General features: G+C 47.3%; 2 protein-coding genes across 3 annotated transcripts; one reads left to right on the plus strand and one right to left on the minus strand.

The window, feature by feature from the left end:
• Positions 1-647: 647 nt before the first annotated feature.
• Positions 648-30,358, minus strand: LOC139227194 (monocyte to macrophage differentiation factor-like). Of its 2 annotated transcripts, none has more exons than XM_070858256.1 (7): positions 30,223-30,358; positions 17,527-17,608; positions 7,388-7,548; positions 6,744-6,818; positions 5,960-6,061; positions 4,024-4,093; positions 648-2,189 (listed from the first exon to the last, which is right to left on the minus strand). In XM_070858256.1, exons 1-7 carry the CDS (start codon positions 30,252-30,254, stop codon positions 1,986-1,988), a joined length of 726 nt encoding a protein of 241 aa, XP_070714357.1. In that variant the 5' UTR covers positions 30,255-30,358; the 3' UTR covers positions 648-1,985. The 2 variants fall into 2 exon arrangements, with proteins under 2 accessions (XP_070714357.1, XP_070714358.1); XM_070858257.1 differs by lacking the exon at positions 30,223-30,358 and adding an exon at positions 26,849-27,367.
• Positions 30,359-65,377: 35,019 nt separating this feature from the next.
• On the plus strand, positions 65,378-65,539 carry LOC139227196 (mitoregulin-like). The gene is given in 1 exon segment (XM_070858258.1): positions 65,378-65,539. A coding segment is annotated over 1 exon segment (162 nt).
• The last annotated feature ends 6,550 nt before the right edge of the window (positions 65,540-72,089 follow it).

Raw genomic sequence — 72,089 nt, forward strand, 5'->3', positions numbered from 1 at the left:
ACCCCCCCACACACTGCCCCCTACCCCCCCCCACACCACCCGCTACCCCCCCACACACTGCCCCCTACCCCTCCACACACCGCCCCCTACCCCCTACATACTGCCCCCGCCTCCACTGTAAATCCGAGCTCAAGGATATTTCTTAAGGTGTTCAGTTTACTAAAAATACCACCTGGATTTCAGTTTTGATTGACAAAAAAGCACCGTTGAAATCTAAACAAGACCATTGAGGTATTTTGCATGGAGTATTGTAACACAAGCACTGACTCAGGATCATTCTCCACCCGCACAGGGCTATCAACAGCTGCAAGCAATTCAGGTGATGCCCCGCACAGCCCCGCCTGCCCCGCCCTTCCCTTCCTGCTCTGCCCCGCACAGCCGGCTGTCAGATTGAGCCAGGCGGTCTCCCAATGGTGGGGACTGTGTTCCAGGCTGCAGGTGTGTGCCTTGTTTTGTAGGGCGTGGGGGAGAGGGAGAGGATAAACTGCGCAGCAAAAGTTTAGGCTCCAGATTGAGTTCAAAATCGTTTTGCCGACCCAACTCGTTGCACCAGGTGCAGAGTTAAAACTGCAACTTCAGAAGGGCCACTTTGTAAGAATGCATTGGCTGCATATCAAAAACATATTTGTACATAGTTGGGCAAAGTCTTCACAAAATGTAAACCATTTATTGTTTAAGTTGAAATCACTGTGCCTGAGTTTTAAGGTGGGGTAGTTGCAGAGCACAGTGCTGCAAGGCCTGCCCAATAGACCAACTTCCTTTCAAAAACAAAATGCAGAATGCAAAGCCCAGAACTGTAGCGAGCTTGGTAGAGCAGAAGAGAGAATGGCTCCCTCTCCTTTACAAAAATGAGGTCATCAGAATCTCTCCTGTTGAATGGTGCAATGATCACATCAGACAGCCTCCCGCCGACCAGCAGTGATTGGGGAACAGTGCCGAGGCCTGAGTGTGCACAGGAAGCTCCGTGTACTGGCTGCCTGCTCGCTGCACTGACCCAACAACAGGACACATCTCAACATGCTCACCGTCACATTCTCACCATCGCTGCAATACTGTTGGGATAGACTTGCTCGCCCCCTTCGTAAAGTGACAAGAGTTCATACAACAGGTTCTCACAAAACCTCCCTTTCACCAGTTTCCTACCCGGCTGTGAAGGCACACTCCAAGCAGTACCACGCAGCAGTACAGTAACAGTCAATTCATTCCTCACCAGAAAATGTGACGGGAAACAACCAGCAATGTTCCCCTTAAGCTGCTGGCCGCACGGCGACACGGGGTTCTGGCACAGGCCGCTTGCCGGCTTCTCAATTGGAATAACCGCACAGGCACGAAAATTAGAATTGGTTGCATAGCCCAAAGAAATTACAGGAACATCGACTCCATCCAAAGCCCCGCCCCAAAAAAGTGAGCAAGTGTAAAAGTTGCTGCGGAAAGCTGAAGCACGAGATGCTACACTTGATTGGAATGTAACCGTTCGGTTTGTTGTGGATCAAACCGTACAATGCCCACAAGGTTTCAAGTCACTTTATAATAAAAACAAGTACCCGCAGATTTGTTCTCAAGCTGGCTCCTCGCGCTTATTCCAATCCGTACTTCATTTTCCAAAATATAAAAAACCAACAGAGCACGGTCGAAGTCAGGTAAATCACTCCAATGTCATTGAATCAAATTGAAGTCCTTGAATTTTTATCGGAGCAGCCAAGAAGTTTGGGGGGGGGGGGGGGGGGGAGGGGGAAGGGGAGTTTAAAAAAACAGCCCAATTCAAAAACAAATCCTTAAATGCTAAACAACAGCAGCCACCCCGAGGGTCTTAGAATTTCACATCCATCTCCAGAGAACGCGACCATGTTCATTCCCAGTCGGGGAGCATCTGAACATGACTGGTCACTGCCTCACGCTGTGTTCTCCAATCTGTTCCCACCATATTGTTTAAATAAACCGATTAACACTGTAACCAATGGCAACCAATGGTGCTGGCCGAGAGGTCAGAAGTCCTTCCATGTGGTTGTTGCTGAAGTCCGGTACAAGTATTTCCAGATGGCGTAATAGTGCACTGCAGCGGCCAGAGCCACGAAGATGTGCCAGATAGCGTGGGCAAAAGGAATGATCCCATCACTTTTGAAGAACACCACTCCCAGACAGTACAGCATGCCGCCACACATCAGCTCCGGGATCCCATCAGTGTTCGGCTGCATCACAACACAGCACATTATTAGACTAAAATCAAACGTTACACCCACTCCTAGATTTATTCACTCAACTACCTCCATTGAAACAGTCTGCTGGCGATGGCCAGTTAAACACAGGAAAAAGAACTTGGAGAGGGGAGGGAGGGAGGAGATTAACAAAAGAATAACTTGGCTCAACAATACTGTGCGTTGATGAGGGCCGAGAGAGTGAATTTATAACTAGCCTAGTAACATCAACAAGATAAGGGTCACACTGTAACTGTACAGAGTCACTGTTTATTCAGGGTAAGGGTCACTCACTGTGTAACTGTACAGAGTCACTGTTTATTCAGGGTAAGGGTCACTCACTAACTGTAGAGTCACTGTTTATTCAGGGTAAGGGCCACGTGAACACTAACTGTACAGAGTCACTGTTTATTCAGGGTATGGGTCACTCACTGTAACTGTATAGAGTCACTGTTTATTCAGGGTAAGGGTCACTCACTGTAACTGTACAGAGTCACTGTTTATTCAGGGTAAGGGTCACTCACTGTAACTGTACAGAGTCACTGTTTATTCAGGGTAAGGGTCACTCACTGTAACTGTACAGTCACTGTTTATTCAGGGTAAGGGTCACTCACTGTAACTGTACAGTCACTGTTTATTCAGGGTAAAGGTCACTCACTATAACTGTATAGAGTCACTGTTTATTCAGGGTAAGGGTCACTCACTAACTGTACAGAGTCACTGTTTATTCAGGGTAAGGGTCACGTGAACACTAACTGTACAGAGTCACTGTTTATTCAGGGTAATGGTCACTCACTGTAACTGTACAGAGTCACTGTTTATTCAGGGTAAAGGTCACTCACTGTGTAACTGTACAGAGTCACTGTTTATTAAGGGTAAAGGTCACTCACTATAACTGTATAGAGTCACTGTTTATTCAGGGTAAGGGTCACTCACTAACTGTACAGAGTCACTGTTTATTCAGGGTAAGGGTCACTCACTGTGTAACTGTACAGAGTCACTGTTTATTCAGGGTAAGGGTCACTCACTGTAACTGTACAGAGTCACTGTTTATTCAGGGTAAGGGTCACTCACTGTAACTGTACAGAGTCGCTGTTTATTCAGGGTAAGGGTCACTCACTGTGTAACTGTACAGAGTCACTGTTTATTCAGGGTAAGGGTCACTCACTAACTGTACAGAGTCACTGTTTATTCAGGGTAAGGGTCACGTGAACACTAACTGTACAGAGTCACTGTTTATTCAGGGTAAGGGTCACTCACTGTAACTGTACAGAGTCACTGTTTATTCAGGGTAAGGGTCACTCACTAACTGTACAGAGTCACTGTTTATTCAGGGTAAGGGTCACTCACTAACTGTACAGAGTCACTGTTTATTCAGGGTAAGGGTCACTCACTAACTGTACAGAGTCACTGTTTATTCAGGGTAAGGGTTACTCACTGTAACTGTACAGAGTCACTGTTTATTCAGGGTAAGGGTCACTCACTGTAATTGTACAGAGTCACTGTTTATTCAGGGTAAGGGTCACTCACTGTAACTGTACAGATTTCTGATTAAGGCGTGCAGTCAGTTACTTGGGAAATTCATTGAAGGAAACTAAACAAAGATTATCTGGATTCATGAGGAAATTAGATTCACTTCTGGAAAGAGGGAGGCAGAGGTGTGTGGGTGGTATTCACAGCAATTGACACAGGGCATGGGTGGGAAACTCATGACTTTACTGTTTCTAAACATTCTAATGTTTATGTCCATGGGGTCCAAAAGTCCTGAAATGTCTGAGTTGATGAGTTATACACTGAGGAATGGCAGAGAATTATTCAAGCCACCTACCATAGATGCAACCACCACAGCTGGAGAAAATCCCATAGCCAAGTAAAACAGCAGCTCAATAATCTTATACCTGTGAAAAGGAAACACAAATGATTGTATAAAATATACTACAATTAAACTTTGATCTGTGCTCTCACATAATTACTGACACACTTTTAAATGATTAATTCATGGGATGTGGGCATTGCTGGCAAGGCCGGCATCTATTGCCCATCTCTAGTTGCCCCTGCTGCAGTCCGTGTGGTGAAGGTGCTCCCATAGTGCTGTTAGGGAGGGAGTTCCAGGATTGTGACCCAGCGACGATGAAGGAACATAGAAACATAGAAAATAGGTGCAGGAGTAGGCCATTCGGCTCTTCGAGCCTGCATCACCATTCAATGAGTTCATGGCTGAACATGCAACTTCAGTACCCCATTCCTGCTTTCTCACCATACCCCTTGATCCCCCTAGTAGTAAGGACTACATCTAACTCCTTTTTGAATATATTTAGTGAATTGGCCTCAACAACTTTCTGTGGTAGAGAATTCCACAGGTTCACCACTCTCTGGGTGAAGAAGTTTCTCCTCATCTCGGTCCTAAATGGCTTACCCCTTATCCTTAGACTGTGACCCCTGGTTCTGGACTTCCCCAACATTAATAAGTACATAAGAATTAGGAACAGGAGTAGGCCATCTAGCCCCTCGAGCCTGCTCCGCCACCCAACAAGATCATGGCTGATCTGGCCGTGGACTCAGCTCCACTTACCCGCCCGCTCCCCGTAACCCTTAATTCCCTTATTGGTTAAAAATCTATTATTTCTGTGATTTGAATATATTCAATGAGCTAGCCTCAACTGCTTCCTTGGGCAGAGAATTCCACAGATTCACAACCCTCTGGGAGAAGAAATTCCTTCTCAACTCGGTTTTAAATTGGCTCCCCCGTATTTTGAGGCTGTGCCCCCTAGTTCTAGTCTCCCCAACCAGTGGAAACAACCTCTCTGCCTCTATCTTGTCTATCCCTTTCATTATTTTAAATGTTTCTATAAGATCACCCCTCATCCTTCTGAACTCCAACGAGTAAAGACCCAGTCTACTCAATCTATTATCATAAGGTAACCCCCTCATCTCCGGAATCAGCTTAGTGAATCGTCTCTGTACCCCCTCCAAAGCCAGTATATCCTTCCTTAAGTAAGGTGACCAAAACTGCACGCAGTACTCCAGGTGCGGCCTCACCAATACCCTGTACAGTTGCAGCAGGACCTCCCTGCTTTTGTACTCCATCCCTCTCGCAATGAAGGCCAACATTCCATTCGCCTTCCTGATTACCTGCTGCACCTGCAAACTAACTTTTTGGGTTTCATGTACAAGGACCCCCAGGGTCCCTCTGCACCTCAGCATGTTGTAATTTCTCCCCATTCAAATAATATTCCCTTTTACTGTTTTTTTCCCCCAAGGTGGATGACCTCACATTTTCCTACATTGTATTCCATCTGCCAAACCTTAGCCCATTCGCTTAACCTATCTAAATCTCTTTGCAGCCTCTCTGTTTCCTCTACACAAGCCGCTTTCCCACTAATCTTTGTGTCATCTGCAAATTTTGTTACACTACACTCTGTCCCCTCTTCCAGGTCATCTATGTATATTGTAAACAGTTGTGGTCCCAGAACCTCCGATATATTTCCAGGTCAGGACGGTGTGTGACTGGGAGGGGAACGTGGAGGTGGTGGTGTTCCCATGCGCCTGCTGCCCTTGTCCTTCGAGGGTTTGGGAGGTGCTGCCGAAGAAGCCTTGGCGAGTTGCTGCAGTGCATCTTGTAGATGGTGCACACTGCAGCCACGGTGCGCCGGTGGTGGAGGGAGTGAGTGTTGAAGGTGGTGGATGGAGTGCTGATCGAGTGGGCTGTTTTGTTCTGGATGGTGTTGAGTTTCGTGAGAAATTGCTTAAGAGATATGGCTTACTGTTCGTGGTATAAAAAGACGTAGATGGTACCAGCAGCTGCCATGATCCAAATGAACCAACGCATATGAGATGCCAAGGGCCCAAGCTCTCGGAGATTTAACCTGCAAAAGAAAGATGTGAGAGGGGCTTTTAAACAGGGGGTGTGTTCAACAGTGCACAGCAAATGATGGGAGGTTCATGGTTCATCTCCTCTCCTGAAAGCACCATCTCTTGTTGAGGCCTGGCTGCCCTCCAGTACTTTACCCTCGTGACTATTCTTCATCCGTGAGCTTTAGCAGTATTGGCAGGTTTTACATTAGTAGAGACATCAGAGTGTAGCCCATTCAACAAGCGCACATAGACTGTAAAGTGCTCAGGAACCCTCTCTGACCCAGGGAACTGAGCCACCCCGATTGGCAGTGCAGCTCACTCAGCACAGTGTCAGCTGTTAGCCACTGCATCAGCCAGGAAAGGACACACTGTCAGCACTGAGAGGGGCCGAGCTAAGGCCAACAAAATAGAGGGGAATTTGAGTGTCCCAGTCATGGATTCCAGCGCTATCACTCGCCAGGAGCAGTCCAGTGTGGCTAATGAAGGGTGCAATATAGTCTGTGCCTTTTTAATCACAATCATCTCCAGCAAAGTAAGACTTGCTGCCAGCAAGATGCTTGAGCCATGATCTGGTATGTGGGCCAACTCCGCTCTGCCTTTCAGTGGCTGGTCACTGATGTGCTGTCTCCTAATGTTCCAGCCCTGGATAGAAAGCAAACCTTTATTCAGTGTAAAAGAGTTGAAGGCACTCACCATGGTGCGTAGGAAGATGCGATGAAGAAGTAGATGACGATTCGATCACACATGTGGAGGCATTGTTCCATTGTTCTGTCAAATGGGACATAAAGATCATCACCCAGGTCAGTCGTGCACAATTTCACACACGGAGCGAGAGGTAGCGGGTGGGGGGGTGGATTAGAGGTGGGGGGGTACACGAGCATTCAGCTCACAAAGCAGCATTATTGCACCAGAAGCAGACACCTATCCAGGTTTGTAGAGGTGAGTTGCACAATGAATTATTCCCCTCCTAATATTGAATTGATGCAGGTGCCCCTGTAAATAAATCACATCAGTAACATTGACTATCCCAATTGGTAATAAAAATGTTGGAGTTTCCACGTCCTTCCGCGCTGATTCAGCACATGTCAGTCGAGGCGCTTCCAATTCATCTCAGCCTCCTGGGTTATGGCGGGGGAGTCAGGCAGACCCCCTCCTCCTGATCACTACCTGGGACTCTGACTAGGAGCGTGGACATCAGCCTCAGTAACATTCTCAACAGCCAAACACCTCGCTGCCTGTTGGAGCTCCGACACCCACAGATACTGCAATGTGGGCTTCTACCCCACGCAAAAGCCAACCCCTTCAGGAGAGGAGAGAAAACTGCTACCAGGCATTACCTCAAGTGGCTCTTCTTCCAGGCAATGATGTGGAAGACGGTGGAAATGATGAACAGCGCACACAGGCCCACGCCGTACATCCAGGCCGTGATCTTCTCCCACCGGTCGTCCGACAGCCGATGAAGCAGAGTGCTGCCGACAATTGCCGGAACAATGAGGAACTGGGAAGAAACACATGCTCCGATTCAGTGACTCCTTAACATTTCCCACATCTCTAACGGCTTCTTTTCCCCATGGCCAAGGTTCCCTGCCCCATCAAGCCCAACATTGCTGGGCAGGTGGCCTGACGAGGGACACACGTTCCTCGACTCCTATTCTCTGTACTTCTGGGAATGAGAATCTACAACGGGAGCCTACCTCGGGTCCAATACTTGACTGTCGCTGAGAATACTCGTGAACCTGTGTGTTGTAGCGTACTGTGTGACTAGGCTACCTAGCTACAAAACCAGGGAATGCTCTACTGAATAATAATGGCACAGGACATTTTCACACGATGACCACCTGAACTGGGCCGGGGGGGGGGGGGACACACGGCTGTGGTCTGTGCCAAGCTGGCTGATCGTAACCAGATGGCAGGAGGGGCACTAACTGGCTTGGTGCACCATGATTGGGGAAAGGGGGTGGAGAGAAGGGGAAGGATTCAGGTCTCAGGCCACTTGCCATGTGCTGCAGGAAGGTGCGGTGAAGACGATATCAGGCTCAGCTCGATGGATTGAGCTGGAAACACTCACCATCAAAATGCCAGAAACATAGGGCCCAAGTTTCCACATGATTTGTGCCTGATCTTTAGGAGCAACTGGTGGAGAACGGACTATCTGAGAAATCGCAATTTTCCACATTTTTTTTTCTGCAGTTCTAGTCAGGTAGAACAGTTCTACTTTGGAACAGAATTTTTTCTTCAAAAGGGAGCGTGTCCGGCCACTGACGCCTGATTTGAAAGTTTCCACAGTGAAAACGTACTCCAAACTAACTTAGAATGGAGCAAGTGAAGATTTTTGTAGAACTGAAAAAACCTTGTCTACACATTAAAAAATCAGGCGCAGGTTACAAATTAGGCGTCCAGAACGAGGTGGGGGGGGGGGAAGGGAACTCATTAAATTCTATAATAAATCCTTATTTATACTTATACAAATATTATACAAATAAATCCAACCTGAATAAACATTTATAAGCAAAGAAAAGATTAAATAAACCATCTTCCTACCTGTGTGAAAGTGCTTCAGGCAGGCCTTTCGGGACCGAAGGTTGAACGGGCCGGCCCGAGACTTCGGGCAGGGCCCGTCCCCAGCACCAGATTTACAGGTAGGTGGCGTTGGGTTGGGTCGGGGAGGGGAGGGGAGGTTCAGGTCGGGGGGCGGGGGGGAGAGGGAGGGGGGGAGGGAGGGAGAGAGAGGGGGGGAGGGAGGGAGAGGTCAGGTCGGATCCAGTCGGGGGGGGCGGAGCGGGAGCGGGAGTCGGGTCGGGTCCAGTCGGGGGTGGGGGGCGGGGGGGCTGAGTGGAGCGGGAGTTGGATCGGGTCCAGTGGGGACGGAGCGGGAGTCGGGTCAGGTTGGGTCGGGTTCAGTCAGGAGGAGGGGGGGGGGGGGGGGGGGGGGAGAGGAGGGGTCGGGTCGGGGGAGTCGGGGGGGTGAAGAGAGAGGGGTCGGGTCGGTGGGCGAGAGTCAAGTCGGGTCAGGTCCAGTCTGGGGGGGGGGGGGGGGGGGGGGGAGAGAGAGGGAGAGCGGGTGTCGGGTCCGATCCGGAGGCGGGGGGGGGGGGGGGCGGGTGTTGGGTCTGGTCGGGGGGGGGGAGCAGGAGCTGGCCATGGGAGGAGCCTTATTCACGCAGCCCCAGTGAGCCCATTGGGCCAGGGCTAGGGGCTGCGTGCTTCGGGCCCCTCCCACACAGTTTCAGGCGCCTGGAGCTACTGCACATGTGTGCCCACTGTCGCGCGCATGTGCAAAGCTCCCGGCACTGTTTTCAGCGCAGGGACCTGGCTCCGCTCCCCACAGCTCGTGCTGCACTGCACCGAGGGCCAGAGGACCTGCAGGGAGGTGGAGAATACCGAGGATTTTTTTAGGCGCACTTTGTGGCGCGAAAAACGGGCGTCCAGGTCGGGACTGCGCCGTTCTAGGCGCTTGTGGAAACTTGGGCCCATAGAAACATAGAAAATAGGTGCAGGAGTAGGCCATTCGGCCCTTCGAGCCTGCACCGCCATTCAATGAGTTCATGGCTGAAAATGCAACTTCAGTACCCCATTCCTGCTTTCTCACCATACCCCTTGATCCCCCTAGTAGTAAGGACTTCATCTAACTCCTTTTTGAATATATTTAGTGAATTGGCCTCAAAACTTTCTGTGGTAGAGAATTCCACAGGTTCACCACTCTCTGGGTGAAGAAGTTTCCCCTCATCTCGGTCTTAAATGGTTTACCCCTTATCCTTAGACTGTGACCCCTAGTTCTGGACTTCTCCAACATTGGGAACATTCTTCCTGCATCTAACCTGTCTAAACCCATCAGAATTTTAAACGTTTCTATGAGATCCCCTCTCATTCTTCTGAACTCCAGTGAATACAAGCCCAGTTGATCCAGTCTATCTTGATATGTCAGTCCCGCCATCAGCACACTACCCCCAATCCCATGTGCTTTAACTTTGCACATTAACCTCTTGTGTGGGATCTTGTCGAAAGCCTTCTGAAAATCCAAATACACCACATCAACTGGTTCTCCTTTGTCCACTGGAAACATCCTCAAAAAATTCCAGAAGATTTGTCGAGCATGATTTCCCTTTCACAAATCCATACTGACTTGGACCTATCATGTCACCTCTTTCCAAATGCGTTGCTCTGACATCCTTAATAATTGATTCCATCATTTTACCCACTACTGATGTCAGGCTGACCAGTCTATAATTCCCTGTTTTCTCTCTCCCTCCTTTTTTAAAAAGTGGGGTAACATTGGCTACCCTCCACTCCATAGGAACTGATCCAGTCAATGGAATGTTGGAAAATGACTGTCAATGCATCCGCTATTTCCAAGGCCACCTCCTTAAGTACTCTGGGATGCAGTCCATCAGGCCCTGGGGATTTATCGGCCTTCAATCCCATCAATTTCCCCAACACAATTTCCCGACTAATAAGGATTTCCCTCAGTTCCTCCTCCTTACTAGACCCTCTGACCCCTTTTATATCCGGAAGGTTGTTTGTGTCCTCCTTAGTGAATACCGAACCAAAGTACTTGCTCAATTGGTCTGCCATTTCTTTGTTCCCCGTTATGACTTCCCCTGATTCTGACTGCAGGGGACCTACGTTTGTCTTTACTAACCTTTTTCTCTTTACATATCTATAGAAGCTTTTGCAATCCGTCTTAATGTTCCCTGCAAGCTTCCTCTCGTACTCTATTTTCCCTGCCCTAATCAAACCCTTTGTCCTCCTCTGCTGAGTTCTAAATTTATCCCAGTCCCTGGGTTCGTTGCTATTTCTGGCCAATTTGTTTGCCACTTCCTTGGCTTTAATACTATCCCTGATTTCCCTTGATAGCCACGGTTGAGCCACCTTCCCTTTTTTATTTTTACTCCAGACAGGAATGTACAATTGTTGTAGTTCATCCATGCGGTCTCTAAATGTCTGCCATTGCCCATCCACAGTCAACCCCTTAAGTATCATTAGCCAGCGGTATTGCCACAGGGCAGGGATGGAAGCTGGTCAGCAGGGGACACTGTCACACTTGCTCGCTTCAGTTGTTGGATCCCACGCACAACACTTACAAGAACTGCCATTGATACAGCACCCCTAACCTGGTACATCCTGAGGCACTTCACAAAGCACAGACTAAAATTGACACGGAGCCACAGGAGGAGAAATTAAGAGTGGTGACGAGAAGCTTGGTCAGAGAGGTGGGTTTTAAAGAGCGGGGGGAAGATGGAGAGATTTACTTCATTAAGCTTTCTTGGAACAGAAATGTTATTGCTGTCCTCAAGGGGTGAATGGCATCAATTCACGGGGACATTATTAGGCATCACCACTGCTGCCTCTAAACTGAAGGTTTTAGATTTCTTGTTGACTTAATATCGGATAATAGGCACTCGGTAGTCAGGTACAGGGCAGAGGCCTTGCCAGATTTCCCATGCTTCCTTCCTCTCTGTTGTAACCATTTACACCTCCCCGTGACCCAGCTTTTGTTTCTATACTTGTCTCATTATCATCTTTTGTTGCACAATCACCATTTTTGTCATTGAATCACTCCTGCCCCCCACCTTATCACAGACCTCTCCCTTTTCTTCTTTCCCTGTCCCCTTTTCCCTGGCTTTGCTACGTAGAATCATAGAACGGTTACAGCTCAGAAGGCGACCATCGAGCCCGTGCCGGCTCTCTGCAAGAGCACCTCACATGTCCCACTCCCGCCCTTTCCCCATAGCCCTGCAATTTTATTTCCTCCAGGTACTTATCCAATTCCCTTTTGAAAGCCACGATGGAGTCTGCCTCCACTCAGGCCGTGCATTCCAGATCCTAACCACTCGCTGCGGAAAAAATGTTTTTGCTCATGTCGCTTTTGGTTCTTTTGTCAATCACCTTAAATCCGTGTCCTCTGATTCTCAACCCTTCCGCCAATGGGAACAGTTTCTCTCGATCTACTCTGTCCAGACCCCTCATGATTTTGAACACCTCGATCCAATCTCCTCTCAACCTTCTCTGCACCAAGGAGAGCAACCCCAGCTTCTCCAGTCTATCCACGTAACTGAAGTCCCTCATCCCTGGAACCATTCTTGTAAATCTTTTCTGCTCCCTCTCTAAGGCCTTCACATCCTTCCTAAAGTGGGGTGCCCAGAATTGGACACAATACTCCAGTTGAGGCCGAACCAGTGCTTTATACAGGTTCAGCATCATTTCCATGGTTTTGTACTCTATGTCTCTATTTATGAAGCCCAGGATCCCAAAAACTTTTTAAAATGCTTTCTCACCCTGCCCTGCCACCTTCAATCCCTTTAGGATTGTAGCCTTTAGTTTATATTTCCTTTCCTCATTCTTTCTACCAAAATGTATCACTTTCCTGCGTTAAATTTCATCAGCCACGAGCCCGCCCATCCCACCAGCCTGTCTGTGTTCTCCTGAAGTCTATCACTACTCTCCTCACTGTTCACTATATTTCCAAGTTTTGTGCCATCTGCAAATGTTGAAATTGTGCCCTGTACACCCACATCCAAGTCAGTAACATATATCGAGAAAAGCCGTGTTCCCAGTACCGACCGAGGAACACCACTGTATACCTCCTCCAGTCCGAGAAACAACCGTTCCCCACTACTCTCTGTTTCCTGTCACTGAGACAATCCCGTATCCATGCTGCCACTGTCCCTTTTATTCCATGGGCTTCAACTTTGCTGCAAGCCTATTGGCCCCAAGTTTCCACATGATTTGCTCCTGATTTTTAGGAGCAACTGGTGTAGAACGGAGTATCTTAGAAATCGGAATTCTCGTCATTTAGTTTGCTCCAGTTCTAGTCAGTTAGAACAGTTTCACTTTGGAACAGAATTTCTTTTTCAAAAGGGGGCGTGTCCGGCCACTTACGCCTGATTTCAAAGTTTCTTGAGTGAAAACTTACTCCAAACTAACTTAGAATGGAGTAAGTGAAGATTTTTGTACGCTCGAAAAAACCTTGTCTACACTTTAGAAAATCAGGCGTAGGTTACAAATTAGGTGTAGGGAACGAGGTGGGGGGGGGAGGGGGGGGGAAGGGAAGTCATTAAATTCTACAATCAATCCTTAGTTATACTTATACAAATATTATACAAATAAATCCAACCTGAATAAAAATTTATAAGCAAAGAAAAGATTAAATAAACCATGTTCCTACCTGTGTGAAATAGCATCAGCCTTCGAGCTGCTGTGCTTCAGGCAGGCCTTTCATGTTGGAGACAGGCAGGGGTGTGGCGTCAGTGTCTCGACGGCAGCGGCAGCAAGCTTCGAACTGAGCTGCAGTGCTTGAGGCAGGCCTTCATTCTCTTCGTGGCTGGCCGCGAAGAAGCAGCACCGGACGGACCTGAGGCCATTCGGCCATGAGATATCAGTGGCGTCAGTGGCTGGCCGGCAGCCGAAGAATCAACACCTGACACACGCAGCTCTTTATGGTGCTCGAGGCCATTCGGCCACGCTTTAGGGGCGGCGTCAGTGGCTGGCCGGCAGCCGAAGATACAGCAGCAGCCTTCGAGCTGTGAGGGGGACTGAGGCCATTTGGACAGGGAGAGGCAGCCACATTGACAGTTTTATATTTACATTTGCAGAATGGGTGCTGCATTGTCAACACCACGTATTATGCAATGGTTTGCCATCTTTGTTCTTGGTGGACGTTGATCCATTGCAAAGTTGAATTGGCACTCTTATTTCTCCAAACACACAGTCCTTAATTTGCATGCACCAATGCAGCACCGGTTCTGCAAGTTTAGCAGTGAAAAGCTGAACTCACTGATTTCAGCAGGTGATTTATTCAGCAGTGCTGCTAAAAGCACTCCCTCACACACAGAAATATCAAAAAACATTAAATTACAAGCCTTTGCAGGGGTCCAAAAAACAAATCTTCACTTTTTCTGCAGTATTTTTAAAAATGGCCGAGTGCCAATGTTTGTGTGAGACTGCGCGTGCGCGCACGCTCCAACGCGCACGCGCAGGGTTGCCGGCACCACGAAGGCTAATTTCAATTGTACCCGCCCCCTGCTACTTAGAAAATCGGCGCGAGTGTTAGGCTCCGCCCCCTGCTGCGAAGAGCACGCCAAGCAGACATCGCGAGAATATCCGACTTTTTTTTAGGCGCAGTTTTTGGCGCAAAAAACCGGCGCCCAGCTCGGAGGTGCGCCGTTTTCGCCGCGGGACGAAACTTGGGGCCATCATGTGGCACTTTATCAAACGCTTTTTGGAAATCCATGTACACCACATCAACCGCATTGCCCTCATCAACCCTCTCTGTTACCAAATCAAAAAACTATTTCTTACTTTAGTGCTATCCGTCTCTCCCAATCCTTTGTACACTTTGTTTCTCCTTTCTAATGCTACATCCTGGTGCCTATCCCCTGCCAACTTAGTTTAAACCCTCCCCAACATTTTCCAGTTCTGACAAAAGTTCTTCGACCTGAAACGTTCTGTTTCTCTCTCCACAGATGCTGCCTGACCTGCTGAGTATTTCCAGCATTTCTATTTTTAGCTCAAATTCACAAGCTTGGGTAATATCACAAGCCACAAGACAGGTCTATCCAGGAGTGTCAGCAGAAGCGAGACTGACTAAGCCCTGCTCCCGACACGCCTCCTTTATTTTGGTTTCCATGGCAGTCATAAAGTCATGGACCAAGCAAGTAAGGAGGTACGGGTGCAATCGCGGGCAATGCACCTCAAACAGCCTGCCCGATTCCTACAGTAACACCGGGGATCGCAGCCACAGTTTTGTGTTAGTTGTGGGTGGCTCAAATGTTCGTGACCAGCAGTGAAATGATTTCTCCTCCCAGTCAGGACTGACATTCCACAATACTGGGGAAATGAGCAGCCCCTGGCCAGAAAACACAGTACTGAGGGAGTGCCGCACTGTCGGAGGGGCAGTACTGAGGGAGTGCTCCACTGTTGGAGGGGCAGTACTGAGGGACTGCTGCACTGTCGGAGGGGCAGTACTGAGGGAGTGCTCCACTGTTGGAGGGGCAGTACTGAGGGAGTGCTGCACTGTCGGAGGGGCAGTACTGAGGGAGTGCCGCACTGTCGGAGGGGCAGTACTGAGGGAGCACCGCACTGTCGGAGGGGCAGTACTGAGGGAGTGCCGCACTGTCGGAGGGGCAGTACTGAGGGAGTGCTGCACTGTCGGAGGGGCAGTACTGAGGGAGTGCCGCACTGTCGGAGGGGCAGTACTGAGGGAGTGCTGCACTGTCGGAGGGGCAGTACTGAGGGAGTGCCGCACTGTCGGAGGGGTAGTACTGAGGGAGTGCTGCACTGTCGGAGGGGCAGTACTGAGGGAGTGCTGCACTGTCGGAGGGGCAGTACTGAGGGAGTGCTGCACTGTCGGAGGGGCAGTACTGAGGGAGTGCCGCACTGTCGGAGGGGTAGTACTGAGGGAGTGCCGCACTGTCGGAGGGGCAGTACTGAGGGAGCGCCGCACTGTCAGAGGGGCAGTACTGAGGGAGTACCGCACTGTCAGAGGGGCAGTACTGAGGGAGCGCCGCACTGTCGGAGGGGCATTACTGAGGGAGCACCGCATTGTCGGAGGGGCTGTACTGAGGGAGAGCCACACTGTCGGAGAGGCAGTACTGAGGGAGCGCCGCACTTTCGGAGGGGCAGTACTGGGGAAGTGCTGCACTGTCAGAGGGACAGTACTGAGGGAGCGCTGCACTGTCGGAGGGGCAGTACTGAGGGAGCGCCGCACTGTCGGAGGGGCAATACTGAGGGAGTGCCGCACTGTTGGAGGGGCAGTACTGAGGGAGTGCTCCACTGTTGGAGGGGCAGTACTGAGGGAGTGCTGCACTGTCGGAGGGGCAGTACTGAGGGAGTGCTGCACTGTCGGAGGGGCAGTACTGAGGGAGCGCCGCACTGTCGGAGGGGCAGTACTGAGGGAGTGCCGCACTGTCGGAGGGGTAGTACTGAGGGAGTGCCGCACTGTCGGAGGGGCAGTACTGAGGGAGCGCCGCACTGTCGGAGGGGCAATACTGAGGGAGCGCCGCACTGTCGGAGGGGCAATACTGAGGGAATGCCGCACTGTCGGAGGGGCAGTACTGAGGGAGCACCGCACTGTCGGAGGGGCTGTACTGAGGGAGAGCCGCACTGTCGGAGAGGCAGTACTGAGGGAGCGCCGCACTTTCGGAGGGGCAGTACTGGGGAAGTGCTGCACTGTCGGAGGGGCAGTACTGAGGGAGCGCCGCACTGTCGGAGGGGCAATACTGAGGGAGCGCCGCACTGTCGGAGGGGCAATGCTGAGGGAGTGTCGCACTGTTGGAGGGGCAGTACTGAGGGAGCACCGCACTGTCGGAGGGGCAGTACTGAGGGAAAGCCGCACTGTCGGAGGGGCAATACTGAGGGAGTGCCGCACTGTTGGAGGGGCAGTACTGAGGGAGCACCGCACTGTCGGAGGGTCTGTACTGAAGGAAAGCCGCACTGTCGGAGGGGCTGTACTGAGGGAGCGCCGCACTTTCGGAGGTGCGTCTTTGGGATGAGGCGTTAAACTGATGCCCAGTCAGCCCTCTCAGATGGATGCAAAAGATCACACTATTCAAAGAAGAGCATGGGAGTTCTCCTCGGTCCTGGCAAATATCTACCCTCAACCAACATTACAGTTCCTGTGGACGTGTGCTACATTACAACAGTAACTACAATTCAAAAGTAATTAATTGGTTCAAAAAAGCTTTGTAAACACAATTCTTTCTTTATATAAAGGCTGCTGAGCAAAAAAGAGACACTAAAGGCATGCAGTACTGAGTTACAATTTTTGCCAGTAATCCAGATTGTAACTACAGCACGAGAAGGAAATACATCAGAACAAGAACATAAGAAATAATAGCAGGAGTCGGCCATTCGAGCCTGCTCCGCCACTCAATAAGATCATGGCTGATCTTCGACCTCAGCTCCACTTTCCTGCCCGATCCCCATATCCCTCAATTCCTTTATTGTCCGAAAATCTGTCAATCTCAGTCTTGAATATACTCAACGACTGAGGCTCCACAGCCCTCTGGGGCAGAGAATTCCAAAGATTTGTAATGCTTTGATTGAAGAGGTTTCTCCCCATCTCAGTCCTAAATGGCTGAGCCCTTATTCTGAGACTATGCCCCCTAGTTCTGGACTCCCAGCTGGGGGAAGCAGCCTCTCAGTATCTATCCTGTCAAGCCCCTGACAAGTTTCCTCATTATGGAACACGTGTGAGTGGCTCACTAACACTCAGATTCTAAGCTCGCACCTAATTAAACAGTCACAATGCGAGATACCGGAAGGCAGGCAGTACCCCTGGAACTATAGCCAGCCCAAGTCTTGCCTTCAAAAGGGGAGGGGGAAAAGACATAGCATTCGGACCTCAAATAGAAAAGGCTTGTGAATCACCAGGGTTTTGTCTGGGAGACTCATCCCTTCACCCCCAACCCCCACTCACCCCAACCCCCCCAACCACCACCCCACAAAAATAGCCGAGCAGAAGAGTGGGAATACTCACTGCGTGTGTGTAGCAGTTTGCAGCATGTTCGTAGGCAGTGGGCTGGTACCGGGAATTAGCTGGAGGTCGGTTATTCATAAATCTACAAAGAAAGAAAGAAGGAGTTTATTAAGCCAGTAATTAAAAGTCAAACAAAGTACCGAAATTCCAGGTGTAGCTTTGATTCGGTTATAAAAATGTAATACATGAACAGACAGCTCGCCCAGAAAGCTATCAGAAATTGTTCTGATCAGAAATCCTCCTTTATCCATCACTAGATATGGAGCCCAGAACTGTACTGAAACTACATACCTACTGTTTACATCCATCTCACTCAAACTCTCCTAGTCCCACTCCCCGCATCCCACTTGCACAAGCCGAGGCAACAAACACATCTCACTTTGACCACACAAGCTTCCTCCCCATGACGGTCTGTGCTGGAGCTGGAGAGAAGCTTTGCATGACAGAGCTGCTCCCTGCGGGTGATCTGGTCCCTTTGAAATGCAGACTGACACAATCTCTCCGGTCGGTGCTAACCCACTCCGACTGCACCTTTGTCCATTCAGTTGCTGAACCGGTTTGGGCGAGTGTGGATTTCCTGGTTATACAGCTATTTTATAAAAAGTAGTTAACGCCCAATACAGGTACAGGTAAATCTAGAGGGTAATCACCATCCATAACAGCCTCTATTCAGAATTATTTTATATCAAAACGAATCTTTCACCTTGTTAATAAGCTCTGCATGTAGTGTGCCCCCAACTCGTGTTAAAATCACAACCTAATCCAAGCATAAAATCCTGACAATTCCCACCTAGACTCACTGCACAGAATCACAAAGGCCCAAACTGCTCCCCTCAGCCAACATCACTAAAAGAAACAGATAATCTGGTCATTATCACATTGCTGTTTTTTGGGAGCTTGCTGTGCGCAAATTGTCTGCCGTGTTTCCTACATTACAACAGTGACTACACTTCAAAAGTACTTGTATAAAAGCAAAATACTGCAGATGCTGGCAATCTAAAATACTCAGCGGGTCAGGCAGCATCTGTGGAGAGACAGAGTTAACGTTTCAGCTCGGTGACCTTTCATCAGAACTGGTCCTCGATCTGAAACATTAACTCGATTTCTCGCTCCACAGATGCTGCCTGACCCGCTGAGTGTTTCCAGCGTTATCTGGTTTTATTTCAAAAGTACTTCATTGGCTGTGAAGCACTTTGGGCTACTATGAAAGGTGCTATGGAAATGCAAATTCTTTCTTTAAGTACGGGTTTTCTTTCACTGACTAAACTTCAGCTTGTCCTACAGCCAAAAGCAACACAAACTCTGACCAGCACCAATCAGAGAGTATCTACAAGATCCAAACCAGCCAAATCGTTCAAACTAGAGCTGCCTGCTCATGGCCAATAAGCTGCCGAGACTTTATGCTGCCATTCTTTGTGAGTAAAGCATAAACTGCTGCAACAAAAGCAAGGTATATTTAAAGACTGCGCTCCAGGCTGGCATCTAATCGAGGGGTTCGGGTGGGGATTTATATTTGGAATACTGGATGCCCAGAAGTCAGGTTGTGCCCGCCTTGTTCTGCATGACACACATTCGGCCAGTCACTGCTCAGTGTTGTTACTGGGAACAGAGAGGTGGTACCAAGTTGGTGTCAGTTTGTGTAAAGTGTTTATGTGCTGCAGGGATTGCGTGACTGTGGGGAGATGATCATCTTTGGCAACAATACAACCAAACCCAGTAACAGAACAAGCCCAGGCTCACACAGTGCTGCCTGCAGACTGGTCCCACATGCCTAATTTGTAAGTCACAAGACTAGCCTAACATGAAAGACTAAAGATTTTTATAAATAAATCTGATCGCCTGTATTGTAGGTTCCACGGCAGCAATACACTTACATTGAAATTTCCATCCCAGTGAAATCATTGGAGACACCCAGGAAATAAATCCCAGAATGCTCAAACATGGCCTAGTGGTTACATATACCTCCCATCATGGAATTCAGTCAGATAGTGCGGGAAGATCCCGGTCTGAGCCGAGTTAGCTGACCTTCGCCAGGAGAGAATCTGGGCTTTACAACTAAAGGAAAAAGCAGAGAGACATGGAGAAACAAAACTGAGACAAGTAGTAGGTGACACAAGGAGAGGAAAGGAGACTGGCAGCAAGTGGGGGAAAGTGACAGTCGCCATCACTTACAATGTCCACCGCTAAAACGAGCAGTCGCTTATACCGGCCAAAAAGTGAGAATCATTATCCATTTGCATTAATATCAATTTCAAAGTTGCTGATTACAGCGTCTTAAGCACTCCATGTATTTTGGGCTGAAACAGTGGTATTTACTCACAAATTCTCACCTCCTCAAGGTGCACTGAATGGAATAAAAGAGCCTTCACTTCCCATAGGCTTCCATTTCTTCTGAAATAGTCCGGATATGAGCCTGTATTTCAGTAAATTCACTGTGTGAAGCACTTTGAGACATTCGATAATGCAACAAGATGCTATATAAATGCAAGGATCTCTTCATTCTTAAATAAACTTGGTTTTAAATGAAGTGAAGCCGAAACACCAACTGATTAAAAAAGATTTCTAATTTTATTTAGGCATTATACAGGCCATAGTGTGTGAAACCCGCTCACACAAAAACAACAACAATTTGTATTTCTATAGCGCCTTTAACATAGCAAAACATCCCAAGGCGTTTCACAGGAGCGATTATCAGACAAAATTTAACACCGAGCCACAGAAGGGTAAATTAGGGCAGATAACCAAAAAGCTTGGTCAAAGAGGTAGGTTTTAAGGAGCGTCATAAAAGGAGAGAGCGGTCGAGAGGATTCAGGAGGGAGTTCCCGAGCTTAGGACCCAGGCAGCTGAAGGCACAGCCACCAAAGGTGCAGCGATTATAATCGGGGATGCTCAAGAGGCCAAAATTGGAGGAGTGCAGATAACTTGGAGGGTTGTGGGGCTGGAGCAGGTTACAGAGATAGGGAGGGGGCGAGGCCATGGAGGGATTTGACAACAAGGATGAGAATTTTAAAATCTCAGCGAGCACAGGGTTGATGGGTGAACGGGACTTGGTGCGAGTTAGGACACGGGCAGCTGAGTTTTGGATCACCTCAAGTTTACACCCGCTTTAAGCGTTGGGGACAGTAGTTGAAAATAAAAGATTTTGAGAGAGAGAGAGAGAAAACAAAAGTGAGAGTGCGAGAAAAGACAAAGAAAGACAAAGAGGGCAGACAGAAAGAATTAGGAGAGTAGAATCACAGAAAGAAACACATTTCAATATTCTTTATCTACAATTGGTTTTAAATGAATCTGTACTGTGCAGCAAGTTACACACGCGGTCAGCTCATAAACACAGAAAACAATTAAGATAAATCATCAAGAACAAGAGAGGAACAGACACACAGAAAATACCAGTTTTGACCAAAATTATAATGTGCTTACATTAGCCAGAGGACTGCACTGCTCTGAAAATCAAATCGTCTTTCTCCCTACCAACCCTCAATAGTACAACATAAACACAGCTAGCATCCTATCCTCCCATCACAAAGACGGCTGAAGATTTTTATATGTACATTACATTTGACCGCTTGTAGTTAAGCTTTACTGCAGCAACACACACCTAGGGCCATCAATTTACAATGACTGAATAAATTCAATTCTGCTTTATTCACGTGGGATTTTTAGCAATGTTTTGGAGAATTGTATTCCACAATTCCATTCAGTTCCCTGTGCAAACTCATTAGTGCCCCTTGGGTATCAATCAGTGAATCATAAGGCTGTCACCAGTCTCAACTGCGATCTGATAGCCCAGTTTATGAGTTACAATTTCTAAACTGAAAGCGATCATTTCTCCCCACGTGTCCGGTGATGTGGAGACAATTGCTGATTATGCTTCCAATTAACTTATCATCAGATAAAATAATTACTCTGACCTCAAGCTATGAACCACGTTCCTCACACAGGGTTTGGACTTTGCAGAAGACAGCAAACCGCAGTACTGCTGCCACCATATTTACAACAACTTGTATTTATATAGCACCTTTAACGTAGTAAAATGCCCCAAGGTGCTTCTCAGGAGTATTATGAGACAAAATTTGACACCAAGCCACATTAGGGCAGGTGGCCAAAAGCTTGGTCAGAGAGGTAGATTTTAAGGAGCGTCTTAAAGGAGGAGAGAGCGGTGGAGAGGCCGAGAGGTTTAGGGAGGGAGTTCCAGAGCGTAGGGCCCAGGCAGCTGAAGGCACGGCCACTGATGGTGGAGTGATGGGAATCAGGATGCACAAGAGGCCAGAATTGGAGGAGTGCAGAGATCACAGAGGGCTGTAGAAGGTTACAGAGACAGGGAGGGGCAAGGCCATGGAGGGATTTGTAAACAAGGATGGGAATTTTAAAATGGAGGCGTTATCTAAACGTTTCTGGGTTTCAGAATGCCACTTTCCAGAGATCCTTGGATGAGCACAAACATAGTCATCAACATTACAGGGTTCGTACTGGACTCAATAATACCAATATGCTGCAGGATAGAGATCACACTAAGTCAATCCATGTTGATGTAGCAGCAATAGGTTTGTGTGAGGTGTGTTTTATTATGGATGTGTATATTTGATGAGTTAGATTGTTGAGGGTCATCTTCATAACCATATCCTCACTTTAAACTGTTTCCACTGCCAGTGAGCCCTGTGCCCCCCAATGCTTCATCTTTGTACTATACAGCTCGAAAGGACACAGCCAGGTTTAGAAGGACAGAATCTGTCATTGTACAGCTTGGTGTTTCCATCGCCACAATAGGTACAACATGAAAAAAAACTACACTGAACCCCAGTGACTGCTACATTCCCGAGCATGTCAGCAGCATTAGTGCTTATTGAAGCTCAGCACAATAACACTGTGTAACCACCATAACGGGTGTGACTGAGACAAGAGGCAGAAATTCTCTGCTGATTCCACACTTTACATTAACACAGCAAAACCAGCAAACACCAGAGAGTCTTTCAAACTGAAAAAGCAGCAGCAATAACCAGAACGTTTTCCTTTAAATGCTTTAAAAAAAAAAGTTTATTTGAAGCAAGTGTTAAAGAATGTTGGGACTATTAATTAGGAGACAAAGCGGCTAATTCACAAAGCTGCAGTTGAGCCGGTGCTGTGAGTGGAGGACAATACCTGCACTGTACGGGCTAGTTACAGCCCTCCTCACAACAAGCCAGGCTCAAACACCAATGGCACATTCTATTAGAATCAGGGTGTGTGGCCTTCCCCCGGAACTAGGGAGAAAGCGGGTAAGCCTGGGTCACCTCTCCTTTCCTACCCACCACTCAAACCACCTCCCAAGACAATGCATGGGGGAGGTAAGTCAAAGTGACATCAAAAGTCTTGCATTTATATAGCACCTTTCACGACCACCAAACGTCTCAAAGCATTTTACAGCCAATGGAGTGTAGTCACTGGTGTAATGTGGGAAATGTGGCAGCCAATTTGCGCACAGCAAGCTCCCACAAACTGCGATGTGATAATGACCAGATAATCTGGTTTTGTTATGTTGGTTGAGGGATAAATATTGGCCAGGACTCCGGGGATAACTCCCCTGCTCTTCTTCGAAATAGTACCATGGGATCTTTTGCGTCCACCTGAGAGAGTAAACGGAGCCTCGGTTTAACGTCTCAATCCGAAAGACGGCCCCTCCGACAGTGCAGCGCTCCCTCAGCACCGCACTGAAGTGTCAGCCTAGATTTATGTGCTCAAGTCCCGGGAGTGGGATTTGAACCCACAACCTTCTGACTCCGAGGTAAGGGTGCTACCCGCTGAGCTACAGCTGACACATACCCAAAGACAGCAACTTCAAACCAACAGGACCAGGAGTTCATAAAGGCAGAACCCTCTGCTTCCCCCTCCAGCCCAACCCCGATGACCAAATTGCTCCGACTGTCAAACACGTGCTACCCTCAGAGTACACACAGCCGGGGCCCCTGCCCACTAATGTATTCACTACCTCCCTGTGCAGAGAGCCCACCGAGGCTTTGGAAAGTCACATCTGTATGCAAATTACTGAAAATGTAATTTCAAATAAAGAAAGCTTATTCAGCAGTGTCACCCATTCCAGGATCGAGTAATGTGACTGCTGCCAGGCCAGGCCATGGTGTAGAGGAACAGCCCATGAAGGGAGCTCACCCCCCCACTCATTCAACAGGCCCCAGTGTGGGCAAGGCCGTGCTTGGCACAGTGAAATCACACAAATCCTCAGCGTTACTTGCAGATTAGAACTTTCTTTTGAACTCTTTTCGCCCTTCTCCTTCTCCCCACCCCCAAATTCAGACAATTTCTATCCAATAGCAACAGTCAGGAGTTCCAGGGGAATTTAAAAACATTTCTCAAGGAGTCAGTGAGAGAGTGTGTGCAGGCATTCTACTGAATCATGTTGCAGGGTTTCAGTGACACTCGGGGGTTCCCTTCTGCCATGTAACAACTCACGGCAGAGGGTGGGTAACTGGCTCACCCAGGCCTCTGCCGGTCCCTATCCTGTACCCGGACACAAGGAGTGGATTGGCCCAACTACCCTCCTCTCTGCAAAAAGGTGTTTCCGTCAGAGCTACAGCCAAGGACTCACGGGAAACAGCAATGCACTCACATGCACAATGGCTGCTCACCCCTATTATCACAGCAACTACCATTCATGAAAAACATTAATCACAAACCCCCTCACCCTATGATTTGATAAAGGAAACAAAGTTCCCTTCACTTGTTCTCAAAGCCAAGATACGCTTCAAGAATTGTCATCTACCCTCCAAACTAATGCAACCACGGCCCTCTAGATAGAAAGTATCCAACACGGAGTGTTTGATGGGACAGTATAGAGGGAGCTTTACTCTGTATCTAACCCCGTGCTGTACCTGCCCTGGGAGTGTTTGATGGGACAGTGTAGAGGGAGCTTTACTCTGTATCTAACTCCGTGCTGTACCTGCCCTGGGAGTGTTTGATGGGACAGTGTAGAGGGAGCTTTTCTCTGTATCTAACCCCGTGCTGTACCTGCCCTGGGAGTGTTTGATGGGACAGTGTAGAGGGAGCTTTACTCTGTATCTAACCCCATGCTGTACCTGCCCTGGGAATGTTTGATGGGACAGTGTAGAGGGAGCTTTTCTCTGTATCTAACCCCGTGCTGTACCTGCCCTGTATGTAAACCCATCATTTGTACCAGCTTTGGTCAAGTGAAGACGAGTATATCCTTGAGCCAACCTCTGAGAGCTCACAAGGTTGCTCCCTGACACCCATTTACCAGGACCTATTTGCAGCTTGTTAATATCGAGATGTGTCCCTGTGATGTGACTGCGTGATACAAACCTCCCAATGGTTAATGAGCACGTCCCTCTTGCACGCAAGAAGCCTATTTGTTGACAGAAACAATCCTTCCATGAGGGATTAACCTTTGTGGCACAAAGGGAACACTGGCAGTAACATTTACCAACAATGTTTTAAGTGCTGTGTTAGTGCTCCACTCACCATCAGTGAATATTAAATACTTAAGAAAAGGCTTTTCTGAACACAATCCCATCCCTCTTCTTTTAAAAGCAAATATTTAATTACACAATAACATTCTTGAACTTAACCTTTCACCCCTAAAGCAAGATTCTTGTGTGTCTTTTTCTGCCTGTGATGGTGGCAGTGTGAATCTAGACACAACACTTCCGCTATCACCACATCCCCCTCATCCCACGAGGTCAGGAAACACAGGAGCTTAATTGGGGATATTGTGGTCACATCAGCTTCCCACCATCCCATAGCACTGTGCCTTAGTGCACCAACACCCAAACTTTCTAACAGTACCCCCTCCTCAAAATACTCATCCTTTACCATCCTCTATCAAACTACTATCTCATCTCCAATGTCTTTGAACATAGCGTGACCTCCTAATCGCGTTCCCATCTTTCCCGCAACACCCAATTTCTTCAATCAGCTTTGCACCCTATTGTAGCACTGTAACCTTGAGGTCCTCGTCCCTCTCCCCGAGAGATAAAGAGCCATTTACGACCACCAGATATCCCAAAGCACTTTACAAATGTGCTTTTTGAAGTGTAGTCACTGTTGTAATGTCGGATTTCTCGAACACCTTTAATGTAAAGAAAAGCCTCAAAGCATTTCACAAATAGGAGTAAGGAAGATTGACGCTAGGTCAGAAGGGAGAGGTTAGGAGAGTGACCGAGAGTTTGGTCAAAGCAGTGGGTCTGGAGGTGATTCTTTTTTTTTTTAAAGAAGCAGTTTGGCTAGGGAATTCCAGAGTATGGACAAGGCAACTGAGTGCACTGCAAAGGTGGAGCAATGGGATGCTCAGAAAATGGAGTCCGAGCAATAATCAGTCAGCCATATACAGTATCTCTGGGAATCTGCTCAGGTCGAGGAACAGCCAACATCACATTAACTTCATTATTATTCCTAAAGAAATATACAAATGCTTCCAAAATATACCAATGGTGAACATAAAATAGGTGGTTTCTGAAATTAATGAACCTTCTTGGAGCAGGAAAAGTTAAAGGGAGATTTGATAGAGGTGTTCACGAAAGGTTTTGATAGAGTAAATACGGAGAAACGGTTCCAGTGGCGGGAGGCACAGATTTAATGTGAGTAGCAAAAGAACCAGAGATGTTACAATGTGGAACATGCTGCCTGAAAGGGCGGTGGAAGCAGATTCAATAATAACTTTCAAAAGGGAAATGGATAAATAGTTGAAGGAAAAAAAATACATGGCTGCGGGGAAAGAGCAGGATTCATTGGATAGCTCCACCGCAGGCATGGCGGGCTGAATGGTCTCCTCCTGTGCTGTATGACTGTATGATTTAATATCAAGCCCCATTTTACAGAACAAAACTGAACAGATTCTCACTTCTGTCCCATTGTGCTCTCCCATTGTTTGCTTTCACACGGATATCTTGTTTAAAAACCCTGAGGATAAGTCACACATGCAGGTAACCGAAAAGAAATTGGTAAAGGTAAAAAAGAGAGGAGAGAGAGAGGGTGACAGATAGAAATGGATACTCTACAACCTGCTGAGGAGATCACCTGAGAAGCTGACATTTTGTGCAGAATTCCCTCTTCAGAGAGATCATACTGGGGACACATGGGGCCAATTCTACAGAAAATACATGGTCCCAGACCAGCAAAAAGCATTTTTTTTTTTAAAAAGGTGGAAGGATTGCAAAATGTCAGTACCGTTCAACCACTCTCTGTCTCCAACGTTGAAGAATATAATTTGAATGAGTATGGTTCCCCTTTAAGTGATGAAAGCGGGCCTCAGCAGGATATCACACACTTAAAACGTGCCCACAAACACCAGCATCACTCATGAAGCAGTACGTACCAAATGGAAAGTGTGGTTAGCTTCAGTTTGCAGATATCTTGCGTCAAGAGTGAAGAAAGGCGATGAATTAATTGAAAAATGGTGCTCAAAGTTCCACAAATGATACCAAAGTTCGGGAGGTGACGGGATGGTCTGATCACATGGTGTTAACATGGGTCATTATGAAGCTGTGCTCCCTTGAGAAAAAAGCCAATATTCCATCAGCCTTTTTGATTACTTCAAATTGTAAATAGAACAGTCCTATTTACTCTACAGGTGGCAGGGCTCTGTCACCCGAGCAGCTATTCTTCCAATCCTTGATGGTGAATATTGGTTGTTCATTCATCACTAGGTGCTTTCACACTCTATCCACAAACATGGGGGAGGTGGTCATGGATACCAATGGTTGCACCACAGGCTGAATTTTAACCCAGACCACCCCCAATGTTCCCTTCAGCTAACTGTTGAGATACAACCCAGGTAAGACTTTATTCCAGTAAGATCCTGTAGCCTTTGTCGAACAGCTCCCCACTCAGCACAACTTCAATCAGGAATAAGCAGTAGAGAGTGGGGTGTTGGCGAGGGGTGTTACAGCATCCAGAACCACCTAAAGATGAAGATTGAGGTCAGAAAGAATGGCTCTTGTTTTGCTAACATTTAACTGGAGAAAGGTTCAGCTTGTCCAAGTTTTAATGTCAGACAGGCAACTGTCTCCAGCACAGCCTCAAGAGTCAGTGGAGGAGCCGGAGAAATCGAGCTGAAGAAAGCAGAGATGTGGACCCTGTGCTTCTAGAGTACGTAGGTAGTGATTCTGAAGAGGAGAGAGACAAAAATAGAACTCTGATGTACTACAGAGGTGATCGTGCGGGCATGGCAGAGGATAATATAAATAAACTCACTTATTTTCTTTGAATTTATCCTGTACTTTACCATTGTTTCAGATTTGATGGCTGAACAATAACACCTCATTTACAGATGCCATATTGCATGTAAATAAATGAATTGAACTCTGAAGTTGCAGCTTGATCTGTTCTGCATTCATTGTCATCGACCTCGCCTCACCAGCTGCACAACTCAACTATTACAAAATGGTGGGGGGGGGGGGGGTGATAAGCCTCTAAACCAAACAGTGAAATAGAAATAAAAACAGAAAGTGCTGGAAATCTCAGAGGTGATCTTATCGAAACATATAAAATACTGAGGGGGCTCGACAAGGTGGATGCAGAGAGGATATTTCCACTCATAGGGGAAACTAAAACTAGGGGGCATAGTCTCAGAATAAGGGGCCACCTATTTAAAACTGAGATGAGGAGGAATTTCTTCTCTCTGAGGGTTGTAAATCTGTGGACTTCTCTGCCCCAGAGAACTGAATATATTTAAGGCGGAGATAGGCAGATTTTTGAGCGAAAAGAGAATAAAAGGTTATGAGGAGTGGGCGGGGAAGTGGAGCTGAGTCCATGATCAGATCAGCCATGATTTTATTGAATGGCGGAGCAGGCTCGAGGGGCCAAATGGCCTACTCCTGCTCCTATTTCTTATGTTCTTAAATAGAAAGCCAACCTCAGAACCAGCGCAGTGATGCAGTCACTAGGGCTCAAATAAAAAATGCAGTGTAAAGAGAAGCAGGTTTCAAGCGAATACTGAACAGTTTGTTTAGCCAAGCACAAAGCAGCAGAGGTCTCTCCAATGGTTAGACAACTGGCACTGAAACTATTCAGAGCAGTCTCCCACAAGGATACACTGAATGTGTGCCAATGTTTGCCCCATTGTGTGAGGCCATGTCATAGATCATACATGCACTGTGCTCAGACAGTACGAACCCACACAATACATCACCCAAATTACAAGTAAAAACTGCCAATGCCAATAGAAATCAAAAACAAAAATATAATGCTTGAAATGCACAGAGCTGTAAGCAATGACTGTTTTGGAAGCAAACACTCTTTCACATGCTAATACACCTGCTGTGTATTTTCTGTTGCTATAACATTGTTCTGTAACTGAGCCTAATCCACTCCCATCACTCAGCTCCCTGCCCTGCATATCGCCTCCATGCCCACATCTGTGCACGCCCCACTGGGCTCCATGAAGCTGTGCCCACGATGCACCAAATCCTTGCCCTACAACGAGTTCGTGACAAGCTCTTTCCAATGAGTAATTTATACTCTCCATACCTTGTTCCCCCAACTCCCTCCTCTCCCCATCCTCACAAACATATCCAAGCTTCCCCCACTCCCACATCCCCCACCCACAGATCCCTCTCTCCCCACAGGTCCCTCTCTCCCCACAGATCCCTCTCCCCCCACATATTCCCCACTCCCTTCACATATTCCCCACTCCCCCACATATTCCCCTCTCCCCCCACAGGTCCCTCTCTCCCCACATATTCCCCTCTCCCCACATATTTCCCTCTCCCCACATATTCCCCTCTCCCCACATATTCCCCTCTCCCCACATATTCCCCTCTCCCCACATATTCCCCTCTCCCCACATATCCCTCTCTCCACAGATCCCTCTCTCCCCACATATTCCCCTCTCCCCCCACAGATCTCACTACCCCCAGATTCCCTCTCTCCCCAGATCCTCCCACAGATCCCTCTCTCCCCACAGATCCCTCTCTCCCCACATATTCCCCTCTCTCCCCACAGGTTCTCTCCCCACATATTCCCCTCTCTCCCCACAGGTCCGTCTCTCCCCACAGGTCCCTCTCTCCCCACATATTCCCCTCTCCCCACAGATCCCTCTCTCCCCACATATTCCCCCCACAGACCTCACTACCCCCCGACCCCCCTCTACCCACAGATCCCTCTATCCCCAGATCCTCCCACAGATCCCTCTCTCCCCACAGATCCCTTGCTCCCCACAGATCTCTCCACCCCCAGACTCCTTGCTCCCCACAGATCTCTCCACCCCCAGACACCCCCCCCCACAGATCCCTCTCTCTACACAGATCCCTCTCCCCCCAGATCCCTCAACCCCCAGATCCCTCTCTCCCCACAGATCTCCCTCTCCCCAGACCCCCCACAGATCCCTCTTCCCTCCCACAGATCCCTCTCTCCCCACAGAACCCTCTCCACCCCAGATCCCTCTCCCCACCCGACTCTCCACCCCAGATCGCTCTCTCCCCCCCAGATCCCCCCACAGATCCCTCTACCCCCCACCCCCCACGTATCCCTCTCTCCCCACAGATCCCTCTACCCCCAGACCTCTCTCCCCTCCCACAGATCCCCCCCACAGGTCCCTCTCTCCCCACAGATCCCTCTACCCCCAGACCGCCCACAGACCCCTCTCTCCCCACAGATCCCCCCCTCCTCACTCTAACCCTCTCACCCTGAGGTGGCGGTGAGCGGGGCTGTCCATGCCCGGGGCTCTGACTGAAGACGGGAAGCTCCTACCTGATGTGAGAGATGGGTTTGCAGTGTCCCATGGCGGCGGGCTCCTGGTCCCGGGGCGCTGACTGTCCCCCGCCGAGCCTGGTCCCGGGGCGCTGACTGTCCCCCGCCGAGGCTGGGCTCCGCCTCCCGGCTCCGGAGGCTGCCACAGCAGCACTACGCATGCCTGGACCGGTGCACCGGGCGCGCCTGCGCGGCGGGGGTGGGCAGTGAGCATGCGTGGCAACCGTTCCTGCGCGCGACCAACGGACGAGCCCGCGCCGCCATCTTGGTGATGGAGCCCGGCCTTCCGATGTTTCTCGGATGCTTCCCCTCCACTTTGAGGGCCTTGGGTCAGGGATTCCCAAGTGTCAGTGGGGATGTTACATTTTTTCAAGGAGGCTTTGAGGGGACAAGAGGGAAATTGTTCGTTCTCCGTCGCCTCCAGTCCACGTCCAATTTTTTCCAACCTCTGTCAGTGAATTACAATGTGCAGACGACGCCTGCGTTTGTGCACACTCAGAGGCCGAACTCCAAACCATTGTTGACACCTTCACTGAAGCGTACGAGTCTGGGCCTTACATTAAACATCAGTAAGACTAATGCCCCCGCCACACAGTACTGTTTCCTGATTATCAAGATCCGTGACAAGACCTTGGACATTTCCCATACCTTGGGAGCCTACTATCAGCAAGGACAGACACCGCCTTCAGTGCACCAGTGTAGCCTTCAACCGCCTGAGGAAAAGAGTGTTCGGAGACCAGGAATTCAAACCCGTACCAAGCTCATGGTCTACAGAGCAGTAGTGATACTCACCCTCCTATATGCTTCAGAGACATGGATTATGTACAGTAGGCACCTCAAAGCACTGGAGAAGTACCACCAATGCTGCCTCAGCAAAATCCTGCAAATTCAATGGTAGGATAGACGCAGGCAGCGTTCTCTCTCAGGCCAACATCCCCAGCATCGAGGCACTGACCACACTCGATCAGCTCCGATGGACGGGCCATATTGTCCGCATGCCCGATACTAGGCTCCCGAAACAAGCATTCTACTCCGAGCTCCGTCATGGCAAGCGAGTCCCAGGAGGGCAGAGAAAATGCTTCAAGGACACCCTCAAAGCCTTCTTGAAAAAAATGTAACATCCCCATCAACTCTTGGGAATCCCTGGCCCAAGATTGCTCAAAGTGGAGGAGAAGCATCCGAGAATGGCCGGAACACTTCGAGTCTCTTCGTCGGGAGCACGTGGAAGCCAAGTACAAACAGCGGAAGAAGCGTACGACAAATCAAGCACCCCACACACCCGTCCCTCCAGCCACTGTCTGCACCACCCGCGACAGAGACTGTAGATCCCGCATTGGTCTCATCAGTCACCTGAGAACTCATTTCAGTGTGGAAGCAAGTCATCCTCGACTCTGGGGGACTGCCCAAGGAGAAGGAGCCCCGGCCGCAAACTGTTGCTGCAGGAAACAGGTAGCAATTCACTGCAGCTACTCACTTTCTCCTTTATATATCTGCCCTCTTTTAATCCAGCTCGCTCATTGTCAATGGGTAAAGTGGAATTTGTTGAGAAGGTGTAATTAGAACATGATTAGCATAGCGAATCTAGTGCTTGCTCTTCCTTCGATCTCTAAACCCTTTCCTCATCTTTCTCCCCTTGCTTGGTGTTTTTTTCTATAAATGCTCTGAGTTGTCGTTTTCCATTATGATACATAATAGCATAAATACGCCAATAATGTAATGGTAATTTATGCCATTATTTTTCATATATTAATGTAAATTGTGAGTAATAGCATTATACAGTAATTTTGCCCCTATTCATTTTCAGAATTTTTGTTCCACTCTGACATCCAGTATATTAATTACTATTCTTTCCAAAAAATCACTGAGCTTGCAGAAGTTGGCAGAAGTGCTGAAAGTCCCCAGAGATCAGATGAAGAGTTTGTAGGGATTTATTGAATCATGCCACCCATGCACTGTTGTTTGCAGATTGTGTTTCAGATCAGGACTGCCCTCTTGCCCATGTTTGTGGATGAAAATCAGCTTTTGTTCGCAGGTTGTGTATCCGCCCTCAAAGCCACTCTTGGCTCGATCACCAGGACCACTCCTCGATCCTACTTGCTTTGCTACTGCTCAATTCCAGTGGATTGAACAATGCAGCACACAAAATGTGAGAGAATCCGTCTACTTCTGCCCCCTCCCCCCACCAACCCCCCCATCCCCCGCTCACCAGTTCAATTGGCATGATTCATGGAATGTTGGGTACACCTACTGCTTAAGTTATGGCAAGCCTGTGCATGTCAGAAGCCTATATTCAGAGATATTTTTCAATTGTCAGATTTTTTTGAAGTTGTGTCTGCTTTCTTAAAACTGTTGGCCAATTTTACAGCTAAGTTCTGTATTGATACAATGATTTATTGATTTCCATAAATAATAATAATAACCTTAGTCTTTTATTGCAGGTCTCCAGAGTGCCTCTCCAACCTGTGAAGCCTCCTTAAATACCTGTGCTCCCAAGGGATTATGGGATCCCTTGGGACTCCAGGGGATGAGCCCTCTGGTGGCTGTACAGAGTAAATACAAGTCCACATATATAACAGGAAGATGCCTGTGCATGGATTTTTTTAATGTGTGGTGACCGTTGCACATCAGCCACCACACGGGCTCGACAGAGCTAGGCCTTTATCCGGTGGCAAGGGTTGCACCAGGATGACTTGTACATGTGGAAACTCTTACTATCTGTATTCATGTTTCGTGCTAGTTTACTTTCATAATCTATCTTCCCTCTCTTAATCATTTTTTTAGTTGTTCTCTGCTGGCTTTTAAAAATTTCCCAATCCTCTGGCCTCCCACTAGTCTTGGCCATATTGTATGCCTTTGTTTTCAATTTGATACCCTCCCTTATTTCCTTAGTTATCCATGGATGGTTATCCCTTCTCTTACAGTCTTTCCTTCTCATTGGGATATATTTTTGTTGCGAGTTATGAAATATCTCCTTAAATGTCTGCCACTGCTCAACATAGAAACATAGAAACATAGAAAATAGGTGCAGGAGTAGGCCATTCGGCCCTTCGAGCCTGCACCGCCATTCAATGAGTTCATGGCTGAACATGCAACTTCAGTACCCCATTCCTGCTTTCTCACCATACCCCTTGATTCCCCTAGTAGTAAGGACTACATCTAACTCCTTTTTGAATATATTTAGTGAAATGGCCTCAACAACTTTCTGTGGTAGAGAATTCCACAGGTTCACCACTCTCTGGGTGAAGAAGTTTCTCCTCATCTCGGTCCTAAATGGCTTACCCCTTATCCTTAGACTGTGACCCCTGGTTCTGGACTTCCCCATCATCGGGAACATTCTTCCTGCTTCTAACCTGTCCAGCCCCGTCAGAATGCTTTCATTACTAATGCTGTGTGTTGAACAAAAATTGTAAGCTAACTGTTTATTTTTCTCTCTGTGTCCAATTGAACCGTAAAAACATCCTGCAGTGAAGTGTACAATAATGGTCCCTGGACATTGCCGTCATTCTGTGAACCCTGAGTGACAGCTGTCTCATGTTGAACCACAAACTTGACCTTTTCAGTCTGAAGTTTCCTGAGTAATAGGTTACGATCAGAACGGAGTTGGAGCGTGGCTAGTTAACAGAAAGGTAACAGAAAGCCTTGATAAAATGCAACCTCCCCACCGACACCTGGGAATCCCTGGCCCAAGACCGTCCTAAGTGGAAGAAGAACATCCGGAAATGCGCTGAGCACCTCGAGTCTCATCGCCGAGAGCATGCAGAAAACAAGCGCAGGCAGCGGAAGGAGCGTGCAGCAAACCAGACTCCCCACCCACCCTTTCCTTCAAGCACTCTCTGTCTCACCTGTGACAGAGTCTGTAATTCCCGTATTGGACTGTACAGCCACCTGAGAACTCACTTTTAGAGTGGAAGCAAGTCTTCCTCAATTTCAAGGGACTGTCTATGATGATGATGATAACAGAAAATACTGAAAACCTACACCAAGTCAGTCAGCATCTGAAAGAGAAAGTGTAGGTTAATATTTCAGTTGGAGCCTTTATCAGAATCAGAGGTAAAGAAACATGTTTCTGAAGCAGGGCCCTTATCTCATTTATATGGTTAAACAGTTACTCCAGTATTGGATCTCTGCAAAGTGCTGTTTAAAAATGTGATCAAAGAATGAATACAAGAAATTAAAGCTATGTAAAGGTCTCCTACGATGGAGCGGTACACAAGCTACCACTCTGGGTGGTACCGGGCGATGGTCCCATGCTGCTCGGCAGGAACTGTCTGGGAAACACACGCTGGAACTAAGATGACGTCCGAGCGCTGTCGCCCGCTGACGACACTTCGTGTGTCCAGGTCATAAACAAATTTCTTTCGCTGTTCGAACCAGGCATCGGGAAATTCCAAGGAGCAAAAGTGCAGATCCACCTAATTCCGGGGGCGCGACCCATCCATCACAAGGCGAGAGCAGTACGTACATGATGAGAGAAAGGGTAGAGATCGAGCTAGACTGGCTGCAAAGAGAGGGCATCATTTCACCGATCGAGTTCAGCGAGTGGGCGAGTCCTATTGTCCCACTCTTCAAGGGAGACGGCACCTTCAGAATCTGTGGCGATTACAAAGTAACTATCAATTGTTTCTCCATGCAGGACCAATATCCACTACCAAAGACCGACGACCTCTTTGTAACGCTGGCAGGAGGAAAGACGTTCATGAAGCTGGATCTGACTTCAGCCTACATGACGCAGGAACTGGAAGAATCATCGAAGGCCCTCACCTGCATCAACATGCACTAAGGTCTTTTTGTTTATAACAGATGCCTGTTTAGAATCGGTCAGCGGCGGCGATATTCCAGAGAAACATGGAAAGTTTACTGAAGTCGGTCCCGTGGTCTTCCAGGATGACATCTTGGTCACAGGTCGGAACACAGTCGAGCACCTGCAGAACCTGGAGGAGGTTCTTAGTCGCCTCAACCACGTGGGGCTCAGGTTAAAACGCTCGAAGTGCGTTTTCCTGGTGCCTGAAGTGGAGTTCTTGGGAAGGTGGATTGCGGCAGACGGCACCAGGCCCAACAAAGCGAAGACGGAGGCAATCGGGAACGCACTGAGCTGCTGGAGCTGCGGTCGTTTCTGGGACACTTGAACTACTTTGGTAACTTAGAAACATAGAAACATAGAAAATAGGTGCAGGAGTAGGCCATTCGGCCCTTCTAGCCTGCACCGCCATTCAATGAGTTCATGGCTGAACATTCAACTTCAGTACCCCATTCCTGCTTTCTCGCCATACCCCTTGATCCCCCTAGCAGTAAGGACCTCATCTAACTCCTTTTTGAATATATTTAGTGAATTGGCCTCAACAACTTTCTGTGGTAGAGAATTCCACAGGTTCACCACTCTCTGGGTGAAGAAGTTCCTCCGCATCTCGGTCCTAAATGGCTTACCCCTTATCCTTAGACTGTGACCCCTGGTTCTGGACTTCCCCAACATTGGGAACATTCTTCCTGCATCTAACCTGTCTAACCCCGTCAGAATTTTATATGTTTCTATGAGGTCCCCTCTCATTCTTCTGAACTCCAGTGAATACAAGCCCAGTTGATCCAGTCTTTCTTGATAGGTCAGTCCCGCCATCCCGGGAATCAGTCTGGTGAACCTTCGCTGCACTCCCTCAATAGCAAGAATGTCCTTCCTCAGGTTAGGAGACCAAAACTGTACACAATACTCCAGGTGTGGCCTCACCAATGCCCTGTACAACTGTAGCAACACCTCCCTGCCCCTGTACTCAAATCCCCTTGCTATGAAGGCCAACATGCCATTTGCTTTCTTAACCGCCTGCTGCACCTGCATGCCAACCTTCAATGACTGATGTACCATGACACCCAGGTCTCTTTGCACCTCCCCTTTTCCTAATCTGTCACCATTCAGATAATAGTCTGTCTCTCTGTTTTTACCACCAAAGTGGATAACCTCACATTTATCCACATTATACTTCATCTGCCATGCATTTGCCCACTCACCTAACCTATCCAAGTCGCTCTGCAGCCTCACAGCATCCTCCTCGCAGCTCACACTGCCACCCAACTTAGTGTCATCCGCAAATTTGGAGATACTACATTTAATCCCCTCATCTAAATCATTAATGTACAGTGTAAACAGCTGGGGCCCCAGCACAGAACCTTGCGGTACCCCACTAGTCACTGCCTGCCATTCTGAAAAGTACCCATTTACTCCTACTCTTTGCTTCCTGTCTGACAACCAGTTCTCAATCCATGTCAGTACACTACCCCCAATCCCATGTGCTCTAACTTTGCACATCAATCTCTTGTGGGGTCTCATCACTACATGTCTTACTACGAAAAGGGGGCGAATGGGTTTGGGGCAAAAGCCAAGAAAATGCCTTTGTAAAAGCGAGAAAATTGTTATGCTCAAACAAATTGCTTGTGTTGTATGATCCATGTAAGCGTTTGGTACTAGCATGTGATGTCATATGGCGTCGGGTGTGTATTGCAACAAGTAAATGATTTCGGGAAACTGCAAATGGTTGCTTATGCAAATAGGAGTCTGTCTAAGGCTGAGAGAGCCTACAGCATGATTGAAAAAGAAGCGTTATTGTGTTTCTATGGGGTAAAGAAAATGCATCAATACCTGTTTGGACTAAAATTCGAATTGGAAACTGACCATAAGCCACTTATATCCCTGTTCTCCGAGAGTAAAGCGACAAATACCAACGCATCGGCCCGCATCTAGACATGGGTGCTCACGTTGTCCGTATACAACTACGCCATCCGCCACAGGCCAGGCACAGAAAACTTCGCCGATGCTCTCAGTATGCTGCCATTGCCCACCACGGGGGTGGAAATGGTGCAGCCCGCAGATCTAGCCATGGTTATGGAAGCATTTGCGAGTGAGCAATCACCTGCCACTGCCCGGAAGATCAAAACCTGGACAAGCCAGGACCCCTTATTATCTCTAGTCAAAAGCTGTGTGCTTCATGGAAGTTGGTCCAGTGTCCCAGTGGAAATGCAGGAAGAGCTGAAGCCGTTCCGGAGATGACAAAGATGAAATGTCTATACAGACAGACTGCCTTCTGTGGGGCAATCGAGTAGTGGTCCCCAAGAAGGGCAGAGACACCTTCATCAATGACCTCCACAGTACCCACCCAGGCATCGTAATGATGAAAGCAATAGCCAGATCCCACGTGTGGTGGCCCGGTATCGATGCGGACTTAGAGTCCTGCATTCACAGATGTAATACATGCTCGCAGTTAAGCAATGTACCCAGGGAGGCGCCGCTAAGTTTATGGTCTTGGCCCTCCAAATCGTGGTTTAGGGTACACGTCGCCTATACAGGCCCGTTCTTGGGTAAAATGTTCCTTGTGGTTGTAGACGCGTACTCCAAGTGGATTGAATGTGAGATAATGTCGGCTAGCACATCCGCTGCCACAACTGAAAGCCTGCGGGCCATGTTTGCCACTCACGGCTTACCCGATGTCCTGGTGAGCGACAACGGGCTATGTTTTACCAGTGCTGAGTTCAAAGAATTCATGACCCGTAACGTGATCAAACATGCCACATCTGCCCCGTTTAAACCAGCGTCCAATTGTCAGGCAGAGAGAGCAGTGCAAACCATCAAGCAAGGCTTGAAGAGGGTGACTGAAGGCTCACTGCAGACTCGCCTATCGTGGGTCCTGCTTAGCTACCGCACGAGACCACACTTACTCACTGGGATCCCACCTGCTCAACTGCTCATGAAAAGAGCACTTAAGACAAGGCTCTTGTTAGTTCACCCTGATCTACATGAACAGGTAGAGAGCAGGCGGCTTCAACAAAGCGCAGACCATGATAGTGCAAATGTGTCACGCGAGATTGAAATCAATGATCCTGTATTTGTATTAAATTATGGACAAGGTCCCAAGTGGCTTCCCGGCACTGCCGTGGCCAAAGAGGGGAGCAGGGTGTTTCGGGTCAAACTTTCAAATGGACTCATTCACCGGAAACACTTGGACTAAATCAAACTCAGATTCACGGACTATCCTGAGCAACCCACCTTGGATCCTACCTTTTTTGATCCCCCAACATACACACCAGTGGCAACCGGCACCACACTTGACCACGAAGCAGAACCCATCATCTACAGCAGCCCTGCAGGGTCCAACACACCAGGCAGCTCAACAAGGCCAGCTGCACAGCAGCCCAGCGAGGTCCCAACAAATGATTCAACAACAGCTTTCACACCGAGACGATCAACCAGGGCAAGAAAGGCCCCAGATTGACTCACATTGTAAATAGTTACACTATTGACTTTGGGGGAGAGTGTTGTTATATGTGTGGACTTGTATTTATTCTGTACAGCCACCAGAGGGCTCATCCCCTGGAGTCCCAAGGGATCCCATAATCCCTTGGGAGCACAGGTATTTAAGGAGGCTTCACAGGTTGGAGAGGCACTCTAGGGACACTTTACGTTGAGCTCACAGTGTTCAGTCTGACTCTTTCTCCATATACAACACTTCCACTCCCTCAATTGGAGTTCAGGACTGAAACATCGGGTCCTTCATTGAAACATTTGTGAACTCTTGTGGAAGCAAGTCATCCTCGTTCGAGGGACTGCCTATGATGATGATGATGAAAAAGGAAAAGAATGGCTAAAGTAAATATTGGTCCCCTAGAGGATGAAACTGGGGAATTAATAATGGAGAACAGGGAACTGGCAGAGACATTGAACAAATATTTTGTATCGGTCTTCACGATAGAAGACACTAAAAACATCCCAATAGTGGATAATCATGGGGGCCATAGGGAGGGAGGAACTTAATACTATCACGATCACTAATGAAGTAGTACTCGGTAAAATAATGGGACTAAAGGCGGACAAGTCCCCTGGATCTAATGGCTTACATCCTAGGGTCTTAAGAGAAGTGGCTGCAGAGATAGTGGATGCATTGGTTGTAATCTACCAAAATTCCCTGGATTCTGGGACGGTCCCAGCGGATTGGAAAACCGCAAATATAACGCCCCTATTTAAAAAAGGAGGCAGATAAAAAGCAGGAAACTATAGACCAGTTAGCCTAACATCTGTCATTGGGAAAATGCTGGAGTCCATTATTAAGGAAGCATTAGCAGGACATTTGGAAAAGTATAATTCAATTAAGCTGAGTCAGCATGGTTTTAAGAAAGGGAAATCATGTTTGACAAATTTGCTGGTATTCTTTGAGGATGTAACGAGCAGGGTGGAAAAGGGGGAAGCAGTGGATGTGGTGTATCTGGATTTCCAGAAGGCATTCGATAAGGTACCACATAAAAGGTTACTGCACAAAATAAAAGCTCACGGGGTTGGGGTAATATATTAGCATGGATAGAGGATTGGCTAACGAACAGAGAACAGAGAGTCAGGATAAATGGGTCATTTTCCAGTTGGCAAACAATAACTAGTGGGGTGCCACAGGGATCGGTGGTGGGTCCTCAACTATTTACAATCTATATTAATGACTTGGATGAAGGGACCGAGTGTAATGTAGCCAAGTTTGCCGATGATACAAAGATGGGTGGGAAAGCAAATTGTGAGGAGGACACAAAAAATCTGCAAAGGGATATAGACAGGCTAAGTGAGTGGGCAAAAATTTGGCAGATGGAGTATAATGTGGAAAAATGTGAGGTTATCCACTTTGGCAGAAAAAATAGAAGAGCAAATTATAATTTAAATGGAGAAAAATTGCAAAGTGCTGCAGTACAGAGGGTCCTTGTGCATGAAACACAAAAAGTTAGTATGCAGGTACAACAAGTAATCAGGAAGGCAAATGGAATGTTGGCCTTTATTGTAAGGGGGATAGAATATAAAAGCAGAGAAGTCCTGCTACAACTGCACAGGGTCATCATCATCATAGGCAGTCACTCGGAATCGAGGAAGACTTGCTTCCACTCTTAGAATGAATCCTTAAGTGGCTGAACAGTCCAATACGAGAACCACAGTCTCTGTCACAGGTGGGACAGATAGTTGTTGAGGGAAGGGGTGGGTGGGACAGATTTGTTGCACGCTCTTTCCGCTGCCTGTTCTTGATTTCTGCATGCTCTCGGCGATGAGACTCGAGGTGCTCAGTGCCCTCCCGGATGCACTTCCTCCACTTAGGGCGGTCTTTGGCCAGGGACTCCCAGGTACTAGTGGGGATGTTGCACTTTATCAGGGAGGCTTTGAGGGTGTCCTTGTAACGTTTCCTCTGCCCACCTTTTGTTCGTTTGCCATGAAGGAGTTCCGAGTAGAACGCTTGCTTTGGGAGTCTCGTGTCTGGCATGCGGACAATGTGGTCTGCCCTGCGAAGGTGATCAAGTGTAGTCAGTGCTTCAATGCTGGGGATGTTGGCCTGGTCGAGGACGCTAATGTTGGTGCGTCTGTCCTCCCAGGGAATTTGTAGGATCTTGCAGAGAAATAGTATTTTTCCAGTGACTTGAGGTGTCTACTGTACATGGTCCATGTCTCATGTCTCTGAGCCATACAGGAGGGCGGGTATTACTACAGCCCTGTAGACCATTGGTAGAGTATTGGTGAGGTCACACCTGGAGTACTGCATATAGTTTTGGTCTCCGTATTTAAGGAAGGATATACTTGCATTGGAGGCTGTTCAGAGAAGGTTCACTCGGTTGATTCTGGAGATGAGGGGGTTGACTTATGAAGATAGGTTGAATAGGTTGGACCTATACTCATTGGAGTTCAGAAGAATGAGAGGTGATCTTATCGAATATATAAGATAATGAGGGAGCTCGACAAGGTGGATGCAGAAAGGATATTTCCACTCAAAAGGGAAACTAAAACTAGGGGACATCAGAATAAGGGGCTGCCCATTTAAAACTGAGATGAGGAGGAATTTCTTCCCTCAGAGGGTTGTAAATCTGTGGAATTCTCTGCCCCAGAGAGCTGTGGAGGCTGGGTCATTGAATATATTTAAGGCGGAGAAAGACACATTTTTGAGCGATAAGGGAACAAAGGGTTATGGGGAGCGGGCAGGAAAGTGGAGCTGAGCCCATGATCAGATCAGCCATGATCTTATTAAATGGTGGAGCAGGCTCGAGGGGCCAAGTGGCCTACTCCTGTTCCTATTTCTTATGTTCTTATAGTCATGGCACTTGGAGAACTTCCCTGCTGTTCTTCGAATAGTGCCATGGGATCTTTTACATCTACCTGAGAGGAAAGATGTTAGATCTCTTAATTTCCATTTAAATACGAACTCCGATTGTAGTTTTAATGTCACTTTATTTTGGCAGACAGCAGTAACAAGCTCTTGGCTTTAAGCCAGGTCTTTGTCCTTCTGAGACCACATGATCAGAATGGCTGTACTTATACCTGGATCAATTTACAAAAAAGAACTCACCTTCTTTGACCTTATTGGCTCAATTAATAGTCTTTTAACCTTTTAATTGGCTCGCTACCCAAGGTCCTAAAATGTCAAGTTGATTGATGACTTAATGCAACATGCTCCCACTCACGTAGCATCTCTGACTTAGTGTCTGTGAATTCTTACAGTCTGTCTAAATGCAGCCTGTTTGAATTCTCTATCAATCCCCCCTTTGATTCTTTCACAAACTGAATCATAAAACATCAGGTATCACTGGTTAAACATTCTACAAAATAATTTCATACGTGTTAATAGAGCCTTCCTCTAAAATTTGTTGATGTGTTTCGCCACATGTCCGGACTAGTAGCTTCCACACAAATTTACACCAACCCGAGTTCCATCGTGGCCACAATGGAAGTCTGGTTTTAGTAGGTTAATTAACCTTATTCCAATTTAATCCAAATCAATATCTTAGTTCAACCAGTAAACAACCTTCCCTTAAGCATAACATACCCCTGTGCCACGTACAGATGGTCTGCTGGGACCTGCAAGGTGTCTCACCTGCGGGACAGCAGCTACAGCCGCCTGGTCGCAACAACATTTAATCAACATAAACAAACAATATAAAAGTAAAATAATTACAACAAATAGAATTAAACCTTCCATCAATGAAGTTCCTATTGAACCTAGCCATTCAGTGGCTCCGCTCCACAAAGTGAATGATGGGGGTTGCTTAAGTTTTTCTACCTCCTTTTGGATATGCTCCGCTAAGTGGGTAATTTCTTCGGAGCTATCTGGGATATACGTGTAACACTCAGTTCTGAGTAGGGCGCAAGTACCTCCCTTTTCAGCCAGGATTTAATCAAGGGCCAGTCTATTCTGTCGGGCTACTGTGCGGATTGCTAACATTTCTGCATTGATTTTAACTAGGGCCTCTGAGGTATCATTGGCTACCCATTCCACAACGGATGCCATGTTAATGGATTCCCTTGCCAGTCTGGCGGTCCCATACCTGGGGATCAGAATGGCAAAGAACTTCTCTGTTTCTGTGATAGCTCTCTTAGGACGGTGTAAATGTTCCGACAGTGACTTTATATGATACATATAAGGCACAATGTAGGCTAAATAGCAGGATCCCGTCCACTTCTGGGGCAGCCAAGGGTAGGCCTTGTGGCCACACACCCAATAAGTGCCATTATATGCAATGAATGTTAGCTGTTTCTTTGTCAGCAACACTCCGGGGCCTGTCCAGGCTTTTCCATCTGTTTTATTCAGAATCCCCGTTAAGTTAAGAATTCCCACATCGGCCCAGTTTGGACGGTTCCGTGGCTTGATTATATTATAATTCCGGGAGCAGTTACTGTACCCCATATTTTGGCCTCCTTTGATGTTTCTAATCAGACAGACCAATTCCCCCGGTCTTCCTATTCCCGTTGTATTAGTGATAACAAAAAATGGGGGCCGTTTGGAATTATTGTAGCACGGTTGGTATCCCCCTTCAAAGGTAGTCAGATTGTAACCTGCTGACTTCCATTTACGTGCCCAGTTTTCCGTATCCTGAAACGCATTGCCTGTTTTGTTTTGATTAATTATCTACTCAGCCATTTCCGAAATATTCAAGGGAACTGGCCTCAAGGGAATCCCTCCCTTTGAGTGAATAGGAATATGCGCACACACCCAACAACTAGAAATGTTACCTTGTTTGGCATAAATGTATGACATATATAAAAAGGTATTTACATGTGATTCCCTTGCTACCCTACTATTTTCCTTTGGTGCAGAGGGTCGGCTAGTAAGAAGTAGGCCTATGCCTAGAATACCTACAGTCAATAATACAGTAAATTTATACATTTTGGCAAAAAGTAATTGTCCTTATCAGATTTCAGCTTCAGTTACGGGTGCTCGTTTAACGTGTGAAGCATGGATCCAGGCTTTCTTTCCTTGGACTTTAACAGCTGCCTGGGTGGTCAATAACACTTGATAAGGTCCCTCCCACTTGGCACCCAAAGATTCTTTATGCAACTTTTTCACATACACCCAGACTCCCAGGATGATGTCGTGTCCTCCTTTGGGTGGATTACCCCAAGCTGCCGATACCTGTCGGGAAACAGAATTAATAGCATTGGTTAAGTTCAGACAGTATGATAACAAAGTGTCACTCATTAAGTGAACATCAGCTTTCCGTAAATCGATAGTTCCTGGCAGCGAAATGGGTCTTCCTGTTATAATTTCAAATGGGCTTAGACCTGTAGTTCTGTTTGGGGTTGCCCTAATACTACATAGCACTATTGGTAGTGCCTGGGGCCATGGTGTTCCTTCTTGGTGATATTTGGCAAGCCGTTGTTTCAGAGTTCGATTCATTCGTTCTACTTGTCCTGATAATTGTGGATGATAAGAATAGTGTAAATTCCACGTAATGTTCAGTAACCTACAGACTTCTTGGCAGACAGCACCTGTGAAGTGTGTTCCCTGATCTGAGTCAATGCTACTCGGGACTCCCCATCGGGGAATGTAATCCTTACACAAGACCTTTGCAGTATGATTGGCTGTGGCTCTTTTAGTTGGGATAGCTTCTACCCATCTAGAGAATCTGTCGACCATGACAAGAATGTTAGTGTATCCTTGGCATGAAGGAAGAGATATATAATCAACCTGCAGATGCTGGAATGGTCCGACAGGGGCAGGGGGCCTCAGTTGGGGCATTACCGTGATGGGTCCAGAATTATTTTTCTGGCAGACCACACAGCGGTCTGTTACCAGCTGGGCATGTTTTTTAAATCCCCAACCCCACCAGCTTTTCTGGAACCGTGCCGTCATCTGTTGTGAGGCCAAGTGTCCCCACGAGTGGATCTGTTGGGCTAAAAAAGGCATAAGAGCTTGTGGCGCGACTGGCTTGTCGGTAATTCTTTGTCTCTAGACACCATCTTCACATAGCTTAATTCCTGCCTCAATCCATGTCCATTTTTCCTCTTGGGAGCACTCGCCTTGCATTGTTTGAAGGTCTCGTGTCAGAGTCCTGAGTGCTTTCAATCTGCACATCAGTATTGGTTCTTCTGGGGGAATGCCTGATCGGCTAGGGCATTTCCCTGAGCTTCTGTGGTATTTTCCTTGGTATGGGCCTTACACTTCAGGATGGACACTTCCTGAGGTAATTGTATGGCCTCTAGTAAGTCTCAGATTTCTTTTCCATTTCGGATAGGTGTACCAGCAGCAGTGAGGAATCCTCTTTTACGCCATAACAGACCAAAGTCGTGAGCGACTCCAAAAGCATAATGCGAATCTGTGTCGACATTAGCTGTCTGTCCTTCTGCTATTCGACATGCTTCTGACAGGGCCCGTAACTCGGCCTATTGTGCTGACGTTCCTGAGGGTAAATACCCTTTTGCCACCACCTCATATAAGGTTGTAACTGCCCATCCTGCTTTTCTGGTACCATTGTCAACAAAGGAGGAACCATCTGTAAACAGGATGAGGTCTGGGTTGTGCAGAGGCTCCTCTGCTGCTAAGGCTGCTTCTTCTGTTTCTTTTAAAATCTCCACGCAGTCATGCTCTTCACATTCTCCCCCCTCTTGCTCCCTCGATTCTGACATCGGGAGCATAGTTGCGGGATTAACCGGGCTGGCCCAGACGATATGGAGATTAGGAGCTTCCAAAACTGCTGTCCAACGGGTCCATCTTGCTGCCGTCACCTGAGACATTCTAGTCATAGACAGCAAAGCATGTACGGTGTGGGGACACTTGACAATCAGCTTTTGGTCGAGGACTAGACCCGCAGTGATTATTACTGCTCGACATGTAGCTTCCATAGCCCTTAGGCAACTTCCCCATCCGAGGGCTACCGCATCCAGTTTTGCTGAATAATAGCCAATAGGTCTTTGCCGATCCCCATGTTCTTGTGTCAATATAGCTGTCATATATCCTTCTTTCTCATGGACAAACAGGGTAAATGGCTTACCACTGTCAGGGATTCCCAGAGCCGGTGCCGAACACAAAGCCTTTTTCAAACTCAGGAAGGCGTCTTGCTGTTCCTTAGTGAGGGTGATGGCTTCTTTAAAGGCACGTTTCCCCTTTAAAATATCATTCAATGGCTGAGCAAGCTGTGTGAAGGAGTCAATCCAATTTCTGTTAAAGTTACACAATCCCAAAAAAGACCTTGGTTCCTGAATAGTGGTGGGTTTTTTAGCAGCCCGAATGGCTGCAGTTCTATCCTGGGTAAGTTCTCTCTTTCCTTGTGAAATCTTTTGTCCCAGGTATACAACCTCTTCTTGGGATATTTGTGCTTTGTCGATGCTGGCTTTATGTCCTTTCAGCCGAAGGTGATCCAGCAAAGCTCGTAAATCTTGTTCATGCTGGTCTTCCATGTTTGAAGCTAGCAGGATATCGTCTACATATTGGATGACTGTGGATGACAGGGGAGGTAATTCTCGCAAATGGCTTTGTAAAGCCATGTGGAATACCGTAGGGCTGTTGTGGAAACCCTGCGGTAACCGGGTCCAAGTATACTGTTGTCCTTGGACCGTGAAAGCAAACCACTGTCGAACCTCCGGTGCCAGAGGCACCGACCAAAATCCGTTGGCCATATCTATAACCGAGAAATATTTATGTTCCGGTTTAAGGACATTAAAAATGGTGGAGAGATCTGTGACCAAAGGAGCTTTTTGATCAATACACTGGTTAGCTTTCCTATAATCGACAGTCAAATGCCAAGTCTCATAAGATTTCTGTACCGGCCACTCGGGGCTATTGGAGGAGCTTTGCGTTTTAATAAGCACCCCTTGTTTCTCCAATTGCTGAATAACCGTTAAGATTCCCGCGATGGCAGTTGGACTGATGGGATACTGTTTAGTGCATGGAGGCTTGGTCCCGGTAAATGACGCAGGCTCCATCTGGAGTAGGCCACAATCGTTCTTATCTTTAGCCCATATCGGGTGTTCCTTCAATTCTTCTTTCTTCAAAGTTCTAATTGACCATGTCACCCGACCATCCTCGAAATGCAACGATGAATCTATTTGGATTAGAACATCCATTCCCAAAAGGGGTTGATCTACTGGGCCTATCCAGACCGGCGTGGTTAGTTCATGTGGACTCAGCCCTGTAAGTACCGGTGTTGTCCTTTTAATTTCCATTTTATGGCCCCCAACTCCATAGGCTGTACGTGCCCTACCATCCAACGGCAAAAAGTCTCCATATTGTAGGGGTAAGCATGTTAATTCCGCCCCGTGTCTAAAAGACAGTCCACATCCTTATCGCCCACCCTCACAGTTATATATAGCCCATCTCCCCTCTGTTGTATTAGTGTGAGGAGGAGGGCCAGGGTGGGCTCTAATCGTTTTTTGCTATCCCAAGTAACTCCTTCTGTTGTTGTATTGTCAGTCGCTTAAATGCTTCTATGAGGTCATTATCTTGTGACAAGCCTGGCTTGTTGGCTGAATTGTATCCCTGGCTGCGTCCTCTTCCCCAGCCACGACCTTTCTGTTTTGCCCTGCACGTCTTGGCCCAGTGACCTTCTTTCCCACAATAATGACATTTTCCTAATGACTGTTTATCGGAATCCTAGAATTTCCATCCCATAGCCTGTACAGCTCGGACTTTAGCTCCCATATCCCGATCTAATTGGTTACATCGATCCACCAATGCTGCAAAGGTAGTTCCTCTACCTTCCCAGTCCGGTAACACTACCTTAAGCATTTTGGACAGTTCTGGCTTTAGACCTGCCACGAAAGCTGCTTTCAGGGGTCCAAACACTTGTTCATCCATTTCCTCATCCGTATTATTCATACCCGAATATTCTAGCCACATGCATCTAAACCGCTCGTCATACTCCAGGACCTCCTCTGTTCCTTTCTGTTGGCAGGCTGCAATTTTTCCCCAGTCTGTCTTAGCTGGACTGAAGGCTTGCAGCCAGTGTTTAATCGCCTCCCATCCTGTGTCTAATTCTTGCTCATCCTGCCCCAAAGCTTCTTCTACCTTGTCGTGCAATTTTCTTCCCTGTGTTTGTGGCACCATTATGGTCAAAATTTTCACTCCGTCCCAGGGATGAAGTTGATATATATTTCTTAAGCGGTCCAATTGGTCCCACGTTTTTACTCCCCCTTTCTTTGGATTGGGCAATTCCTTGGACCATTTATCAATTTTCTCTGGGTTTGCCGGATCATGAACTAAGTATTTTTCGTACACCCTTTTCCTCATTTTTTTGGTTCCGCCCTCATCCGCAGTCTCTTCTGATTTGACTACAACTCGTCTTTTTTTAAACGGGGCAAAGCGCACCCCTAATTCTTCATCCTCCGACCCTATATCGTCGGAGGATTCAGAATCCGTATCTATTCCTCGGTCGTGTCTTCGGGTTTGCGCTTTTAATTTATCCAAACATGGGTACCCTGGGAATTGACCAATACATTTTCCTTTTCCTATTACTGTCTCTTGACCTAATGATTTTTTCCATTCTTTAATTTCACCTTTAAGATCTTTAACTTCCGCTTCCAGCTTTTCAAGTTCAAGTTTTTTCTGTCGCAGCTGTGCACAAACAGTTTGCAATTAATCCTTTGTACTGGTCAGTTCTCGATCATGTTGGGAACGCATTATAATTTCATTCCGGTTTCGAATCTGGCCCATAACGGCTAGGGACCATCTAGTTCGCTCTTTATTTTTCATACGGGTCGTTTTTCCCCAGACCTTTTTAATCTCGTCCAAGGACCATTGTCCTTTGGAGGTTCCGTACTTTTGTTCGATCTTAATATAGGTTTTAGATAAATTGAATTGTTGCTCTATGTATTCTTTCAACTGTTCGAGAATTAAATCTATCGAAACCTCAGGTGGTGCCTGCCCACCTTTAACAGTTGTAGGCAATTCTTTACTCTTATCTCCTGCTGCCATAATACTGATTTCTTTACTGGGGTCTCGAGTCGTAGGCTTTCTAGCCGATCAATAGGTCGGTGATTAATTAACGAACACACCGCCGAAGTTTAGACGTCTATGGGACCTCGAGCCGACTACCAACTGGAGGGTTCGCAAACCGGAGGCTTTCGGAATCGCGTAGAAGGAGAGGCGAATTTAGACTTTTGACCGAGGACTTTTATAAAGAGGAGTCCTTACCTCAGTATGTAGGTCCGATGTCCAAAATTCAGTTTCTTTCCTCAGCGATCGTGTTCGTGACACCAAAATTGTTAGATCTCTTAATTTCCATTTAAATACGAACTCCGATTGTAGTTTTAATGTTACTTTATTTTGGCAGACAGCAGTAACAAGCTCTTAGCTTTAAGCCAGGTCTTTGTCCTTCTGAGATCACATGGTCAAAATGGCTGTACTTATACCTGGATCAATTCACAAAAAAGAACTTGCCTTCTTTGACCTTATTGGCTCATTAATAGTCTTTTAACCTTTTAATTGGCTCGCTACCCAAGGTCCTAAAATGTCAAGTTGATTGATGACTTAATGCAACATGCTCCCACTCACGTAGCATCTCTGACTTGGTGTCTGTGAATTCTCACAGTCTGTCTAAATGCAGCCTGTTTCAATTCTCTATCAAAAGAAAAACAAAGACTTGCATTTATATAGAGCCTTTCACAATCTCAGGACGTCCCAAAGCGCTTTACAGCCAATTAAGTACTTTTGAAGTGTAGTCACTGTTGTAATGACATCCTTTGTGACTGTGACAAAGATAAACTATACCCTCTTGTCCTTCTTGACTTGGCTGCAGCCATTGACACGGTTGATCACTCTATCCTTCTCCAATGCCTCTCCATCATTGTCCAGCTGGGTGGGACTGCACTCGCCTGGTTCCATTCTTATCTATCTAATCGTAGTCAGAGAATCACCTGCAATTGCTTCTCTTCACGCCCCGCATTGTTACCTCTGGTGTCCCCCAAGGATCTATCCTTGGCTCCTCCTATTTCCCATCTCCCATGTTGCCCCTTGGTGACATCATCAAAAACACATCAGTTTCCACATGTACACTTATGACACCCAGCTCTACCTCACTACCATTTCTCTTGACCCCTCCACGGATTTTAAATTGTCAGACTGCTTGTCCGACATCCAGTTCAGGATGAGCAGAAACTTTCTCCAATTGAATATTGGGAAGACCGAAGCCATTGTTTTCAGTCCCTGCCACAAACTCTGTTCCCTAGCCACTGACTCCATCCCTCTCCCCAACTTCTGTCTGAGGATGAACCACACTGTTTGCAACCTTGGCGTCATTTTTGACCCTGAAATGAGCTTCCGGCCATATATCCACAGCATAACTAAGACCGCCTATTTCCACCTCCGTAACATTGCCCATCACCACCCTTGCCTCAGCTTATCCACTGCTGAAGCCTCATTCATGCCTTTGTTACCTCTAGACTTGACTATTCCAACGCACTCCTGGCTGGCCTCCCACATTCTACCCTACAAAAACAAGAAGTGATCCAAAACTCAGCTGCCTGTGTCCTAATGTGCACCAAGTCCCACTCACCCATCATCCCTGTGCTCGCTGACCTACATTGGCTTCTGGTTAAGCAACGCATCGATTTTAAAATTCTCATCCTTATTTTCAAATCCCTCCATGGCCTCACCCCTCCCTATCTCTGTAATCTCCTCCAGCTCCCCCTCCGCCGCCTGCGATGTCTGCGCTCCTCTAATTCTGCCCTCCTGAGCATCCCTGATTATAATCGCTCCACCATTGGTGGCCGTGCCTTCTGTTGCCTGGGCCCCAAGCTCTGGAACTCCCTCCCTAAACCTCTCCACCTCTCTATCCTCCTTCAAGACGCTTCTTAAAACCTACCTCTTAACCAAGCTTTTGGTCACTTGCGCTAATTTCTATTTATGCAGCTCGGTGTCAAATTTTTATCACATAATACTCCTGTGAAGCGCCTTGGGACATTTCACTATGTTAAAGGCGCTATATAAATACAAGTTATTGTTGTTGTAATGTAGAGAATGCGGCAACCAATTTACGCACAGCAAACTCCCACAAACAGCAATGTGATAATGACCAGATAATCTGTTGTTCGTGATGTTGATTGAGGGATAAATATTAGCCAGGACAGCGGGGAGAACTCCCCTGCTCGTCTTCAAAATAATGCTGTGGGATCTTTTACGTGCACCTGAGAGAGCAGACGGGCTCTCGGTTTAACATCTCATCCGAAAGACGGCATCTCCGACAGTGCAGCGGCTCCCTCAGTACTGCACTGAGTGTCAGCCTAGATTTGTGTGCTCCAGTCTCTGGAGTGGAGTTTGAACCCATATCCTAGCTTGGAGGCGAGAGACCTACAACGGAGCCAACGCTGGTACCTTATACCAGGATAAGAATTCTCTGTCACAAATCATTGTTGTAGCAGAGCCCATGGATTCTTTGAAAGGGAATTAGATAGTTGCTTGAAAAAGAGGACTGTTACAGGGTATGAGCGAGAGAGTGGAATTCGACATGGAGAAAAACACTGGTGCCGACTTTATTGACTGAATGGCTTGTTTCTGTGCTGTAGCATTCTGTGAACCCCTACTGGGAGAGATCATTAAGCAATTGCAGGAAATCTGTTTAGTGATTGGCCTCCCCCGTGTAATTACAGAATGCCACATACAGCTCATGGGGATTGCGGAGCTCAGCTTGTATTTAATTATTTAAATTCCAGACTGCACAGGAGTAAACTGTCCCTGTCACACAGGAGACAGTCTGTTCGTTCTACAGATTCACATTTAGTACCCCATAGAGATCTTATTAACCCCTTATGCTGCTGAATAAACAACAATTCTCTGCATTTCAGACGCTCCTTAAAACCTACCTCTTTGACCAAGCTTTTTGTCACCTACCCTAATTTCTCCTTATGTGGCTCAGTGTCAAAGTTTTGTCTTATAACACTCCTGTGAAGCGCCTTGGGACATTTTACTATGTTATAGGTGCTATATAAATACAAGTTGTCACCAGAGACTTGAGCCCATAATCCAGGCTGACACTCCCAGTTCAATACTGAGGGAATGCTGCAGTATTGGAGGTCTGCCCTCCTCAGATGGATGTAAAAAATCTCACGGCACTTTTTAAAGAAGAGCAGGAGAGTTTTCCCCAGTGTCCTGGTCAATATTTATCCTTCAATCACCATCACTAAAACTGATTATTTGTTCATTATCACATTGCCGTTTGTGCGAGCTTGCTGTGTGCAATTGGTTGCCACGTTTCCTACATTACAACAGTGACTACACTTCAAAAGTTCTTAAATGCAAGTCTTTTTTTTGTAGTATATGACTTCGGCAATCTCAGCTAACCAATGCTCAGTTCAGGTTCTGTCAAAACTGTTGTGTATGCAATAACTGTTAGACTGAATACTGTTTAACTCCACGAGGTATGACCTTGGCTCTGCTTTATTAAGATCCAAAGTGACTAATATACAAAATGGCTGGCCTTTTATACTTGGGCTGCACACACAGTGACGCCATCTAGTGGCTAGTGATCTCAAAAGTACATACATGACAATACCCCCCTCTGAGATATTAGCACAGTCTTTTACAAATTGAGACGGTCCGCTGTTTTATGCTCCCGGGTTGACTGTCTCAGTTCAACTCCAGCCTTGGGTGAGTGTTCAGAGTCTGTTGTGACTGGTGGCTGGGTGGCTGACCTGGTGGGAGTGGCAATGGCCACGTCAGGGATTGAAAGTCCATTTTCATTGAACATGTCAGTGATTGAAAGTCCCAATTCACTGATGACCACTGAGTCCACTGATGATAGGGGGTAGGTTGGTTGGTTGTCGATAGTCTCTTCCTCCGATTGTTCCGGTTCGTCTGTGTGCTGTAGCTTTGTCTGATCCATATGTTTCCTGCATGTTTGCCCATTTTTGAGCTTGACAATAAATACTCTGTTGCACTCCTTGGCCATGATAGTACCAACGATCCACTTGGGACCTTGACCATAATTCAGAACATATACAGGATCATTTAAGAAATATCGCATAACACAGCTGCACGATCGTGATACCCGTGTTGACCGTGCTGAATATTCAACATGATTATTCAAGTCAGGGTGTACAAGAGATAGCTTAATCTTAAGACTTCTCTTCATCATTAGTTCAGCAGGCGAGACCCCGGTAAGCGTGTGTGCTCTTGTCCTGTAACTCAGCAGTATGCATGACAGGCGGGTCTGCAGTGACCCTTGGGTTACTCGCTTCATACTCTGCTTTATGATTTGGATAGCACGTTCTGCTTGCTCATTGGATGCAAGGTTTGAACGGTGCTGACCTTACATGTTTGATGCCATTGAGTTTCATGAACTCTTGAAGCTCCTGACTGGTGAAGCACGATCCGTTGTCGCTAACAACGATGTCAGGCAGACCATGTGTCGCAAACATGACACTGAGATTCTCAATGGTAGCTGTGGATGTGCTGGATAACATGATTATCCACTTCGAATATGCATCCACCACAACTAAAAACATCTTCCCCAGGAAGGGACCTGCAAAGTCGATGTGGATCCTGGACCATGGTTTGGACGGCCACGACCACAGACTCAGCAGCGATTCCGCTGGTGCTTTGCTGAGCTGCACGCAAGAGTTGCACTGATACACACATGATTCCAGCTCAGAGTCAATTCCCAGCCACCATACATGAGACCTGGCGATGGCTTTCATCATTACAATGCCGGGATGTGTGCTATGTAGCCCACGTACAAATTTCTCTCTCCCTTTTTTGGGCAATACAACACGATTGCCCCACAGTATACAATCCGACTGAATAGACAGTTCGTCTTTGTGACGAATGTAAGGTTTGGTCTCCTCGCACATTTGCTTGGGTATGGCAGACCAATCACCTTTGAGGATGCAACTCTTCACCACCAATAAAATCGGGTCCTGGCTGGTCCAGGTCTTAACTTGTTGAGCCGTGACAGGGGTTCCTTTACTCTCAAAAGCATCCATAACTAACAATAGGTCCGCCGGTTGTGGTGTTTCCACCTTTAGTGTGGGCAACGGCAGACGGCTCAAAGCATCAGCACAATTCTCGGTGCCAGGTCTATGGCGAATGACATAATCATAAGCAGGTAATGTCAGCGCCCACCTCTGGATGCGGGATGAAGCATTGGTATTGATACCTTTGTTTTCAGAGAACAGTGAAATGAGCGGCTTGTGATCTGTCTCCAGTTCAAACTGAAGACCAAACATGTACTGATGCATCTTTTTAACCCCATACACACAGGCTAGTGCTTCTTTCTCCACCATGCTGTAGGCTCTTTCCACTTTAGACAAACTTTTTGAAGCATACGCGACTAGTTGAAGTTTACCTAACTCATTAGCTTGTTGGAGTACGCAACCAATTCCATATGATGAAGCATCACAGGCTAATACTAAACCGTTTACATGGGTCATAATGTACCAGCAGCTTGTTAGAGCAAAGCAGATTAGTAGCTTTCTCAAAAGCTCTGTTTTGAGACGCACCCCACACCCAGTTGCCACCTTTTCTCAGCAGCATGTGCAGTGGTTCTAATAAGGTGCTCAATTTACGTAGGAAGTTACCAAAGTAGTTGAGTAGACCCAGGAACGAACGCAGCTCCATCACATTCTGCGGCTTGGGTGCATTCTTGATGGCCTTGGTTTTAGCGTCCATGGGCCTGATGCCGTCAGCAGCAATTTTCCTCCCTAGGAATTCGACCTCTGGTGCCATGAAGACGCACTTCGAGCATTTCAGCCTGAGTCCCACTTTGGCCAGATGATGTAGAACCTCTTCCAGGTTGTTCCAATGTTCCTCGGAGTCACGACCTGTAATCAGGATGTCATCTTGGAACACGATAGTTCTGGGAATGGACTTCAGTAGACTCTCCATGTTCCTCTGAAATATTGCTGCAGCCGAGCGAATTCCAAAAGAGCATCTGTGATAAATAAACAGTCCTTTATGCGTGTTAATGCACGTAAGTCTCTTCGACGTCTCAACCTGCTCCTGTATTATGTAGGCCGACGTCAAGTCCAGTTTGGTGAACGACTTCCCCCCGGCTAGCGTTGCAAACAAGTCATCAGCCTTCGGTAACGGGTACTGATCCTATTTTGAAACCCTGTTGTTTGTAGCACAGGAACAATGGGGCTGGCCCATTCATTAAATTCAACCGGTGATATGATCCATTCACATTGGAGTCTGTCCAGTTCGATTTTGACCTTCTCCTTCATCATATACGGAACTTTATGATGGACGGATCTTGCATGGATCTACACCTTGGCTCCCATGAAGTTGCCGATGCCTGGTTCCAACAGCGAGGGGAGTGTGCTCAGTACTTGGGCACGTGTATCTTTCTCCGATGACAACGCCTTGAAGTCGTTCCAATCGAATCTGATTTTTTTAAGCCAGTTCCTGCCGAGCAGCGTTGGGCCGTTGCCTGGGACAATCCATAGCGGTTAACTCGTGAACCGACATTTTAATTGTGGCACTGCCAATCACCATTAAGAGTTCTTTGGTGTACGTGCGCAACTTGGCATTGACTGGACTCAGCCTGGGCCCCACAGCCTTAGTATCCCACAGATTATCAAATTCTCTCTGGCTCATTATCATTTGACTCGCCCCCGTGTCCAGTTCCATCGATATCGGCACCCCATTAAATTTCACATTGATCATTATCGGTTTGCTCTTAGTTAGGAACGAGTACAGTCCATACACTTCCTCCTCTGGTATCTCGGATTGCATATCCGGATTCGCGCTAGTCTGACCATCATCTTCCACATGGTGTGTCACAGCACGCTTGCTCATCTGCGGACACTTGCGCTGGAGATGCCCCACTCTCAGACAGCCTTTGCAACTATATTGCTTAAATCGGCACTGCTGGTGTCGATGATTTCCCCCACAATGCCAACACGGAGAAATCGGATGCATTCCCGCTGGCGGACTTTGGGCAGCCACAGGTTTCACGTACGTAGTCGGGTAGGCCCTGCCATGTGCCGCTCTGCCGAATCAATCATATTTACAGTACTTGCCGAGTTTTGATTTTTCACTGATATCTGCTTTAGACTTCTATCCGTCGTCATGCATGACTGAGCGATCGTGATGGCCCTGTTCAAGTCCAACGTCTCCACCGCCAGTAGTTTACACAGGATCACCTTGTGGTTGATGCTGATTACAAAGAAGTCCTGCAGCATGTCTGTCAACACAGCCCTGGACTTACACGGTCCCGCTAGACGTCTCAGGACGGCAACAAATTCCGCCGCATTCTGGCCCTCTGAGCGAACGTGCGTGTAAAATCTGTATCTCGAGATGATGATGATGCCTTCGTCTGACTTAAGGTGGTCCTGTACCAGTGTACACAATTCTTCATACGTCTTCTCTGTTGGACTCACAGGCAGGAGTAGATTCTTTATCAAACCATAAATCTTTGGACCGCAAACCGCGAGGAACACCGCCCAGCGCCGAACTGCGTCACCGACCTCCTCCATTTTGTTGGCCACGAAGAACTGGCTCAAACGGCTCACAAAGTCTGCCCAATCTTCTCCTTCCACGAGTCGCTCCAACAATCCAATTGTGCTCATTTTTGCATGCAAAGGTTCTTGTTGCCTCGTCACCAAATGTTGTGTACAATAACTGTTAGACTGAGTACTGTTTAACTCCAAAAGGTATGACCTTGGCTCTGCTTTGTTAAGGCCCAAAGTGAGTAATATACAAAATGGCTAGAATTTTATACTTGGGCTGCACACACGTACATGCAGCCCAATGGCCTCCAACAGTGACGCCATCTAGTGGCTACTGATCCCAAAAGTACATCCATGACAAAAATCACTTGGCTGCAGACCTCATCACAGCCTTGATCCAAACACAGATACAAGAGCTGAATGCCAGAGGAGATGCAGGAATAGCTGCCCTTGACATCAAGGCAGACCTAGTAAGGGGTGACAGGTTCCATTCCCTAACAGAGATTAACAAACCATATAGTCACTTTCACAAATTGCCAGAATTATTGAATTCACATTCATGGGTTGGCATGATGGGATTTAAAATCACAACCCGAATTATTATGCTACTGAACCTGATGAATGATTCAATTATTGTCTGTTTTGATTTCAGTTCCAACATCTGCAGTTTATTGTTTTTTGTTGCTGGAGAATGCGTTGGGTTATGAGAAGGTTCTGGTCTTGACTCCCTGGCTTGCCATCACACAATCTGCAGGTCTTTGTGTTTTCACAGGGTCACAGTTGACCCCAGCTGCACTTAACTGTTATGTCACAATGTACAATAACAAACACGTTCTTGTCCCATTGGAATGAATGGAAGCATTAAAAAAATGGCTCTGAATAAAAAAGGACAGAGAATAGGAGGATAGAGACTCGGTCTTCATCTCTTATAGTTTGGATCATGAATCTCCCACTTCACTGCCCCGTTTACATCCCTGAGCTCCTGGCATCATCTGCTTTTTAAATTTTGTCCTTAGTATTGATTTTAACATAATCTACCAGGTGGTAATGGGTCAGGTTCAGTTCGGACATCTGTTTTACACCCCGTCCGGTTTTACAATACATTGAAGTAAAAAACTGTGCCACCTCTTCAGTTTTCTAATTCTCCTACAATTCACGAGCTTTTAAAATCAAAACATGGTTACATCTTTCTCTGTTTCCTGATGTATTTAATTTTCTCTCCTATTATTCGCAACCTTGGACTATATCTTTCACCCCAGGTTCTCAATGAAAAAGAATGGTAGATTACACAAGGGCTGTGGAAGCAATGTGGACTGATGGCTTACACTGCTCTTAAAGAGGAGGAGAAGGGATGGAGGTAAGGGGACCTTTGGTAGATTGCTGCATGATGGCATTGGACAAGACTCCAACTTTCAGTAAGGATGCTTTGAAGATTTGCTTGCAGGAGGTGTGATGAAAAATGGGTGCTGCAGCGGGAAGTCAGAAAGGGGGTCGCCGCTGGTCGGAAGGGGGTTGGCGCGTGCCCGGCAAGTGGCAGCATGGGTGGCGCGGAAACCCGTTCCTGCCGCTCCCGGCCTGGGGGCAATTTAGGACAGGTTGGCCCATCTGTCTGCCCCTGGTTGGTGAGGCCTATCCATTCATGCCTTTAAGAGGGGGGCAATTTTGGTCCCATAGAGAATAAAGGCAGGGAAGTTATGATGAACCTTTATAAAACACTGGTTTGGCCTCAACTAGAGTATTGTGTCCAATTCTGGGCACCGCACTTTAGGAAGGATGTGAAGGCCTTGGAGCGGGTATTCAAAATCATGAGGGGTCTAGACAGAGTAGATAGAGAGAAACTGCTCCCATTGGCGGAAGGGTCGCGACCCAGAGGACACAGATTTAAGGTGATTGGCAGAACCAAAGGTGACATGAGGAAAAACTTTTTTACACGGCGAGTGGTTAGGATCTGGACTGCACTGCCTGAAAGGGTGGTGGAGGCAGATTCAATCTTGGCTTTCAAAAAGGAATTGGATAAGTACTTGAAGGAAACAAAATTGCAGGGCTATGGGGAAAGGTGGGGGAGTGGAACTAGCTGAAGTGCTCTTGCAGAGAGCTGGCACGGGCTCGACAGGCCAAATAGCCTCCTTCTGTGCTGTAACCATGATTCTAGGAGTAGGCCATTCAGCCCCTTGAGCCTGCTACATCATTCAATTAGATAATGGCTGATCTGCACCTCAACTCCATTTACCCGCCTTTGCTCCATATCTCTCGATACTCTTACATAAGAACATAAGTACATAAGAATTAGGAACAGGAGTAGGCCATCTAGCCCCTCGAGCCTGCTCCGCCATTTAAAAAGATCATGGCTGATCTGGCCGTGGACTCAGCTCCACTTACCCGCCCGCTCCCCATAACCCTTAATTCCCTTATTGGTTAAAAATCTGTGATTTGAATACATTCAATGAGCTAGCCTCAACTGCTTCCTTGGGCAGAGAATTCCACAGATTCACAACCCTCTGGGAGAAGAAATTCCTTCTCAACTCGGTTTTAAATTGGCTCCCCCGTATTTTGAGGCTGTGCCCCCTAGTTCTAGTCTCCCCGACCAGTGGAAACAACCTCTCTGCCTCTATCTTGTCTATCCCTTTCATTATTTTAAACGTTTCGATAAGATCACCCCTCATCCTTCTGAACTCCAACGAGTAAAGACCCAGTCTACTCAATCTATCATCATCTCTGGAATCAGCCTAATGAATCGTCTCTGTACCCCCTCGAAGGCTAGTATATCCTTCCTTAAGTAAGGTGACCAAAACAGCACGCAGTACTCCAGGTGCGGCCTCACCAATACCCTGTACATTTGCAGCAGGACCTCCCTGCTTTTGTACTCCATCTCTCTCGCAATGAAGGCCAACATTCCATTCGCCTTCCTGATTACCTGCTGCACCTGCAAACTAACTTTTTGGGATTCATGCACAAGGACCCCCAGGTCCCTCTGCATCTCAGCATGTTGTAATTTCTCCCCATTCAAATAATATTCCCTTTTACTGTTTTTTTTTCCAAGGTGGATGACCTCACATTTTCCGACATTGTATTCCATCTGCCAAACCTTAGCCCATTCGCTTAACCTATCTAAATCTCTTTGCAGCCTCTCTGTGTCCTCTACACAAGCCGCTTTCCCACTAATCATTGTGTCATCTGCAAATTTTGTTACACTACACTCTGTCCCCTCTTCCAGGTCATCTATGTATATTGTAAACAGTTGTGGTCCCAGCACCGACCCCTGTGGCACACCACTAACCACCGATTTCCAACCCGAAAAGGACCCATTTATCCCGACTCTCTGCTTTCTGTTAGCCAGCCAATTCTCTATCCATGCTAATACATTTCCTCTGACTCCGCGTACCTTTATCTTCTGCAGTAACCTTTTGTGTGGCGCCTTATCGAATGCCCTTTGGAAATCTAAATACACCACATCCATCGGTACACCTCTATCCACCATGCTCGTTATATCCTCAAGGAATTCCAGTAAATTAGTTGAACATGATTTCCCCTTCATGAATCCATGTTGCGTCTGCTTGATTGCTTGTTCCTATCTAGATGTCCTGCTATTTCTTCCTTAATGATAGCTTCAAGCTATCATTACAGATGTTAAACTAACCGGCCTATAGTAACCTGCCTTTTGTCTGCACGCTTTTTTAAACAGAGGCGTTACATTAGCTAACAAAAATCTTTCAATCTCAGTCTTGAAAGTTCCAACTGTGCCCCTGCATCCACTGCCTTTTAGGGAAAGAGATCCCAAGTTCCACTCTTTGTGTGCCATTGCATCACTGCAGTCTCCTCGTCCTCCGCATGTTGGAGGAGATGCAAAAGATTGAAAAGCTGTTAGCAGTACCTCAGAAAATCAGAGAGAATAAGTCAAATTTCCATTTATGTTACTTTTGGATTCCGACTTATTATCGGTTTTGTGTTCTGTAATTCTCTCTTTAGCACAAAAAACCCTGAAATTATTCGCCTTGCATATTGGTAATGGACACCGATACTAGTGCTGGATTTTCCTGTCAGATAATACTTATCAGTGATTGTAAGGGCTTCCAGAATAAGTTTAGACATCAATCTAATAACAGCACCGTTTTGTGAAAATACCCACATAAGTTATGCAGAGCAGGCATCGATAGAAGATGGGCGGGGGTGGGGGTGGGGGGGGCTGGTGGCGGGGGGGGGGGGGGGAAGGGGTAAGATTAGCAGAAGTGCTCTTGCAGAGAGCCGGCATGGGTCGAAAGGTCTCCTTCTGTGCTGTAACCACTCTGATTCTAAGATGCAGCAGATTTAGCTAATTAGGGTGATTTTTATATCAACTGCAAATATTTGCTAAATACTAACCACCTACTAACGAAGAGCTAGCCCACTGCATATTCATGAAACACAGTTAGTGCTGAACCACTTTCACAAGGTTAGTATCTCTCCCTCTGTGCTGGATTTTTCCTGGTTTATTAACATTTCCTATTATGTGAGCAGCGTTCCTCTATTCCCTGGGTCACATATAGGGGAGCATTTTCCCAGTTTTCTCCCTATCTCTTCTGAAGGCAATAGTTCATGCAGGGGAGCTGATCACCTGGGGCTGAAACCCTCCAGTATTTTCACTATAGCATTCTTCATGTGTGAGCCGAGGCAGCGAGTGTTGACAGACTGCTTGACTATGGAGGACATCAGCCAAGCCCCAGCTTGTCCGTTTTCTCACAGCCAGGATCACGGGATAGAGATCAGGAGCAGGGACCCTAGAGCGGTGCGAGTGGGAGATGAGCAGTAATCTGGAGTTGGAGGTGCGGAGTGTGCTGGCTTGAACATGTGACTAAAGAAGATCGTTACTGTTATACATGTAAACTTGTATATACCTTGTATAGCCACCAGAGGGCTCATCCCCTGGAGTCCCAAGGGATCTCACAATCCCTTGGGAGCACAGGTATTTAAGGAGGCCTCACAGGCTGGAGAGGCACTCTGGAGACCTGCAATAAAAGACTAAGGTCACATTTTACTTTGAGCTCACAGTATCCAGTCAGACTCTTTGTTCATACATAACAACTGGCGACGAGATACAGATGACGAACCCAACGATGCAGAGAACAGTGGGCATCCTGGAGAAATTCTCGGAGGGAGATGATTGGGAAACCTTCGTGGAGCGACTCGACCAATACTTTGTGGCCAATGAGCTGGAAGGAGAAGCGAATGCTGCCAAACAAAGGGTGATTCTCCTCACCGTCTGTGGGGCACCAACGTATGGCCTCACGAAAGATCTGCTTGCTCCACCGAAACCCACAGAGAAATCGTACAATGATTTGTGCACACTGGTCTGGGAGCATCTGAACCCGAAGGAAAGCATTCTGATGGCGAGGTACCGGTTCTACACCTACAAAAGGTCTGAAGGCCAAAAAGTGGTGAGTTATGTCACCGAGCTAAGACGCCTTGCAGGACATTGCGAATTTGAAGGATATTTGGAGCACATGCTCAGAGACCTTTTTGTACTTGGCATTGGCCATGAAGTGATACTTCGCAAACTTTTGACTGTAGAGACCCCAACCTTGAGTAAGGCCATAGCGATAGCCCAGGCGTTCATTGCCACCAGTGACAATACGAAGCAAATCTCTCAGCACACAAGTGCTGCTACAAGTACTGTGAACAAAATGATGTTGTTTTCAAATTGCAACGTACAGGGCAGGCCCCACATGCCTGCAGCTGCATGTCCGCAGATGTCTCAGAGTCCACCATCAAGGTGATGAATGCAAGGCCATTAACACCTTATTGGTGCTGCGGGGGTGATCATTGTTTCCATTCATGCCGCTTCAAAGGGTACGTTTGCAAGGGCTGTGGAACAATGGGCACCTCCAACGTATGTGCAAGCAAACTGCAAACACTGTTAATCCTGCAAACCACTATGTTGCAGAGGAGGACAGATCCATGGCAGATCACGACAAACGAGAGCCTCAGACCGAGGAGACAGAGGTACATGGGGTGCACTCATTTACCACAAAGTGTCCCCCGATAATGCTGAAGGCTGAACTAAATGGACTCCCGGTGTCAATGGAGCTGGACACGGGCGCGAGCCAGTTCATTATGAGCAAAAAGACTTTCGAAAAATTGTAGTGCAGCAAGGCCTCAAGGCCAGTCTTGACTCCCATTCGCACGAAACTAAGAACTTACACAAAGGAACTGATTCCTGTAATCGGCAGTGCTACTGTAAAGGTCTCCTACGATGGAGCAGTGCACAAGCTACCACTCTAGGTTCCACGCTGCTCGGCTGGGAAAAATACGCTGGAACTGGGACGACGTCGAGCGCTCTCGTCCGCTGACGAGACTTCATGTGCCAAGGTCTTAACCAAGCAGGCATCGGGAAGTTCCAAGGAGCAAAAGCGCAGATCCACCTAATTCCGGGGGCATGACCCATCCATCACTAGGTGAGAGCAGTACCGTACATGATAAGAGAAAGGGTAGAGATCGAGCTAGACCGGCTGCAACGAGAGGGCATCATTTCGCCGATTTAATTCAATGAGTGGGCCAGTCTGATTGTTCCAGTCCTCAAGGGAGACGGCACCATCAGAATCTGTGGTGATTACAAAGTAACTATCAATCGTTTCTCCCTGCAGGATCAATACCCACGACCAAAGGCTGACGACCTTTTTGCTCCACTGGCGGGAGGAAAGACGTTCATGAAGCTGGACTTGACCTCGGCCTACATAACGCAGGAGCTGGAGGAATCATCGAAGGGCCTCACCTGCATCAACACGCACAAAGGTCTCTTCATCTACAACAGATGCCAGTTTGGAATTAGATAAGCCGCGGCGATATTCCAGAGAAACATGGAAAGCCTACTGAAGTCAGTCCCGCGCACTGTGGTCTTCCAGGACGACATCTTAGTTACAGGTCGGGACACAGTCGAGCACCTGCAGAACCTGGAGGAGGTTCTTAGTCGACTCAACCGCATGGGGCTCAGGTTAAAACGCTCGAAGTGTGTTTTCCTGGTGCCTGAAGTGGAGTTCCTGAGGAGAAGAATCGCGGCAGACGACATCAGGCCTTCCGATTCGAAGACGGAGGCAATCAAGAACGCACTGAGACCACAGAACGTGATGGAGCTACGGTCGTTTCTCGGACTCCTGAACTACTTTGGTAACTTCTTACCGGATCTCAACACACTGTTAGAACCACTGCATGTCTTACTGCGTAAAGGAGATGAATGGGTATGGGTCAAAATCCAAGAAAATGCCTTTGTAAAAGCTAGAAAATTGTTATGTTCAAACAAATTGCTTGTGTTGTATGATCCATTTAAGCGTTTGGTACTAGCATGTGATGCGCCGTCATACGGTGTCGGGTGTGTATTTCAACAAGCTAATGAATCTGGGAAATTGCAACCGGTTGCTTATGCATCCAGAAGTCTGCCTAAGGCTGAGAGAGCTTACAGCATGATTGTAAAAGAAGCGTTAACTTGTGTTTATGGGGTAAAGAAAATGCATCAATATCTGTTTGGGCTCAAATTTGAATTGGAAACTGGCCACAAGCCACTAATATCCCTATTTTCCGAAAGTAAGGGGATAAATACGAATGCATCGACCCGCATCCAGAGATGGGCGCTCACGTTGTCCGCGTACAACTACGCCATCTGCCACAGGCCAGGCACAGAAACCTGTGCCAATGCTCTCAGTAGGCTGCCATTGCCCACCACGGGGGTGGAAATGGCACAGCCCACAGATTTAGTCATGGTTATGGAAGCATTCGAGAGTGAGCAATCACCCGTCACAGCCCGACAGATTAGAACCTGGACGAGCCAGGACCCCTTGCTGTCCCTAGTAAAAAATTGTGTGCTTCATGGGAGCTGGTCCAGTGTCCCAGTGGAAATGCAGGAAGAGATAAAGCTGTACCAGCGGCGCAAAGATGAAATGTCGATACAGGCAGACTGCCTTCTGTGGGACAATTGGGTAATGGTCCCCAAGAAGGACAGGTACACTTTTATCAGTGACCTCCACAGTAATCACCCAGGCATTGTGATGATGATAGCGATAGCCAGATCCCACGTGTGGTGGCCCGGTATCGATGCGGACTTAAGAGTCCTGCGTGCACAGATGTAACACATGCTCGCAGTTAAGCAATGCAGCCAGGGAGGCGCCACTAAGTTTATGGTCTTAGCCCTCCAAACCGTGGTCCAGGGTCCATGTTGACTATGCAGGCCCGTTTTTGGGTAAAATGTTCCTTGTGGTTGTAGATGAGTACTCCAAATGGATTGAATGTGAGATAATGTTGGCAAGCACGTCCGCTGCTACCACTGAAAGCCTACGGGCCATGTTTACCACGCATGGCCTGCCTGATGTCCTTGTGAGCGACAATGGGCCATGTTTCACCAGTGTCGAGTTCAAAGAGTTCATGACCCGTAACGGGAAGAGGGTAACGGAAGGCTCACTGCAGACTCGCCTATCCCGAGTCCTGCTTATCTCCCGCACGAGACCCCACTCGCTCACTGGGATCCCACCCGCTGAACTGCTCATGAAAAAGGCACGTAAGACAAGGCTCTCGTTAGTTCACCCTGATCTACATGAACAGGTAGAGAGCAGGCGGCTTCAACAAAGTACATATCATGATAGCGCAAATGTGTCACGCAAGATTGAAATCAACGATCCTGTATTTGTGTTAAACTATGGACAAGGTCCCAAGTGGCTTCCTGGCACTATTGTGGCCAAAGAGGGGAGCAGGGTGTTTCGGGTCAAAATTTCAAATGGACTCATTCACCGGAAACACCTGGACCAAATCAAACTCAGATTCACGGACTATTCTGAGCAACCCACTTTGGACCCGACCTTCTTTGACCCTCAACATACACACCAGTGGCAACTGACACCATGGTTGGCCACGAAGCAGAACGCATCGCCCGCAGCAGCCCAGCAGGACTCACCACACCAGGCGGCCCAGCAAGGCCAGCTGCACAGCAGCCCAGCGAGTGCCCAACAAACGATTCACCAAAACCAGCTTTCACACCAAGACGATCAACCAGGGAAAGAAAGGCTCCAGATCGACTCACCTAGTAAATAGTTAAACTGTTGACTTTGGGGGTGGGGGGGGGGAGTGTTGTTATATATGTAAACCTGTATATACCTTGTATAGCCACCAGAGGGCTCATCCCCTGGAGTCCCAAGGGATCCCACAATTCCTTGGGAGCACAGGTATTTAAGGAGGCCTCACAGGTTGGAGAGGAACTCTGGAGACCTGCAATAAAAGACTAAGGTCACACTTTACTTTGAGCTCACAGTATCCAGTCAGACTCTTTGTTCATACATAACAGTTACTATGATCTGACATGGACATTTCATACTATTGAAAATACCCAGCACTCACTTGGGTATTTGGTTTATGCCCTCAGTAAGGCTGAATGCAACTACTTATCCCTCCCCTTAGGTGTTCTGTGCTGTGACTGTGGAACATGGCTTGGATGGCATGTGTGGGCTTTCAGCCTCCCTGCTGCCAGCTGTGTCCTGTCCCACTGTGGAGGTGAGGATGGTCAAAATGTCAGAGAGGACACTGCAACTGGCTGTCATTCTGTCCTTCCCTTCAGGTGTCATTGTAGGCTGGCAGACCAACAGTCTGAGGAGGCGGGTCTAGGATTGGTGAAAGGGGCAGCTACAGTCCAAACTGGTGAAGAAACTGGGCTTAGCTTAAGAAATGCTTGTATCCACAGTAGCAAGGGGGCCAATAAGACACAGTAGTAAGCACTTGGGATGCAGATAGTGGTTCTGAAGATACCTATAGAATCAGCTTTCTGAAGCAGCATCGTCACTGTACTATACATTTCCGAGAACAAAAGACTCCTCCGTTTTATATTGTACAGCCCAGTGTGATTCATGAAATGTTTACACACAAAGCTATTTTGCTTTAACTATACCCAAGAAGCTGACTTGTTGCTCCTGTTCCTTTTGTTTATGTGCAAAACATGATTTAACTTAAGAGTGATTTCTGCATTTTAAAAGAGGCACTGTTTCCAGTACAAAAGCTGCAGGGGTATTTACTAAGAATGGCAAATACTGATCCCTGGATGAGTTCCCAGATTTTTTTCTCTTTCTCAAACAGTACTGTTCATGAACTAAAATTGATGAGTACAGATGAGAGTTTTTAATCAAAAAAGAAGTTCATGGTTGTAATTCAACTTTTTATAGTTGAAAAGAAATTTATCCTGGAACTCTTCTAGAGTAAATGCCATTCCTAGTACACAGCCCTACAGTAAAGATCACGTGTAAGTGTCTTTTAGGGATAAGCATCTGAATGGCCCGAAGGGGAATATTATACTAAATATTTTTTTCAATTGCTTTGTTTCTCCCGATTGCCCTAAAGGCAAAATATTCTGGTTCAGCTCATCTCAAGTTGCATTGAACGCTGGATCTTAGCTGATTCATTTACATTTGGGGGAGGAACGGAGTGTTAGTAGTGAACCGTATTAAATGATGAGGTTTAACAACAACAACAACTTGTATTTATATAATCCCTTTAACATAGTGAAAAGTCCCAAGGTGCTTCACAGGAGTGTTATGAGATTAAAAATTTGACAGTGAGCTGGTTCAGTAGAATTTAGCGCAGGTGACCAAAAGGTTAGTCAAAGAGGCAGGTTTTAAGGAGCATCTTGAAGGAGGAAAGAGAGGTCGAGAGGTTTGGACAGGAAGTTCCAGATCTTGGGGCCTAGGTAACAGAAGGCACGGCCACCAATGGTTGAGCGATTATAGTCAAGGATGTGCGCATCACCCGCGCCATGACAGGAGCTGACGACTGCTGGACGGACCACTGCCTAATCCGTTCCATCATCAACATCAGCATAACCCCAAAGCGGCAATGGCAGCAGAAGTAGTGCCGCAAAAAAGTCAATGCCAGGGCACTCAAACACCCAACTATGAAAGTTCTATACAGCCAGCGCCTCACTACTAACCTGGCGACCCTTGATGACCCCGAGACGATTTAGATGAAGGAATTGAGTGTAATATCTCCAAGTTTGCGGATGACACTAAACTGGGTGGCGGTGTGAGCTGTGAGAGTTGTTAACCTGTGGAATTCCCTGCTGCAGAGAGTTGTTGATGCCAGTTCATTGGATATAATCAAGAGGGTGTTAGATATGGCCCTTACGGCTAAGGGGATCAAGGGGTATGGAGAGAAAGCAGGAAAGGATACTGAGGGAGTGATCAGCCATGATCTTATTGAATGGCATTGCAGGCTCGAAGGGCCGAATGGCCTACTCCTGCACCTATTTTCTATGTTTCTATGAGACGCAGAATGCCCACAGCGCTTGGTCTGCCCTCCAGGCCACCATAACCAGTCACACAACCAGGAAACACCAGGACTGGTTTGATGAGAATGACCAGGAGATCCAAAAGCTAATAAATCGCAAGCGCAGGGCATTTCTGAACCTAAAACAACAAACTAACTCGGGAGCAGCAAAGCACCATTACAGATGGCTTAAGGTTGGGGTCCAACAAAAAACCCGGGACCTAAAGAATAGATGGTGGTTGGAGAAAGCACAAGAGATTCAGCAGCTGGCCGACAGCCATGATGTGCGAGGATTCTTCACCGCAGCCGAAGCACCCAAGGCCCCGCCCCACTGCTGGCCAAGAACGGGGAGACACTCATCAAGGACACGCTAGAAGGAGCACTTCGAAGATCTCCTTAAACAAGACTCTGCCTTTGACTTGAGTGTCCTCGACTCCATCCCGCAGCATGCTACCCGCCACCATCGCAGCAAAACCCCGGCCCTGCACGAGGTAGAAAAAAACCATAAGACAGCTCAAGAACAACAGGCAACGGGAGTGGATGGAATCCCCGCTGAGGCACTAAAGTATGGCGGAGAGGCACTATTGGCACAAATGCATGACCTCGCCTCCCTCATCTGGAAGGAGGAGAGCACGCTGTGAGATCTCAGAGCTGTAGTAATCGTGACCATCTTTAAAAAAGGGGACAAGTCCATCTGCGGCAACTACAGAGGAATCTCCCTGTTATCAGTCACTGGGAAAGTCGTCGCTAGAATCTTCCTCAACTGTCTTCTCCCTGTGGCTGAGGAGCTCCTCCCGGAGTCACAGTGCGGATTCCGTCCACTACAGGGTACAACGGACATGATTTTTACATCGCGACAGCTGCAAGAAAAATGCAAGGAACAGCACCAACCCTTGTACATGGCCTTCTTTGACCTTTCAAAAGGCCTTTGACACTGTCAACTGTGAGGGACTATGGAGCATCCTCCTCCGTTTCGGCTGTCCCCAAAAGTTTATCACCATTTTCCGCCTGCTCCACGACGACATGCAGGCTGTGATCCAGACCAACGGATCCATCACAGACCCAATCCATATCCAGACCAGGATCAAGCAGGGCTGCGTCATTGCGCCAACCCTCATTTTGATCTTCCTCGCTGCAATCCTCCACCTCACACTCAACAAGCTCCCAGCTGGAGTGGAACTAAACTACAGAACCAGTGGGAACTTGTTCAACCTTCGACGTCTCCAGGCCAGATCCAAGACCGTCCCAACCTCTGTCTTTGAACTACAATACACAGACGACGTTTGCGTCTGCATACATTCAGAGACTGAACTTCAAGTCATAGTCAACATCTTCAATGAGGCATACAAAAGCACGGGCCTTACACTAAATATCCGTAAGACAAAGGTCCTCCACCAACCTGACCCCGCCCCACAGCACTGCCCCCAGTCATCAAAATCCATGGCGCAGTCCTGGACAACGTGGACCACTTTCCATATCTCAGGAGCCTATTATCAGCAAGGTCAGACATCGACGAGGAGGTTCAACACCGCCTCCAGTGTGCCAGCACAGCCTTTGGCCACTTGAGGAAAAGAGTGTTCGAAGATCAGGCCCTCAAATCTGCCACCAAGCTTATGGTCTACAGGGCTGTAGTGATACCCGCCCTCCTGTATGGCTCAGAGACGTGGACCATATACAGTAGACACCTCAAATCGCTGGGGAAATACCACCAACAATGTCTCCGCAAGATCCTACAAATCCCCATGGAGGACAGACGCACCAACGGTAGCGTCCTCGACCAGGCCAACATCCCCAGCATCGAAGCACTGACCACACATGACCAGGTCGTTTGGGCGGGCCACATTGTTCGCATGCCTGACACAATACTCCTAAAGCAAGCGTCTACTCGGAACTCCTACATGGCAAGCGAGCCCCAGGTGGGCAGAGGAAACGTTTCAAGGACACCCTCAAAGCCTCTTTGGTAAAATGTAACATCCCCACTGACATCTTGGAGTCCCTGGCCAAAGACCGCCCTTGGTGGAGGAGGTGCATCCGGGAGGATGCTGAGCATCTCGCTTCTCGTTGCCGAGAGTATGCAGAAAACAGGTGCAGGTAGCAGAAGGAGCGTGTGGCAAACCAGTCCCACCCACCTTTTCGTTCAATGACTGTCCCACCTGTGACAGAGACTATGGTTCCGTATTGGACTGTTCAGTCACCTAAGAACTCACTTTTAAAGTGGAAGCAAGTCTTCCTCGATTTTGAGGGATTGCCTATGATGATGATGGTCAAAGAGATAGGTTTTAAGGAGCGCCTTGAAGGAGGAAAGAGAGGTAGAGAGGTTTAGACATGGAGTTCCAGATCTTGGGGCCTAGGTAACAGAAGGCATGGCCACCAATGGTTGAGCAATTACAATCAGGGACTCTCAAGAGGGCAGAAATAGAGGAGCGCAGTCATCTCAGGGAGTTGTGGGGGCTGGTGGAGATACAGAGATAGGGAGGGGCGAGGCCATGGAGGGATTTGAAAATAAGGATGAGAATTTTGAAATCGAGGCATTGCTTATGTAGCCAATATAGGTCAGCGAGCACAGGGGTGATGAGTGAGCGGAACTTGGTGCGAGTTAGGACACGGGCTGCCAAGTCTCGGATCACCTCTAGTTACGTAGGGTAAAATGTGGGAGGCCAGCCAGGAGTGCCTTGGAATAGTCCAGTCTAGAGGTAACAAAGGCATGGATGAGGGCTTCAGTAGCGGATGAGCTGAGGCAAGGGCAGAGATGGGCAATGTTACAGAGGTGGAAATATATGGTCTTATATTATGCTGCGGATATGTGTCGCAAGCTCATTTCAGCGTCAAATATGACACCAAGGTTGCGAACAGTCTGGTTCAGCCTCAGACGGTCATTGGGGAGAGGGATGGAGTCAGTGGCTAGGGAACGGAGTTTGTGGCGGGGACTGAAAACAATGGCATTGGTCTTCCCAATATTCAATTGGAGAAAATTTCTGCTCATCCAGAATTGGATGTCGGACATCCAGTCGAACTTATTTAAGAAGGTAAGTAATGAAAAGTTATTTTCACTGGGCATTAATTTGGTAATGAGGAGGCATAAACTTAGAATTAGAAGCATAAAGTGAGAGGTTAGGAACTTTTCATGCAAAGGAGTGTTAGAATATGGATTACGTTTATTGCAAGCAGTACTGAAGCTGAGTGACATTGAAGAGGGAATTGAATAAACCATTGAAGAAGACAAATATAAAAGGGTACATGGAACTAGGAATGAAGAAGATAGCATCAGCACAGGCACAGACCGAGTGGACCCCATTTGTTGAGAAATATCTATATCTAACTTGTTTGGTAGAAGTAGCACTGCACAGTGACTCAGATATACAACATCTTCAGGACTGGAGAAACAACTCACAGTCACTGGACTGTAATCATTTATATCTTGGTCTTCTGGGTTGAAGCAGATTTTGAATAAGTTGCAGACGATCTAAGCTCAACATGTGCTGGGGGTTGGGGTTTGAAGTGGCGGTGTGCTTTGTGGGTTAGGGATAGAGGGTGATATGGTGGGCGTTAAAGGACAGGCAGGATCTTGGAGACGTTGAGAGAAAGAGGCATGAGGAGAAAGGGATGCAAAAGCTTTTAAAATATTGAGAGAGAGAAATCACGAAAAGCAGAAATGAAAATAATTCTGGACAATATCAAAAGAAGAAATGTCAGAGAAGGAAGGGTACTAAATCTCACTGGGATAATATATCACTCCCCTGTACTTGGAGTTATCAACAATTAAGCATGAACTGAGAGTTGTACTCTTGGTCATCAAGTGCAACAATAACTGGGAAGTCCAACACAAAACTTTAATATAGCATCACAAAATGTCACACTGTAAGTTAACTGAGAACCATGTGAGAAAAGAGATCCATCAAGCCACTGCCACACTGTGCCATAGAGTCTGTTATTGGCTGGGTTGTGAGGTGGGGATCAGGCCATTTAGTAATAGAGGTGATGAAATACTGAGTCATGCATTCACTGTTGTGGTACAAAGCTCAATCGACCATGAAAGAAGAATGTATCATATCCTCAGAATGTTATCAAGCATTTTACAACCAGTGGATTATTTTGAAATGCAGTACGTTGGATAGAGGTACGCTAAATCTCACATAACAGTTCAAAATGTTATACTGGATACTTAAGTATGTAACCTATATTAGTTGAAGATTATGGGTTAGGTATTGCGGCAGAAATGAGACCTACTTTCCTTCAACCCAGACACAGGCTGGCCACATGATATTGCAGTGGACAGAAGTCAGCGGGCCGCCCCTGAGTGTTCATTTCCTGCCTACAGTCTGCAGGCCGTATGCTCATCTTACCCTTAAAATGGACGAGGCATTCCATTGGGACTCCACTGTGTGGGGGAGGCCATATGAAGGGGGCTGAGTAGGAGCCGGCAATGGTTCTCGGCATTGCAGTGGAGCCAGGAGGTGCACTCCTGCTCCTGCTAGTTCACATTCATTACACTCCTTTCATTTTGCTGATAGCTAAGTATGGGTGACCAAGGCTGGGAACTCAACATCCAGGGGTATTCAACATTCAGGAAGGATAGACAGAAAGGAAAAGGAGGTGGGGTGGCGTTGCTGGTTAAAGAAGAAATTAACACAATAGTAAGGAAGGACATTAGCTTGGATGATGTGGAATCGGTATGGGTGGAGCTACGGAATACCAAAGGGCAGAAAACGCTAGTGGGAGTTGTGTACAGACCACCAAACAGTAGTAGTGAGGTTGGGGACAGCATCAAACAAGAAATTAGGGATGCGTGCAATAAAGGTACAGCAGTTATCATGGGCGACTTCAATCTACATATAGATTGGGCTAACCAAACTGGTAGCAATGGGGTGGAGGAGGATTTCCTGGAGTGTATTAGGGATGGTTTTCTGGACCAATATGTCGAGGAACCAACTAAAGACTGGGTGATGTGTAAGGAGAAAGG

The sequence above is a fragment of the Pristiophorus japonicus genome, chromosome 16 (assembly GCF_044704955.1).
Source record: "Pristiophorus japonicus isolate sPriJap1 chromosome 16, sPriJap1.hap1, whole genome shotgun sequence".
Classification (NCBI taxonomy): domain Eukaryota; kingdom Metazoa; phylum Chordata; class Chondrichthyes; family Pristiophoridae; genus Pristiophorus; species Pristiophorus japonicus.

Bases quoted from the DNA above. Each gene is read 5' to 3' on its own strand.
- LOC139227194 (XM_070858256.1), bottom strand. From the start codon at position 30,254: ATGGGACACTGCAAACCCATCTCTCACATCAG. The intron at 6,819-7,387 runs GTAATGCCTGGT...CCCATTTGACAG, and splicing joins TGGAAGAAGAGCCACTTGAG to AACAATGGAACAATGCCTCC. The intron at 2,190-4,023 runs GTAGGTGGCTTG...GTTGTGATGCAG, and splicing joins CTGTGGTGGTTGCATCTATG to CCGAACACTGATGGGATCCC.